Raw genomic sequence first — 72,089 nt, forward strand, 5'->3', positions numbered from 1 at the left:
AAGAAGATACATAGAGAAAGAGAACTTACGCTGACACGGTTTGCGGCTGCTTCACCGCTTTGCGGAAGCGAGCCGCCTTCGCGGCCGCCTCTTCCCGCCTGGTGGCGGCCGCCCCGCCCCTGGGCTTCTTCGTTCGGCTGCCGAACAAGCCCTGACCGGGGCGACGCTTCTGGCCTCTACCCCGAGCAGGCTGCGCGCCGGAGGAGCCCGCGCCGCGTCCGGATGCCGGCTGGCGGCGCAGGACGGCTTCGGCTTCATCCTCGTCTGGCCAGTCGTCGAAGGTAGCAGTGAACCCGGAGCCGCCTGCTTCGTCGCCGGCTGGGCCACCGCCCGGCTCGACGACGTCGTCCAAATGGACCGCCCCCAGGTCGGGGTCCTCCAGGTCGTGTTCGGTCCGGTCGGGGACGAAGCGGCGCTCCACGTCGGACCCGCCGGCCGGCCGAAGCAGAGGGCTCTGTTGAAGAACAAGCCGACTAAGTTAGAGTCAGCCAAGAGACACTCGGCAACAAGGCTGATAGAGAGAGAGAGAAAAAGGGATAAGGGGAGCGTACCGTAGGCGGAGGATTGGCTCGGCTATACGGCTCCTTGCCGAACTGCCAATCTTCAGTAAATTGGCAGTTTGCGAGGTAATTCACCATGTAGGCGGCGTCGTGGCGCGACATCTCCTTGGTGCACATGCGGCTCGGATCGAGCTGGCCACTCATCTGGCAGATCAGATGAGGCCGGCTCTGGAGCGGAAGGACCCGGCGCGTGACGAACGCGGCCAGGAGGTCGGGCCCCGTCAGGCCCTCCGACTGGACCATCACCCGCAGTCGGGCGATGGCGGCGTTTCCTGCCTGCGACAGCGTCACAGCCCGGAAGGACCACTGGGGCAGCCTGCCCGCTGGTGGGCCGGCTACGTAAGCCGGCAAGTTGATGTAGTCGCCCCGTGGAGCGATGTTCCGCACGTAGAAGTATGACTTCTGCCACTTCTTCACCGATTGGATTAGCGTGATGACGGGGAAGGGGTTGTCGGCGCCCGATCTCCGCAACGCGATGAAGGCGCCAGTATGAGCCGGCACGCCCTTGCTGCGCGTGCCCAGCTTCGTCTGGAAGAGCTCCCCCCAGAGCTCAAGGGTGGGGAGGACGCCGAGATAGCCCTTGCACAGGGTGACGAAGGCAGACAGCAGCACCATTGCGTTGGGGGTGAGATGGTGCGGCTGGAGTTGATAGAATTCGAGCCAGGAGCGGACGAAGGCGCTCACTGGCAGGCCGAAGCCGCGCAAGAAGTGCGAGCGGAAGACCACCCGCTCGCCCTCCTGCGGCCTTGGCCTGATCTCCTTCGCCGGCGCGAGGCGGACCTCCACTTTGTCCGCGCCGGGCAGCCGCCGCGTGTCGCGGAGGAAGTCGATGTGGTCGTCATGGACGTTGGAGCCGTCCCAATCTCCGCCAAGCTGCTCTACGTGGGGAGGCATAGCGAGAGCTAGCTCGGCGGCGGAGGAGCGTGCGGTGGAAGAGCGCGGCGGCGAGGCGCTGTCGCGAGAACGAGCGAAGGAAGAAGACGGTGGAAGTAGGAGGAGCGTGCGAGGGCCTGCCGCCCTCCACCCCCCCTACTTATAGCATCACGAGGCCAAAGAGGCCGGACGTGGGGGGACGTGGGATTAACTGCGCCCACTCCCCCCACGTCTCGCGATTATTGCGTGTAAATGCGAGCCGAAACTGCCGCACGGAACGTGCGGGCGGTTTCGGGATACAAAGGATCCGCGCCTGGGCCAGGGCGCGGACGTGGCGGGCCCCCTCCCTGTGGCGACGTCCCGTCGCGCGCGTGGGCTGGCAGGCTTTCCGGCCACGTGGCTCGCCGACGGCCCGTGGCCGGCCCGCGGCCCGGTGCACGTGCCAGCGGGTTCCCGCCTTCCGACTCCAGAAGATTTCGATTCAGGCGGCGCGCCTGACCAAGGCCGGCTCCCAGCTGCCGGCTTGTCACGATAGGAAGCTGATCGAGCTTCTCAAAGCCCACTCCACCTCGAAGCCCAATCAGCTTCGGGGGCTACTGTCGGAGTAAATGGCCACGGGTAGCCTAACCGACTGCCCCTGGTTCTTCTGAAAAAATTATCAGGCCTTCGGGCCTCCAAGCACTCCGAGCATTGGGCCGCCTTCCCGGGCCGGCTACCACTAAAGCCGACTCCCGGAAGGCGACCCAGCCTCACCAACTCCTCCCCAGGACGACTACGGGGTAGCCGACTCCAAGAAGCCGGCTAAAAAGGATGCCGACTCCTATGAGCCGGCCAAGACCACAACCCCTCCAAACCGCTCCCACATAACCGCGACGTGACGGTGTGTGGCCACAGTGCGGCCCACTACCCCCGAAGCCCGAGGCGGGCGTGGCTACAGGAGGCCGTATGGGACGGACGTCTCCTGTGCGGCTCAGCACTGTAGCCATGCTAGCCTCGACGTCATCCACGACCCACTCCTGTACGACCCACGGATTGCGGGCCCCTTCAGCTAGAGAGAGGCGTGAAGGCGGCCTGGCCTTTCCCAGTCGGCCAGGAGCGTAGCCGGCCTCCAGAAGCCGGCTACTCCCTTCCTCGAAGCAGGAGCCCCATTAAGGAGACAAGACGAGGTAAGTCTACAGTGATAGCCCCCGAGGCGGCCCACTGTAGCCAAGCTTACCTCGACAAAGCCCTCGTCATCACAGGCGAGGCTATAGTAAGCAGCCGCCGACAAGACCCTAGGCGGTGGGGCCGGCCTGTCGACCAAGTAGCCGGCAGCCGGCGGGACCCAGCAGCCGGCGGAGAAGCCGGCGAGCGTAGACACTGACGACTGGGACCAGTTCCCAGTCGGATTACCATTGTACCCCCGGGGGGTAGGCCTATATAAACCCCCCGGAGCACCCATGCAAAGGGTTCGCACCCAAGCATAGTTGGCCTCTGAGCATAGAGTTGCCCTCTAAGCATAGCACACACCATAGATAGGGAGAAGCAAGAGCTAGCCTTGTTCTTCTTCTCCTTTGATCTTCACAGCTCTAGGAGCAATTGTAGCTACCTTTTATCGATCTAGTGATCATGCGGAGACCCCGTAGAGCAGGACTAGGGGTGTTATCTCCTCGGAGAGCCCCGAACCTGGGTAAGATTCGCCGGCGTGCATGTCTTCGCCTCATCCCGTTTCCAGGCACTGGCGACGTTTTATTGGCTCCCACAATGATAAGCCATCCCTTGGCATATGTCGCACCAACCACCCGACAATATTGTTAGTATGAATTCTTTGAATATCCATGATACTAATGATATGCAAATCCACAAGCTTGGGGAAGCTATGTTTGATGAAGATGATATATTTTGTCCCCCAAGCTTTGATGAGCAAAATTACTATGATGAAAGCATGCCTCCTATCTATGATGATTATTGTGATGACACGTATGCTATAAAGAATAATGATAACCATGAAACTTGTCATCTTGATCTTAATTTTCAATCATATGATAGTTATTTTGTTGAGTTTGCTCCCACTACTATTCATGAGAACAAATTTGCTTATGTGGAGAGTAATAAAAATTCTATGCTTGTAGATCATGAAAAGAATGCTTTAGGTGCTGGTTATATTGTTGAATTCATTCATGATGCTACTGAAAATTATTATGAGGGAGGAATATATGCTTGTAGGAATTGCAATAATATCAAGTTTCCTCTCTATGTGCTTAAAGTTTTAAAGTTATGCTTGTTTTGCCTTCCTATGCTAGTTGATTATTGTTCCCATAAATTGTTTGATCAGAAAATCCCTATGCATAGGAAGTGGGTTAGACTTAAATGTGTTAGTCATATTCTTCATGATGCTCTCTTTATGTTTCAATTCCTATCTTTTATGTGAGCATCATTGAAATCATCATGCCTAGGTAGGGGCGTTAAACGATAACGCTTGTTGGGAGGCAACCCAATTTTATTTTAGTTTCTTGCTTTTTGGTTCTGTTTAGGAATAAATAATACATCTAGCTTCTGTTTAGATTTGGTTTTGTGTTTTAATTAGTGTTTGTGCCAAGTAGAACCTTTGGGAAGACTTGGGTGAAGTCTTTATGATCATGCTGTAAAAAACAGAAACTTTAGCGCTCACGAGATTAGCTAATTTTTTTACTGGAGAGTGCTATTTAGTTGATTCTTTTTGCAGATGATTACTAGACAAATTACTCAGGTCCAACAATTTATTTTATAATTTTTAGAGTTCCAGAAGTTTGCGTTAGTTACAGATTACTACAGACTGTTCTGTTTTTGACAGATTCTGTTTTCCGTGTGTTGTTTGCTTATTTTGACGAATCTATGGCTAGTAAAATAGTTTATAAACCATAGAGAAGTTGGAATAAAGTATATTTAACACCAATAAAAATACAGAATGAGTTTGTTACAGTACTTTGAAGTGGTGTTTTGTTTTCTTTCGCTAACGGAGCTCACGAGATTTTTTGTTAAGTTTTGTGTTGTAAAGTTTTCAAGTTTTGGGTAAAGATTCGATGGACTATGGAACAAGGAGTGGCAAGAGACTAAGCTTGGGGATGCCCAAGGCACCCCAAGGTAATATTCAAGGACAACCAAGAGCCTAAGCTTGGGGATGCCCCGGATGGCATCCCCTCTTTCGTCTTCGTTCATCGGTAACTCTACTTGGAGCTATATTTTTATTCACCACATGATATGTGTTTTCCTTGGAGCGTCATTTTATTTTCTTTAGTTTTGCTTGCTGTTTGAATAAATTACCAAGATCTGAAATTCTTAAATGTTAGAGAGTCTTCACATAGTTGCATAATTATTCGACTACTCATTGATCTTCACTTATATCTTTCGGAGTAGTTTGTTGTTTGCTCTAGTGCTTCACTTATATCTTTTAGAGCACGGCGGTGGATTTATTTTGAAGAAACAGATGAACTCTCATGCTTCACTTATATTATTTTGAGAGTCTTTAGAACAGCAGGGTAATTTGCTTTGGTTATGAATTTAGTCCTAATATGATAGGCATCCAAGAGGGATGTAATAAAAACTTTCATATAAAGTGCATTGAATACTATGAGAAGTTTGATTCTTTATGATTGTTTTGAGATATGAAGATGGTGATATTATAGTCATGCTAGTGGAGTAGTTGTGAATTTGAGAAATACTTGTGTTAAAGTTTGTGATTCCCGTAGCATGCACGTATGGTGAACCGTTATGTGATGAAGTCGGAGCATGATTTATTTATTGATTGTCTTCCTTATGAGTGGCGGTCGGGGACGAGCGATGGTCTTTTCCTACTAATCTATCCCCCTAGGAGCATGCGCGTAGTACTTCATTTCGATAACTAATAAATTTTTGCAATAAGTATATGAGTTCTTCATGATTAATGTTGAGTACATGCATTATACGCACTCTCATCCTTCCACCATTGCTAGCCTCTCTAATACCGCACACCCTTCGCCGGTATCATACACCCACCATATATCTTCCTCAAAACAGCCACCATACCTACCTATTATGGCATTTCCATAGCCATTCCGAGATATATTGCCATGCAACTTTCCACCGTTCCGTTTATTATGACACGCTCCATCATTGTCATATTGCTTTGCATGATCATGTAGTTGACATTGTATTTGTGGCAAAGCCACCGTTTATAATTCCTTCATACATGTCGCTCATGAGTCATTGCACATCCCGGTACACCGCCGGAGGCATTCATATAGAGTCATATTTTGTTCTAAGAATCGAGTTGTAATTCTTGAGTTGTAAGTAAATAAAAGTGTGATGATCATCATTATTAGAGCATTGTCCCAGTGAGGAAAGGATGATGGAGACTATGATTCCCCCACAAGTCGGGATGAGACTCCGGACGAAAATAAAATAAAATAAAAAAAGTGGCCATAAAAAAAGAGAGAAAAAGGCCCAAACAAAAGAAATAAAAAAATAAAAAAAATGAGAGAAAAGAGAGAAGGGGCAATGCTACTATCCTTTTACCACACTTGTGCTTCAAAGTAGCACCATGATCTTCATGATAGAGAGTCTCCGATGTTGTCACTTTCATATACTAGTGGGAATTTTCATTATGGAACTTGGCTTGTATATTCCAATGATGGGCTTCCTCAAAATGCCCTAGGTCTTCATGAGCAAGCGAGTTGGATGCACACCCACTTAGTTTCTTTTGTTGATCTTTCATATACTTATAGCTCTAGTGCATCCGTTGCATGGCAATCCCTACTCACTCACATTGATATCTATTGATGGGCATCTCCATAGCCCGTTGATATGCCTAGTTGATGTGAGACTATCTTCTCCTTTTTGTCTTCTCCACAACCACCATTCTATTCCACCTATAGTGCTCTGTCCATGGCTCACGCTCATGTATTGGATGAAGATTGAAAAAGTTTGAGAACATCAAAAGTATGAAACAATTGCTTGGCTTGTCATCGGGGTTGTGCACGATTTAAATATTTTGTGTGATGAAGATAGAGCATAGCCAGACTATATGATTTTGTAGGGATAGCTTGCTTTGGCCATGTTACTTTGAGAAGACATGATTGCTTTGTTAGTATGCTTGAAGTATTATTGTTTTCATGCCAATATTAAACTTTTGTTTTGAATCATATGGATCTGAATATTCTTGCCACAATAAAGAAAATTACATTGAGAAATATGCTAGGTAGCATTCCACATCAAAAATTCTGTTTTTATCATTTACCTACTCGAGGACGAGCAGGAAAGAAGCTTGGGGATGCTGATACGTCTCCAACGTGTCTATAATTTTTGATTGTTCCATGCTATTATATTATCTGTTTTGGATATTTATGGGCTTTATTAAGCACTTTTATATTATTTTTGGGACTAATCTATTAACCCAGAGCCCAGTGCCAGTTTATGTTTTTTCCCTTGTTTCAGTGTTTCGAAGAAAAGGAATATCAAACGGAGTCCAAACGGAATGAAAACTTCGGGAGAGTTATTTTTGGAACGGAAGCAATCCAGGAGACTTGGAGTGTACGTCAGGGAAGCAACGAGGTGGCCACGAGGTAGGGAGGTGCGCCTGCCCCCTGGGCGTGCCCCCACCCTCGTGGGCCCCTCGTGGCTCCCCTGACCGACTTCTTTCGCCTATATATATCAATATACCCTAAAACCATCGGGGAACATTGTAGATCGGGAGTTCCGCTGCCGCAAGCCTCTGGAGCCACAAAAAACCAATCGGGACCCTGTTCCGGCACCCTGCCGGAGGGGGGATCCCTCACCGGTGGCCATCTTCATCATCCCAGCGCTCTCCATGACGAGGAGGGAGTAGTTCACCCTCGGGGCTGAGGGTATGTACCAGTAGCTATGTGTTTGATCTCTCTTTCTCGTGTTCTTGAGGTGATACGATCTTGATGTATCGCGAGCTTTTCTATTATAGTTGGATCTTATGATGTTTCTCCCCCTCTACTCTCTTGTAATGGATTGAGTTTTCCCTTTGAAGTTATCTTATCAGATTGAGTCTTTAAGGATTTGAGAACACTTGATGTATGTCTTGCCGTGCTTATCTGTGGTGACAATGGGATATCACGTGATCCACTTGATGTATGTTTTGGTGATCAACTTGCGGGTCCGCCCATGAACCTATGCATAGGGGTTGGCACATGTTTTCGACTTGACTCTCCGGTAGAAACTTTGGGGCACTCTTTGAAGTTCTTTGTGTTGGTTGAATAGATGAATCTGAGATTGTGTGATGCATATCGTATAATCATACCCACGGATACTTGAGGTGACATTGGAGTATCTAGGTGACATTAGGGTTTTGGTTGATTTGTGTCTTAATGTGTTATTCTAGTACGAACTCTATGATAGATTGAACGGAAATAATAGCTTCGTGTTATTTTACTACGGACTCTTGAATAGATCGATCAGAAAGAATAACTTTGAGGTGGTTTCGTACCCTACCATAATCTCTTCGTTTGTTCTCCGCTATTAGTGACTTTGGAGTGACTCTTTGTTGCATGTTGAGGGATAGTTATATGATTCAATTATGTTATTATTGTTGAGAGAACTTGCACTAGTGAAAGTATGAACCCTAGGCCTTGTTTCCTAGCAATTTAATACCGTTTACGCTCACTTTTATCACTTGTTACCTTGCTGTTTTTATATTTTCATATTACAAAAACCTATATCTACCATCCATATTGCACTTGTATCACCATCTCTTCGCCGAACTAGTGCACCTATACAATTTACCATTGTATTGGGTGTGTTGGGGACACAAGAGACTCTTTGTTATTTGGTTGCAGGGTTGTTTGAGAGAGACCATCTTCATCATACGCCTCCCACGGATTGATAAACCTTAGGTCATCCACTTGAGGGAAATTTGCTACTGTCCTACAAACCTCTGCACTTCGAGGCCCAACAACGTCTACAAAGAGAAGGTTGTGTAGTAGACATCACCCCCTGCTAGCTGGGAACCACCATAGTGGGTGGCTGACTTGTGGGCCTACTAAGTTGACGGGGACAGTGGGCTTTGTCAACTGAGTCAATATGAACGATTCTAGCTCCAGTGACCGTACGATGTCCATCCAACGGCCATAGTGCTTCTTCAACCTTTGGTCTTCTTGCTCCAGCCGCCCAAAGCAGCGGTGGTCGTGCCGCCTGCTCCTGCCTCCCGTGGCTGGCAGTTCTGCCGCGGAGGCCTCACCGCCCCCATACTACTCCAACTGCTGGCCAGGCCATCCCTCCACTCACCCACACCCCCTATTATTCTGCGGCGACGACAGCCTCACACCGCAGCCGAACCAGTGAACCCTCGTACTCCTCTCCGCGTGGGCATCCACTGCCACGTCTTCCCCGGCTCCGCATCGTCCCCTTCCTAGGCCTCGCCGTCGTCCACTGCCTTGGTGCTCTCGGCGCGGCGTGGTCAATGTGGTCAACGACCGACTTCCATCGGAAGAGTACTGTACGTGGAGAGGCTGACAGCTGGGTCCAGGGCCACAGCCCAGTTTTTTTGTGATTTGCCAAGTAAGTTGCTTTGTCAGGCCTGTTGGGCTGCAAATCTTTCAAGACGAGGAGAGCTTCATTCGGCTGGCCGAGAAAATGGCCTATCAGTAATGAGAAATGGGCTGTACATTTTTAAAACACATCAAACCGGCAATTAGTTTCAAATTTCTTTTTTTCATTTTGAGATTTTGAATTGCATTGATTTTTATGCGTGGACAATTTGTTGGATTTTATATTGATATACATTTATTTTTAAAATCAGTTTGAATGTGACTCGAAATTTCGGGATTAAAAACAGTTCGGACCGCACCGAGATATGCAAAATTTCGTATAATTTTTTAACCGTGGCCACAATATGGGCTGTAATGCTAACAAAAAGTATATGGGCTCCAAAAAAACCTTAAGAATTAGCAAATGCGCTGTAAATTATTAGAAATAATGGCAGATGGGCTGTATGCTGTTTTCCACAGATTTGATGCTTTCCTAAAAAAAAGGTTGATGCACAAGCAGTGACTGTTGGATTTCCATCCAACGGCCGTCGTGCTTCTTCAATCTATGCTCTTCCTGCTCCAGCCGCTCAAACAAGCGCCGGCGGGACTGCCAGCTCCCTCCTCCCTGCGGCCGGCTGTGCTGCCGCGCAGGCCTCACCGCCCCACCGTACTCCCATCGCTGGCCTAGCCATCCCTCTACTGACCCACACCTGTTGTTATTCTCCGGCGACGGCAGACGAACCAGTAAACCCTCGTACAATCGTACTCCCCTCCGCGTGGGAAACAACTCCCGAGTCTTCCCTGCCTCCGTGTCGTTCCCTTCCTAGGCCTCGCCATCGTCCACCGCCCTGGTGCTCTCGGCGCGGCCTGGTCAACGTGGTCAACGACCGACTTGCATCTGAAGTGGACTGTACGTGGAGAGGCTGACAGCTGGGTCCACGGCCGCACGCAAGGAAATGCCTCCTTATTACGCGCAAAATAATGATTCCTCCACATGACTTCTGGGACCCACCGAAAGGGCCTCTGTATTTTGCAAAAAAATAAAAAACGTTACCGCCGCTGACAGCTTGGACCCACCAGCTATATCTTCTCACGCAAGGAAGTGCCTCCTTATTATGCACAAAAAAATGAATACTCCCCCTGCTAGCTGGGACCCAGTATAGTGGCAGGCTGACTTGTGGGCCTACTAAGTTGACGGGGACGGAGGGCTTTGTCAACTTAGTCAATATGCACGATTCTAGCTCCACTGACCGTACGATGTCCATCCAACGGCCGTAGTGCTTCTTCAACCTCTGGTCTTCTTGCTCCAGCCGCCCAAACTAGCGCCGGTCGTGCCTCGTGCTCCTGCCTCCCGTGGCCGGCTGCGATGCAGCGGAGGCCTCACCGCCCTTACTACTCCAACCGCTGGCCAGGCCATCCCTCTACTCACCCACACCCCCTGTTATTCTGCGGCGATGGCAGCCTCACACCGCAGCGAACCAGTGAACCCTCATACTCCTCTACGCGTGGGCATCCACTGCCGCGTCTTCCCGGCTCCGCGTCGTCCCCTTCCTAGGCCTCGCCGTCGTCCACCGCCCTGGTGCTCTCGGCGCGGCGTGGTCAACATGGTCAAGGAACGGCTTCCATCGGACATGGACTGTACGTGGAGAGGCTGACAGCTGGGTCCACGGCCGCAGCAAGGAAGTGCCTCCTTATTACGTGCAAAATAATTATTCCTCCACCTGACAGCGGGGACCCACCGGACGGGCCACCGTATTTCACGAAAAGAACGTTTCCCCCTGACTGCTGGGACCCACCAGGTACATCTTTGCATGCAAGGAAGTGCGTCCGGGCAAAAAAAAACGATTCGCCCCCCTGACTGTTGGGACCCACCAGCTACATCTTCGCAGGCAAGGAAGTGCCTGACTGTCGGGACCCACCTGGTCGAAGCGTACGTAGCATTGTCATTCTGGTCGCGAACGTGTACGTACATACTGGTCGATGTAGAGGCGCGCACGTGTCGTAGTAGAGGCGTGCACGTAGCATGTACACGTACGTACAGCGGCCAGTGTGCAAGAAAGAAAATACGGCCACGTACGTACATACGGGCAGGGTCTTGAACGCCTACTCGCGCATACGTACGGCCAGGGCTCGTGTACATGGCTGGGTCGGAACGGAGAAACAGCGTCGTCGTCGTGTTCATGGGGAGCCAACCGGCTGGGTCGAAACGGAATGCGTCGTCGTGTTCATCGGGAGGGCTTGGACAGAACAGCCGATGGAAATGAGGCCTGGCATACTGCAGAACGGAGGAAACGGCCTTGTGTTCGACCGGCCACGTTCGAAACGGGATCCTGTTCATCGGGAAGGGTCTGGCGTTGTCAGGACCCCGATTCCAAGTCACATTGATGTAGCCGGTAACACCTCATATCACTTTGCGGCCTTACGCACGGTATTCCCACGGGTGTCGCCTTACCATGGCCCGGGACCGTTTGCGCCTTTTGGCTCATGTATATGATGGTGTCGCTAGCATCCATATGACAGAGAACCCGGGCCGACATGACTAGTCGTGAACCCAAAGTGGCACTAACTTACGGGGACAGGAATACATGAATCAACATCGAGCATGTCGGTCAGCAGCATGCGAATCCTGGCTGTAGCACTGGGCTAACAGGACTCCGGTGAACCGCGCTATAGCAGGCTAGGCATGACTTCGGATGTCACTGCGTGACATTTCCCCGAAGGGACAGACACATGAACGATCTGAATCACATGCCGGCCAGTCAAGTGTTCCGAAGCAGTAGTGCTAGGCTAGCAGGACTCCGGTGAACCGGGCTGTAGCGGACTACTATGGCTCATGAAAGCACAAGACTACATTTCCCCATAAGAGAGGCTACCAAGGATAAACAACTAGGTTGTCGGATCCCACACATACTAAGCATTTCAATCATAGACACAATATGCTCGATATGTGTAAATACAACATGGCATCACAACAAAACTCTACGACTCAAAGTATTTATTCATTAGGCTCCGAGGAGCGAGATATTACAAACATGGGTCTCATGACCCAACATACAGAGCATACAAGTCAAGCACATGCAGAAGCTTAACATGTCTGAGTACAGACATCTACAAATGAAAAAGGTTGAGAAGCCTGAGTATCTACCAGATCCTGCCGAGGGCACAAGATCGTAGCTGAGGTATCAAGCTAAACGTCGAAGTCCACACGGAACTACTAGCGAGACTGACGTCTCTCTACAAAACATTAAATAGGCAAACGTGAGTACAAATGTACCCAGCAAGACTTACATCAGAACTAGCTACATATGCATCAGTATCAACAAAGGGGGTGGTGGAGTTTGACTGCAGCAAGCCAGCTTTGACTCAGTGGCTATCCTAAACTATGACTGCAAGTCACTCTTTTGAGGTGGCGCACACGAGTCCACATATTCACCATATCAATACACCACTATGGATCCGCTCCCGTCTCCTACGAGAAGGCCATCCATAGCACTCACGCTTATCTTGCACATTTTAGAGTATCCACTTTCACTTGTCTATGAACTGTACAAGCAACCCAGAAGTCCTTTACCGCGGACACGGCTATTCAAATAGATAATGTTAACCCTGCAGGGGTGTACTTCTTCACACACGCTCTCGCCACTTACCACCATGTACACATCGTGTATCTCGGCAACCTTCAAGCGCAAGCCTGGCGAGGGAGTCGGCCACGACCTGACTAACCACCCAAGTCCCTAGTCTAGGTTTATCGCCTATTTGGGTTCCATCCGCAAGGAGATCCGGCTGGGGTGTCGCTCACGGCCCCAAACGATGTGAGCAGGGTTCTCAAGCCCACCATCCGGGTGCCACTTGGTACACCGTGCCACTGTGCCTAGTCTGTCCCAAGCCCACCTGTACCGGGTGCCACTTGGTAGACTACAAACACTACCTACAAACACCAGAAACTAGTTGCAACTCCTGGATAGAGATCAGGTTGATTAATAAGTCGAGAGAGCTTGGAGCGCCCGGAGCCCAGTGTGTGGTAGTAACTATTCATGGATCACAAACACAGAACTCAGTTCCTGAGGACGGCTGCAATGAGACAACCCACCATGTACTCCTACATGGCCTCTCACCGCTACCTTTACCAAATCGTGTTCACACACTTAGCTCTCAACAGTAGGACATGTTCACAACTTTCCAATTCACCCCCGATGAATCAGACCTGACACAACTCTAAGCAATAGCAGGCATGACAAACAAGCATGAATGAGTAGGCACATAAGGGCTCAAACAAATCCTACTCATGCTAGTGGCTTTCATCTATTTACTGTGGCAATGACAGGTCATGCAGAGGAAAGGGGTTTAACTGCCGCAACATGTAACAGTTGAATCACTGTTGTCCTAATGCAGTAAAAGAGAGCAGGAGCGAGAGAGTGGGATTGTATCAGAATGAACAAGGGGGTTTTGCTTGCCTGGCACTTTTGAAGATAGAATAGATCTTCATCGGTGGCATCGAACTCATCGTCGGAACGTCGTCTACCGAGAGGGGACAAATACCGGCAAACAAGGAAGAACACAATCAATGCAATGCAACAATATGATGCATGATCATGACATGGCAATATGTTGTGGTTTGAGCTAATGCAGCTAGCAATGATTTAAATGGAGTTGGTTTGAACACTAAATTCAAAATCAAACTCCACATAAGGCATTTCAAATGCCATTAACTTAAATTTTCATATACAGTAGCTTTAGGTTGCTCAAACATGCGCGAGAATGGCATAAACAGATTCTTCATATTTTTCTGATCATTTTTCATATATAATTTATTTCATTTGGACTTACGGTTTATTTTATATGAATTTTAGAAGTTTTGGATATTTTCTGAAATAAATAAATCATTTCTGATTTATTTAAAATCCCAGAAAACATATACTGCGTCAGCATGACGTCGGACTGAGGTCAGCAGGTCAACGGAGCGGCCCAGGTCAAACTGACCAGTGGGTCCCGCGTGTCAGTTACTAACTAAACTATGCTGGGTTCATTAGCGCTAATCCTAGATTAATTAGTAGGGTCGGGCCCGCGTGTCAGTGACCCTGAGTGGAGTCAAACCCAGCCAACCGGGGTCAAACTCGCCGGAGTTGACCCGCGGCTCGTCGTCGGCGAGGCCAAAGACGGCGGAGGCATTCGGGTTTCGTCCCACGGCGACCAAATCGAAGGCCAAGGCCATCTACGGAACGAGGAGACTCGTCCGCGTCCAATGGAGCGAGCTCGCCAGAGTCGAGCTCGTGGCGGCAGCCGGCGTTCGGCGTTAGCGGGTTAGGCGCTACGGCGCATCTCAGGACGAGCTCGTGAGGTCCACGGCTTCCTGGGAGTGCCCTGAGTGCGGTGACGTGCTCGGTTTGGACGGAGACAAGCCAAAACGACGACGGCGACAAGTCCGGCGCTGGCGAGGTCTCGGCCTCGACGGAAACGAGGACTATGCTGCGGTATTGAGCATGGGGGCAGGGGGGTTCGGTAGAGGAGCTCACGGCGAGTCGGACGAGGGTCTCAGCGAGCTCGGGGAAGGTCTGGAGTCATCGGGCCGGCGGACGCGATCTCCGGCGTCCGAGCTTGAAGGCGACGAGGATGAGGACGTTGCAGCGTGCGGCTCGTCGTGGAGGTCGAGGGAGTCGAGGCGGAGCGCATGGACGCGTCAGCGAGGCGAGGGGGAGGCTGTGGCTACGGCAACTACGAGCGGCGGCGACAGCAGCGTTCGGCCGTGGCGGTGCAGGGGCGAGGAAGAGAGAGAGAGCACGAAAGAGAGGGAGGGTTCGATCCGGACGGCACCGTGGAGAGGGCTCGCGGTGTTGCGCTGGCGGGGAGGTAGGCAAGCAGGTGGAGGCGTGGAGCGCTCGGGCGCGTGCGCGCTTTGTCATGCCTCTGCCTACTGGCAGAGGAGGAAGATGACTGGCGGGAGGGCCAGGTGGGCTGAGCTGCACAGCTGGGCCGGCAACATTAGCAGGCCGTGCAGGTAGGCTGAGGTAACTTCCGCTCTGTTTTACTTTTCTTCTGTTTTCTATTTATTTAAACATTTGCCTCTGTTCAAAAATTCCAGGCTGAACTAAAACGATGCCAAACATTCCTCCGAACATTTTTATGTTGCTAGATGGAATTTTCCAATAGCACATAAAACATTTCAATGTTATTTGAAAATATATCCCATATATTATGAATATAATTCCAAATTCAAATACAATAATGATTTAAAATCAGTGCCAAATGTTCAATATTTTTGGTTTGGATCCAAACCCTTGCCAAAATTATCGAACATTAATGAAGGCCATTTTGGTTTCACTGAATGCAAGTTTAAGGGTTCTTGCCCCTTTTTTTAAAAGGATTTTTCCTGAGGCTTGAGAATTCCCTCAATTCAAATTTCACTGGAATTTAGACATGATGCATGATGCACTCTGATGCAACTAATTACAGGCAGTAATCTAGGGCTGTGACAACTCACCCCCACTAAACAAGAATCTTGTCCCGAGATTCAAGACGTGAGGTAAGAGGACAGAGGGGACACAAAGCCGACACGATCTTCATGATCCAATTGTCCTTCTCGAAGATGTTGATTCATTGCTTCAAATTGATCTTGATGTCTTTGCTTTCGAGATCTTCATCCAACTATGACAACAGAAAGAAACTACAGGAATCGATCTCGTCGAAGATCGAGCACTCAGGATCAACTCATGGAGTGAGACATAGAAACATCTCTCGAGCTGAGAGGCAAACATGCATCGGGAAGGACGGATGAAACAATTTGACGAGGGTTTCAAAGTAACGAGGAGAAACTGCCATGATCCCATAATGGGGCACCGTGGGAGAGGTGACTCATGGAATTATTACCTTAAGTGGCAAAAGAATTACTTTTGATATAGAAGTCATTGAAACTCTCTAAACCAGCCCAAGGAAAAATCACAAACGTCCATTTTAAGGAGTTCGGGAGAACGGCACACTTGTGCTAGAATGGATGAGGTGGACTACCTTGTTGAAGACAACGCAATGGATGGTTTTTGCTTATCATCGGAAGTGGATGGGACTCATGGTAAGTCCACCTTTGAAGATGATCCTGGACAGCAACAGCTGAGAAGGGCAGCCCATGGAAAATTGGCACGATGGGGTGCAAGCTGGGAACAAAATGCAAATGTTGGGAATGTCCCAACCATCATATCTGCCTGAGATTCAGATCTGGTTAGAAACAGGATACTTCAAACTCACATGTCTGGAAAGAAGAGTTGCAACACAAATCGACGAGATAACGTTGCGAGATTCTCGGGAGATGAACTATGATAGCAAGCTCCAAAACATGAGCAGGTTCTGCTACATACATGTGAACACGTTGTCCAAGACAAGCATGACCACATAGTAGTCTTACAACGAAACACTACCGAGTTCTGATTGGGAACCATCATTGTGGAGAGCGATGTCCTGCGCATGTACCTTTGGGTCCTTAAGGATTAGCACTTAAGAACTTCTTTTCCTTGAACAAATCAACCAGTGGCTTTGTGTTCCAGGGAATACGTATGGAGTGGAGGTAATTAATCTACCAAACCATAGAATACTTCGCACGTATGCATGACTGATTTTCGATGATTCCAGAGGAAACAAAACAAACTTTCTCAAATTCACAGCGGCAACTTGCATCAAATGCACGTGAATTAGAGGAAGTCACTCCTTTCATCCAAACATAAGCTTCATGAACGGAACACGAAGGCATTGCTTACAAAGTTTCCAACACTAGGTTGGTGTTCAACCTGAATCATGGAGGAGACAAAATGCTGCTGATGGGCTCAACAGCAACTCATCGGAATTTTCCATATCACTGGAATTCCACCATTATGTGGGCAATGTGATAGTGTTGGTCAAACCAAAAGATGTAATGGTGTATGCTCGAGGAACAACCACGAGTAAGACAACATTACGAATATCGTTGGTTCTAACTTGATTTGACGATAGCCCACACTCAAATCAAGGTTTGGACAAGACAATAGATTCAACAACCGATCACGAGGAACAATCGATGAAGATATCGTCTCTCTTCAACACACACACACACACACACAAGGATATCCCATGGAACGAACTAAGTTAGGCAATCGTTTATCTTCCAACTCTCCAAGTTGTTGTTTAGCTTAACCAACTAGCTCAGGGGTATCCAACACGTATTCTTGGAGAATGGCTGGTTTAGAGAAAAACCAACTTGATCATGAACTCAACATAGCGGTAAGTGACAACCTGGTAACACTTTCGAGAAGATATTCGGAAAATCACGAACCACCGATATGTTACTAAGCTCGAGATCAATCTTGCTTTTCAGGGCAATACGATGTGATCAAATAAGAAAGGCATTGATACAATCCTAACTCTTGATCGAAGGATGCACCAGGAAATATGGACTAGGTAGCACGATCCATCTTAGAATGATGGTTCAGTAACCAACACGCTAAGAATGAAATTATTGTCCTTTAACTACCAAGCAACGGGGTTGCTAGCAGTACTGATTTCACACATCACAATTCGCTTGTCAGTATTCCGGATACAATAACACGGAAAACCGAGGAATGAATGATGATGGCGAGAGGTATCACTGCATCAAGAATTCATAAGGGTTGGTGCAATTCTCATGACATTCCTGACATCAAGAGGGCAATACTTCAGGGTAGAATAGAACAAAAGCTGGATTGGCATTTTGATCTCCAGGATACAACTACTTTGACCCAATCCTGGATATGGATGAGGTACTGGAGTTTGTTTCTCCTAGTCATTCCGGAATAGAACGACTTGACGGACCTCGAGAATAAAAGGCAACAATGAACATGAATGCACATCTACTCTGGACCAACAATTGACAGACGAAGGTCAAATAACAACTAAGAGGGACAACTCAAAGGAACATATAACTTTCTAAGTTGTGGATGCATAGATTAGTATGTCGAGCAAAGTTCAACATAATTCTTCCGGATAACCCATGCAGAAAAGGAAGGACTGGCAGAGTCACAATGTAGAATCGAGAGCTCATCAAGAGCACTCTGGTTGTGATCTTGTGGTTCAAAAGAACTTCTACCATAAGCAGTTCATGGTATTTGGAAGAAGGAAATACCATGGACCTTGAGGACTATCGCAAAGATTACTAATATCCTAAAGGAACTAGCAACACTATCAAAGGAAGTGCGTAGAGTGATTCTTGGGGCAAGAACCCAGGAGTAGAATACCCACTACTAAATGGCATCACGGTATGCTTTCGAGAATGATGGCCAGAATCATCACACTGGGAATGCAAAACATGGCTAGATTACTAGGTGATACTCTACGACACCTCGGGTCTTAATAATAGCTCCAACATATATGTCAAGGCAATAAAGGACCTCAACCCACCGATTAGTGTGGTTAAACTGGCCCAAAGAAACATCGGGAACGGAAAGAAGGGATTTGCAAATGCATCAGACTAGTTAGAAACCTGGGATGACTCGGACATCATAACGGCTGTAAATGCTCAAAAAGATTTGAGACATCCTGCAAAAATGGTGGCATAACCACTCAACATCACAATATCAAGGTTCTGGGATTAAGTAACAACACACCAAAGTAGTAGGAACTGAACTGGGGCTTGAAACCATCAATCCTATAAGTCTACGGATTAGTAACATGTGATCCTGATAGAAAGATGAGAAGCCTAGTTCTTAATCCCCATAGAAAGGAAGAGGATGACTCAGATCAGAAGGGCATAAGGTAAAGGAGTAAAAAGAGCCTTACGTTCCCTTCCGCAATCAATTCCCTTATATAACTAAAGCATTTCTAGACTCGACTTTAACCAGTTTGGATTGGTAATCCTACAGGCAGTCAGGATTTGATACCAAAGCTGTCGGGACCCCGATTCCAAGTCACATCGATCTAGCCGGTAACACCTCATATAACTTTGCGGCCTCACGCACGGTATTCCCACGGGTGTCGCCTTACCATGGCCCGGGACCGTTTGCGCCTTTTGGCTCACGTATATGATGGTGTCGCTAGCATCCATATGACAGAGAACCCGGGCCGACATGACTAGTCGTGAACCCAAAGTGGCACTAACTTACGGGGACATGCATACATGAATCAACATCGAGCATGTCGGTCAGCAGCGTGCGAATCTGGGCTGTAGCACTGGGCTAACAGGACTCCGGTGAACCGGGCTATAGTAGGCTAGGCAGGACTCTGGATGTCACCGCGTGACATTTCCCCGAAGGGACAGACACAGGAACGATGTGAATCACATGCCGGCCAGTCAAGTGTTCCGAAGCAGTAGTGCTGGGCTAGCAGGACTCCGGTGAACCGGGCTGTAGCGGACTACTATGGCTCATGGAAGCACAAGACTACATTTCCCCATAAGAGAGGCTACCAAGGATAAACAACTAGGTTGTCGGATCCCACACATACCAAGCATTTCAATCATACACACAATATGCTCGATATGTGTAAATACAACATGGCATCACAACAAAACTCTACGACTCAAAGTATTTATTCATTAGGCTCCGAGGAGAGAGATATTAAAAACATGGGTTTCATGACCCAACATTCAGAGCATACAAGTCAAGCACATGCGGAAGCTTAACATGTCTGAGTACAGACATCTACAAATGAAAAAGGCTGAGAAGCCTGACTATCTACCAGATCCTGCCGAGGGCACAAGATCGTAGCTGAGGTATCAAGCTAAACGTCGAAGTCCACACGGAACTAGTAGCGAGACTGACGTCTCTCTACAAAACATTAAATAGGCAAACGTGAGTACAAATGTACCCAGCAAGACTTACATCAGAACTAGCTACATATGCATCAGTATCAACAAAGGGGGTGGTGGAGTTTGACTGCAGCAAGCCAGCTTTGACTCAGTGGCTATCCTAAACTATGACTGCACGTAACTGTTTTGAGGTGGCGCACACGAGTCCACATATTCACCATATCAATACACCACTATGGATCCGCTCCTGTCTCTTACGAGAAGGCCATCCATAGCACTCACGCTTATCTTGCGCATTTTAGAGTATCCACTTTCACTTGTCTATGAACTGTACAAGCAACCCAGAAGTCCTTTACTGCGGACACGGCTATTCGAATAGATAATGTCAACCCTGCAGGGGTGTACTTCTTCACACACGCTCTCGCCACTTACCACCATGTACACATCGTGTATCTCGACAACCTTCAAGCGCAAGCCTGGCGAGGGAGTCGGCCACGACCTGACTAACCACACAAGTCTCTAGTCCAGGTTTATCGCCTATTCGGGTTCCATCCGCAAGGAGATCCGGCCGGGGTGTCGCTCACGGCCCCAAACGATGTGAGCAGGGTTCTCAAGCCCACCAGCCGGGTGCCACTTGGTACACCGTGCCACTGTGCCTAGTCTGTCCCAAGCCCACCTGTACCGGGTGCTACTTGGTAGACTACTAACACTACCTACAAACACCAGAAACTAGTTGCAACTCCTGGACAGCGATCAGGTTGATTAATAAGTTGAGAGAGCTTGGAGCGCCCGGAGCCCAGTGTGTGGTAGTAACTATTCATGGATCACAAACATAGAACTCAGTTCCTGAGGACGGCTGCAATGAGACAAACCACCATGTGCTCCTACATGGCCTCTCACCGCTACCTTTACCAAATCGTGTTCACACACTTAGCTCTCAACAGTAGGACATGTTCACAACTTTCCAATTCACCCCTGATGAATCAGACCTGACACAACTCTAAGCAATAGCAGGCATGACAAACAAGCATGAATGAGTAGGCACATCAGGGCTCAAACAAATCCTACACATGCTAGTGGGTTTCATCTCTTTACTGTGGCAATGACAGGTCATGCAGAGGAAAGGGGTTCAAATACCGCAACATGTAACAGTTGAATCGCTATTGTCCTAATGTAGTAAAAGAGAGCAGGAGCGAGAGAGTGGGATTGTATCGGAACGAACAAGGGGGTTTTGCTTGCCTGGCACTTCTGAAGATAGAATAGCTCTTCATCGGTGTCATCGAACTCATCGTCGGAACGTCATTTATTGTGAGGAGACAAATACCGGCAAACAAGGAAGAACACAATCAATGCAATGCAACAATATGATGCATGATCATGACATGGCAATATGTTGTGGTTTGAGCTAATGTAGCTAGCAATGATTTAAATGGAGTTGGTTTGAACACTAAATTCAAAATCAAAATCCACATAAGGCATTTCAAATGACATTAATTTAAATTGTCATATATAGTAGCTTTAGGTTGCTCAAACATGCATGAGAATGGCATAAACAGATTCTTCATATTTTTCTGATCATTTTTCATATATAATTTATTTCATTTGGAGTTACGGATTATTTTATATGAATTTTAGAAGTTTTGAATATTTTCTGAAATAAATAAATCATTTCTAATTTATTTAAAATCCCAGAAAACATATACTGCGTCAGCATGACGTCAGACTAAGGTCAGCAGGTCAACGGAGCGGCCCAGGTTAAACTGACCAGTGGGTCTCGCTGTCAGTTACTAACTAAACTATGTTGGGTTAATCAGCGCTAATCCTAGATTAATTAGTAGGGCCGGGCCCGCGTGTCAGTGACTCAGAGGGGAGTCAAACCCAGCCAACCGGGGTCAAACTCGCCGGAGTTGACCCGCGGCTCGTCGCCGGCGAGTCCAGAGATGGCACAGGCATTCGGGTTTCGTCCCACGGTGACCAAATCGAAGACCGAGGCCATCTACGGAACGAGGAGACTTGTCCGCGTCCAATGGTGCGAGCGGGAGGAGATAGGGTGGAGCGAGCTCGCCGGAGTCGAGCTCGTGGCGGCCGCCGGCGTTCGGCGTTAGCAGGTTAGGCGCTACGGCACATCTCAAGACGAGCTGGTGAGGTCCACGGCTTCCTGGGAGTGCCCTGAGTGCGGTGACGCGCTCGGTTTGGACGGAGACAAGCCAAAATGACGACAGCGACAAGTCCGGCGCCGGCGAGGTCTCGGCCTCGACGGAAACAAAGACTACGCTGCGGAATTGAGCATGGGGGCAAGGGGTTCGGTAGAGGAGCTCACGGCGAGTCGGACGAGGATCTCAGCGAGCTCGGGGAAGGTCTGGAGTCATCGGGCCGGCGGACGCGATCTCCGGCGTCCGAGCTTGAAGGCAACGAGGATGAGGACGTTACGGCGCATCCGACGGTGTGCGGCTCGTCGAGGAGGTCGAGGGAGTTGAGGCGGAGCTCGTGGACGCGTCAGCGAGGCGAGGGGGAGGCTGTGGCTACGGCAACTACGAGCGGCGGCGACAGCAGCGTTCGGCCGTGGCGGTGCAGGGCCGAGGAAGAGAGAGAGAGAGAGCACGAAAGAGAGGGAGGGTTCGATCCGGACGGCACCGCGGAGAGGGCTCGTGGTGTTGCGCTGGCGGGGAGGCAGGCAAGCAGGTGGAGGCGTGGCGCGCTCGGGCGCATGCGCGCTTTGTCCTGCCTCTGCCTACTGGCAGAGGAGGAAGATGACTGGCAGGAGGGCTAGGTGGGCTAAGCTGCACAGCTGGGCCGGCAACAGTAGCAGGCCGTGCAGGTAGGCTGAAGTAAGTTCCGCTCTGTTTTACTTTTCTTCCGTTTTCTATTTATTTAAACATTCGCCACTGTTCAAAAATTCAAGGCTGAACTTAAACAATGCCAAACATTCCTCCGAATATTTTTATGTTGCTAGATGGACTTTTCCAACAGCACATAAAACATTTCAAAGTTATTTGAAAATATATCCCATATATTATGAATATAATTCCAAATTCAAATACAATAATGATTTAAATTCAGTGCCAAAATAATTCCTTAAAAATGTTCAATATTTTTGGTTTGGATCCAAACCCTTGCCAAAATTATCAAACATTAATGAAGGCCAATTTGGTTTCACTGAATGCAAGTTTAAGGGTTCTTGCCCCTTTTTTAAAAGGCTTTTTCCGAGGCTTGAGAATTCCCTGAATTCAAATTTCACTAGAATTTAGACATGATACATGATGCACTCTGATGCAACTAATTACAGGCAGTAATCTAGGGCTGTGACAGGCGTACCGAAAAACGGAGGAAACGGACCTCCTACGGTCGAAACGGTGGTCCTGTTGATCGGGAGGGGTGTGGCATACCGCAAAACGGAGGAAACGGACTTGTGTTGGAGCGCTACGGTCGAAACGGGGGTCCTCTTCATAGGGAGGGGTGTGGCGTACCGCAATACGGGACTCCACGGGATACTGTTCATCTCCATCGTCGACGCCCTCCAGCCTCCACGGGCCACTGTTCATCCACCGTCGACCTCCTCCGAACTCCACCTGCGAGTGTTCATCCACGGGCTCCTGTTCATCCAGCCTCCACCGCGCGCTCAACCAGCCCTCTCCACGGGCTCCTATTCAACCACCCCTCCACGGGCTACTATTCATCCTGCCCTCCACCGTCTACTATTCATCCTACCCTCCACGGGATGGTCCTGTTAATCCAGCCCCAACCGGCTCGATCGATCGGGGTACTGTTCATCTAGAGGAAACACCACAGGGTCCTGTTCATCCACCCCCACCGGGAACTGTTCATCCAACCCCCCCCCCCCGCAACACTCACTATTCATCCAGAGGCAGCATCGACCGACTTCAGTTAGCAGCAGTAGCGAAGGAATCGCTCGATTGGGTTCATTTAACAGCCATCGATCGATCGCTCGGGTTCAGTAACGCGTAGCCTGTAGTGCAATCGCTCGGGTTCAGTTAGAGCCCAACGCCTCGCTAGGGTTCAGTTAGAGCCCAACGCCTCGCACACACGCGTGTACGTACGAGAGAAACGCGCATCGCTCGGCCCCCGACCACACCCACCGTAACCGGGGACTCCCCGATATTTTCCACGCCCTCGCTTCTACCACGGTTGTTTCCGTCATGGACGACCCAAAGAATGTCATGCAGCTACATCATAGAAGTAGGACCCCACCACATGTATGATGATACCGGGTTTTGTCACAATTATCGTCATAGAAGTGTCATAAGTATGATAATTTTTTTTGTTCGGCCCAAAATGTCACAGATGTGTCTTTTTTTTGTAGTGCTACCTAGGAACCATAGGCTTGTAAACTTGAGGAGGAAATTTTATATGATCACAGCGCAACCATGTCATCCATGAACATGCTCCGTAAGATCCCAGAGGCCTAATCTTTATTTTTATGATCAATCCAAGCATTGATAAAAAAAAGATAGACCTTGGTTCTATTTTACCTTTGATGATTAGCCGTGGTCTTCTTGACTCTAGCAAGAGTCCCGTCAAAACTAAAAAGAAGAGTACCGTTTCAGTGAATCGCTTCGGCAACAAGCTTAAATTTAGGAAAACAAGTAGTCAGAAAAACACACGAGGAATAACATCTAGATGATGAGGAGCTGAACATAAACATTAACATATTGTAGATGTAGTTCACCTGGAAATCTATCTCCACATTAGAACAACTTGGAAATTTGGTTTCATTGTCGAATTTGCATGTCAAAAAGATCAAAAGTCCTATGCATTGCAACTGGATAACACTCATGTATACATGAGTGATATATTCAAGTGATGCTATCAAGAATCAACAATAACATATGTTTACCTTCCTTTTCATACAAGATCATACATGCGCAATGTATGTGTATTTTTAAATAAAGGTATATATAATGTTATACAGTTGAATTATTACGGAGGAAAAAAATCACCAAATGCAACATGTTAATTTTCAATGAAACCTAGGCACCTCAATCCACATTAACTCTCTTGACGACACCAACATACCAACTTAATACCTAATTCATTGTTATAATCAAAACGCACTGAACTTCTCATACAATACTACTTCATATATACTTTATTATATGCGACCCTACCAAGTGCCAATCAATTACTTTTCGCGTTCGAACGATATCAGTAAATCCATGTGAAACATAGTTCTCTAATATGACACTTGTATTATATATTCCAGAACAAGAGTAGCCAATTTGTTGTGCAATGTTATTTATTATTCAAAGCAAGACTTGTACCCAACAAAACCAGATCATGATGTTAATTATCTTTCGACCCGAAAACCCTAATATATTTGAGTTCTTCTGTTTTTGCCGCCGCATCTCTCTGTTCTATGACAATCCCATCTGGATGGTTTTTCCGGTACACTGACGAAGGGGGAAATGATGGTGGCCTTTTCCATCAATTTGAAGGCCATCATGATTGCTCGTGAGTAGTTTTCTATGGACTATGGGTCCGTAGTAGTAGCTAGTTGGTTTTCTTTCCCATGTTTCTTAATACAAAGATCACATGAGATACCCCACGTGATTGTGCTCCATTTGATGTAATCTGTTGGTGTGTTTGTTTGGATATGATGAATTGTCACTTTATGGCTAGATTTATCCATGCATTCTTTTGACATCTATTTGGTTTCTTTCCTGCATAATTCTTGTTCATATATGCTCTCTGATTTATTCTTCGTTCTCTGGCCAAGTTTGACGTTTGATCCTCAAGAGGGAGTTGTGTATGCTAGTTGAGTTCAATCTTGTAATGTATTGTACCGCAGTGACAGAAAATGGAAAAGGCTTGCATTGTGTTGTTCCCGCTAGGGATAAAACATGGATACATAGTTGTCATTTGAATGAATGGTGAAGACAATATATCATCTACTTCATGCCATCATACTTATTGCAATACTCTATTTTACTTAATAGTTTGAGATGCATGATGGATAGCGGTCTTGGGGTGGAGTATTAGTTGTAGATGCAGTTGGATAATGATCGATAGATATTGAGATATGATGCTCATATGTTAATTATGTCATGGATATTCATAATCATAAATACTGCAATTTAGTCGATGCTCAACTGTAGTTTGTTCACCACACTATGCTATCTTTTGGAGAGAAACCACTAATGAACATATGGACCCCAGTCCATCTTCTTCTTATAATATTTCAATCACCATTAGCACTTTATTTTACTTTCTTTCTGCAATCAAATCTTCCATACCCCCTGTGATTTTAGTTCCTTGTAAGTAGCAAAGCTAGTGAGACAGAGAACCTCACTAGATTCGTTGGGGACCAAGGTAGTATTGTATATGTGTGTGCATGTGTTAATCATTGGTTGTGTAGTTAAACTGAAAGGACATGCGGTGCCCCCATGTGTGGTTTTGGTAATTGATGACATTCTCTATGGACTTATGGTTGCATTGAGTTATATTTGAAGGATTTGTCCATATGCATTTCTTGAAGTACATGTGTTGGTTTCAAGGAGTTTATGAGTTGACCAAGGTGGTATTAAGGAATTATCCAAAGATTGGTCATAGAGTTGGAAAGAGTCAAGGTTGATCAAGACTAAGTACAGAGAGTGATTCAAGTTGATCATCACACAAAGCGTAGAAGATACACCAAGTGGGATCAAGTGATCCCATGGTATGGTAAGAATTGTCCATTGTTCTTTATGTACTAACCCATGGTCTATGTGCGAGTTCTATGTGGGGTTAGGTACGTGTTCATGGGGTTGCGTCAAGAGGAAGATATCACTCAACCAATGGAGAGGATGACATCAAGTGGTGATCGTCATCAAGAATTCCGTGCGCAAGTTCAAGTGGAGCATCATGAAGAGATCAAGTGCTTGATGCTTTCCGTCCATTGTGGTGTCAATGGACTTGTGAAGATGTGCCGAAGAGTGGCTCACCCATAGTGGAGTATGGGGGAGCAATCATCTAGTCTTCATTGACCCAACGCAATCAAGAAAGGTGGTCCAACTTGAGGGAGTCAAGATCATCATCATCTAGCTCAAGTGGACTTCTTGCAAGGCAAAGGTTTGCCCTTGATAGGTTTTATATTTTACCGGTCTCATGGTGATAGTTTGGAGACCGGGTTATAGGATCGATAGCCGTACTATCAAGGGGGGCTCTCAAGTGAGTAGCGTGATCGTATCGTTTGTCGAGAGCTCAAACCATTGCATCCTTGCATCATCTTTCTTGATTCTTATTTATATTTTATTTTGAGGTTTTAGAGCTTGTGGTTATCTTCGTGACAAGCTCTAGTACATCAAAAACGGATTTCATATGCTTCTTCTATCATGTTTTTGGTGTTGGAGGTTTTACCGGTCCTTTTCGAGGAAGGGTTCTCACCATTTTCTCTTGGGACTTTTCTAATTTCCTTCTTATTGTTAGTTCTATCAAGATTGTGTTAGCCCTTGTCGCTAGCTTTCCAACAAACTTGGTTTCGTTGAATTCGGAGTCCGTTTGCAGAAGTTGTGGCAGTTTTGGTGTTCTGAAAAGGCTGCAGCGGTACTACCGCGGACAGGAGCGGATGTAATTTTTTACTACCGCTCCAGAGCGGTACTACCGCGGCTACTACAGTGGTAGTACCGCTCCGGAACAAAAACTCGTCACAAGTCCAGCGGTGGTAGGCACGGATGTATTTTTTTAGTACCGCCCGCAAGCAGTAGTACCGCTACCCTTTGAGGTAGTACCGCTACCCCTTGCGGTAGTACCATGAGGTCGAGCGGTAGTACCGCTCTGTGCGGGCTGTGAGCATAACGGTTGGATTTTTCCCCACCTATAAAAGGGGGTCTTCTTCCCCAATGAACTTTATCTCTTGAGCTCGCGTTCTTCCCCCATTGTTGACCTTCTTCGAGCTTGCTAACTCTCAATCCCTCCATGGATTCTTGCTAGTTTTTGAGGGAAAAGAGAGAGGAGATCTAGATCCACATTTCCACCAATCACTTTCTCCTTTATGTGAGGGGAACCCCTTGGATCTAGTTCTTGGAGTTCTTGGTGTTCTCCTTCGTGTTCTTCCTCTCATTTTCCTCCCTAGCATTAGTTGCTTCGGTGGGATTTGAGAGAGAAGGACTTGGGCACTCCGTGTGCCCTTGCCATTGCATTTGGTGCATCGGTTTGAGTTCTCCATGGTGATATGTGGAAGTTACAAGTTGAGAAGCTTATTACTCTTGGGTGCTTGGTACCCTTGAGCTTGTTCCTCTTGGGTGCTTGGGCGCCCTAGACGGTTGGTGGTGTTCGGAGCTCAATCATTGTGGTGTAAAGCTTCGGGCAAGCGTCAGGGTCTCCAATTAGGTTGTGGAGATCGTCCTGAGCAATTTGACGGGTTTCGGTGACTGCCCCCAAGGTTGCCAAAGTGTACGGGTTCGGTGACCGCCCCCAAGGGTTGTCATTTGTACGGGTTCGGTGACCGCCCTCAAGGGTCCCTTAGTGGAATCACGACCTCTTGCATTGTGCGAGGGCGTGAGGAGATTACGGTGGCCCTAGTGGCTTCTTGGGGAGCATTGTGCCTCCACACTGCTCCAAAAGGAGATTAGCATCCGCAAGGGTGTGAACTTCGGGATACATCGTCGTCTCTGCGTGCCTCGGTTATCTCTCACCCGAGCTCTTTACTTATGCACTTTACTTTGTGATAGCCATATTGTTTCTTGTCATATATTTTGCTATCACCTAGTAGTTTATCTTGCTTAGCATAAGTTACTGGTGCACATAGGTGAGCCTAGTTGTTGTAGGTTTTGTGCTTGACAAATTAACCGCTAGGTTTATTCCGCGTTTGTTCAAGCCTAAACCGTAATTATTTTAAAGCGCCTATTCACCCCCCTCTAGGTGACATCCACGATCTTTCACAAACTCATGTTGGTTATGTAAACCTTGAGGTCACTTGAGGAAAACTACTGTATTATTTCTACTCAATTCATTTAGCCTTGTCACATACATTTTAAACAATTCTAGACTATTTGATCAATCATTTGAATGCTTCAAATTCAACGTTTATAGAAAATCAACCATGAACACACATCTAGTTGCACGCATTGAGCAATTCAGATTAAAACATGCATATAGTTAGGGATGAAAATGGAGTGGAAATTTCCATTTTTCCGGAGGGAAAATGGAAACGGAGAGGAAATATGAAAAGGGAAACGGAAATTTGTAAAATGGAAGTGGAAATGGAATTTTTTATGCGGAAATGGAAACAAAAATGGAAATGTGTTTTCTAGTGGAACATGCATGGAAACGGAATTTTTAGTTTCTGTTAATATGGAATTTCTGTTTTTACTATAGACCTATGACTGCTTTGTAGCGCAACTAGCAAAGAGAACACAATGACACAATTACTAGAATGGATCTAAGGCCCAACTTCTACTACCACACATGTACTCAGCTTGACCCTATACACAGTTGTCCAGTACTACTACAATACTACACTAAGTTGCTAACATAATGATATTATTTTATAGCCATGTTAACAACTCATTAAATTTGTTTGTTTTTGTGTGTATTTCTCTATGATTCAAGGGGCTTTAAAGTTCCGATCAACGCCCACTTCTATTTCCATATCCTCTTTGTATTCGCTCCATGTGCATTTCTGGTAGTATATGTTTCCGTATTCATTTCTGAGGTTTCTGTATTCGTTTCCGCTTCTGCAAAAAAATATGAAAACAAATATGGTAGCACCAACCTACTGCAGGAATGCATAGCAACGGTGGGCACAAAAAGGGTAGCAGTGGCGGGCCAGGCTCCTAGGGGTGCCCGCCACCCACCTTCCGCCACTTCTATAACCGCATCAAGGGTGGGTGCCCGCCCGCCACTGGTACGTAGCTTCCGGTGGCGGGTGTCGGTGTCAAAACCGGCGGATCTCGGGTAGGGGGTCCTGAACTGGGTGTCCAAGGCTAATGCTAGCAGGAGGCGGGGGACACGATGTTTACCCAGGTTCGGGCCCTCTCGATGGAGGTAATACCCTACTTCCTGCTTGATTGATCTTTATGATATGAGTATTACAAGAGTTGATCTACCACGAGATCGTAGAGGCTAAACCCTAGAAGCTAGCCTATGATTATGATTGTTGTTCTTGTCCTACGGACTAAACCCTCTGGTTTATATAGACACCGGAGGGGGCTAGGGTTACACAGAGTCGGTTACAGAGAAGGAGATCTACATATCCGAATCGCCAAGCTTGCCTTCCACGCAAAGGAGAGTCCCACCCGGACACGGGACGAAGTCTTCAATCTTGTATCTTCATAGTCCAACAGTCCGGCCAAAGTATATAGTCCGGCTGTCCGAGGACCCCCTGATGCAGGACTCCCTCAGCAGCCCTTGAACCAGGCTTCAATGACGATGAGTCCGACGCGCATATTGTCTTCAGCATTGCAAGGCGGGTTCCTTCTCCGAATACTCCATAGAAGATTTTGAACACAAGGATCATGTCCGGCTCTGCAAAACAAATTCCACATACCACCGTAGAGAGTGCAATATTCCACAAATCCAATCTGCTGACAACTTTTCATAACGTGACATCACGCCACGACCCGGTCTTTATTCGAACCGTTTCCCTCAACCAGCTGCTGCACATGTTGCGAGGCAGTTTCCTTGGCACGTCTTGTCGAAGCAGAGATCGTGTCCCCTTATCACGGGATTCTCATCAATACGGGTATGGGTAACCCAACCGTGCCATCAATCGCGGCACTTGGGGAATAAGCGATTTTACGGGGCAAGTGGGGAGGCGCACAGTTTCTACCGCCTTTATAAAGGGACAATGATTCCTCTTTTTCACCCACGCCTTGTTCTTCCCCTGCCCACCCATTCTCACGCACTCGAGCTCCAGCGCCCAAGTTCTCATCTTCTCCGCAAAGCCATTCCAAACATGTCCGGAGCGGGAGGCAAGTGGATGGTCTACTCCGTTACGGAGGAGGACATTACGAAGCTCCAGGAAGCCGGATACCTGGCCGCAGACATCGCGCCCCGGCTCCCAGACGCGGGGCAGATCGTCCCTACTCCAGAACCCCATGAGAGGGTTGTATTCCTCACCCACTTCATCCGCGGACTGGGATTTCCCCTCCACCCATTTGTCCGCGGGCTCATGTTCTACTACGGGCTGGACTTCCATGATCTGGCCCCCAATTTCATCCTCAACATCTCGGCGTTTATCGTCGTGTGCGAGGCCTTCCTCCGCATCAAGCCCCACTTCGGCCTGTGGCTGAAGACCTCCAACGTGAAACCGAAGGTGGTGGTCGGCCAGCAAGCGGAGTGCGGAGGCGCCATGGTGGGCAAAATGCCCCACGTCACCTCGCTCGAAGGCTCCTATGTGGAGACCGTGAAGGGGTGGCAATCGGGGTGGTTCTACATCACCGAGCCGCGTGACACCAACTGGGTGGCGACCCCCGAATTTCGATCCGGCATCCCCATGCGGCTCACCTCCTGGAAAGAGAAGGGCCTATCCTGGGGTTCGTCGGTGGAGCTGACCGGACTCCAGAGTTGTGTCAAAAATATGATAAGCAAGAAAATCAAGCTTGTCAACGTGGTCCAGGTCATGCTCTTCCGCCGGATCCTTCCGTGTCAAAGACGGGCATTCAATATGTGGGAGTTTGACCCGGCCAAGCACCAGACGCTGCGAGAGCTTTTCGACACGACGCACAAAGACGTCTAGAAGGTGCCGTTCAAGGCCGCCGAGGTACCTCCTCCCCTTATCGAGGATTGCGGACTCAGCGCAAAGCGCCCTGCCAATCCGGTAAGCTCTTTATATCTCACAATATGTTCCTTTCCCCAGTATAATCGTGTGAGGGATCCGAGCCTCCACGCCATTTTAACAGGACTGGGTAGCGACAGCGGAGCGGATCGATTGTCCGGCTCCACTGCCTGAAGATCCAGCAAAGGCTCTCTTAATGGAGATGCTGGTTCGGGCGCCCTATGAGGCGCCGGAGAAGAAGGCCGCTGGGACCAGGAAATGTCTCCGGCGCAAGGTTGTATCGGACTCATCGTCCAAAAACACCGAGGCGCACTCCTCCCATGAAAGCGAGGAGGGGGAAGAGGAAAGTTCTCCCCCAACCGGGGGGACAAGAAAAGGAAGGCCGCCCCATCTGGGGAGGCCGAAGGGTCCAAGAAGGGAAGGACCCTCCCTCCGGACCACTCCACAACAGCCGCTTACAGCGATGAGGAGTGGTTGCCCAGGGACAAGCCCCTGGCGAAGTCGTAAGTATCCAGATACTATAATAGTTCTGGTATGTTCTGTTTTATTGCTTCTTATCATGTCAAACACTATCGTGCAGTCCGTCCAAAGCCCACATCGACGTATCCTCTTCGGATGGGTCTTTGGGCCAGTCGGTGATGAACAGCGATTCACTCCCGATAGCCACCTCCCCCGGCCCACGGATGACACCGAGGTGTTGTCTCAGGGGATACTGGACCAAGGCGACATCCCAGACGCCGGGCGCATGGGGGTAAGACTCCCATGGGTTCTGATGACGGGGGCCACAGCAATTTTGGCCCCCAGCCGGATACTGCGCCGGAACCTCCAGTGGTTCCGGATTCTGACAGGCGACCCCTCGCTAAGGGGGGCGAGCCATCTGTGCCGATGGCCTTTGTCCATCTAGAGGCATCGGACAACTTGCTGGAAGCGCTTCGCAGCGCTTTCATTGACGAAGAGCAACGCACCATCATGAGTGCGGTGGTCGAGAAGGTTCGGTCCGCCAAAAGCGGATAGACCGAAGCCTGTGCCAGCCTCCTAACAGGCTTTGAGGTAAGTAATAAAATTATGAGAAAATATCACAGCATAGACAGTAGCCCCTGATGCTCTGTTTGGTGTTCGGAAAGAAAGGCCGAACAGAGGATCAATAACAATCATAGGAGTCTAATCAGAATATGTCTATGTGAATAAGCAGGCTTCGCTGCTGGCCGCTACCGCTCGTACTGCGGAGGTCTCCGGACTGAAGCGGGACCTTGAGCGGTCCGAGGAAGAGCTCGGCCTTACCAAGAGGCAGCTCGAAGAGAACAAAGGTAAGTGATACCCCGTCTGTATATTGATAAAGAAAAAGTGGTTTTTAGATCATGGGATCATCATGAATTTTGCTAGGGGCCACGACCGAAGTGGCGGCCCCGAAGAAGCCGCTATCCGAGGCCGAAGACAGAGCGGCCAAGGAGCGCATCGAGCGCGAGAAGCAAGAGGCCCGAGTCGGCGAGGTCCATCAAGAGCTCCAGGATTTCGTCAAGAAATACGAGTCCTTGGAGCGTGACTCTAAGACGCAGGGGTCCGAGCTTCCGAAGGCCCTTGAGAACGCACAAAATGCCAAGGCCAAAGCCCAAAAGGCCCTCCAGGAGATGCAGGCGGTCAAGAAGATAGCGGCGGGTAAGGCATTAATTATGCAAAGCAAGCATGTGAAGGAGACTTTCCTTTTACTTACCCGAATTCGGAGCTCTCCAGGAGCGTTCGCAGATCTACCGCGCAGCGTATCGGATTCCGTGGAGTTCTACCGGGCAGAGGAAGGGAGCTCGACGGAAAAGTTGTTCTGGTCTCAGTATGTTGGGACCGAACATCCGATGCCCTTGAGCAACCAGCTGAAGCAACTGGTCGAGCTTCACAAGGCGGCCGAACTGGCCATGAAGGGTCTCTTAGTCCGGATGTGGCCTGGCGAGCCCCTGCCCGGCAGCTACTTCGGCCTGGTAAAGCGGCTTGTGAATGCCTGCCCACGGCTTGAAGTCATAAAGCGGTCCATCTGCATTGAAGGTGCGCACAGGGCCTTTGCCCGTGCGAAAGTGCACTGGGTGAAGATGGATGCCGAAAAGCTGGTGAAGGAGGGGCCACCGGAGGGCAAGGAGCATCGCCACCCCGAAAAGTATTATGACAGTGTCCTGAAGGGTGCTCGCCTTGTGGCGGAGGAATGTGCTAAGGATGTAATATTTGAATGAATGTACTCATGTGATCCTGTAATATGAAAACGAGTTCATGTGCGCTATATAACGCTTGTCGATTTAAAATATTACCTTCTGTGCGGCCGTTTATAAAATCTGAGAGTTGGCCAGTCGTCGGCTTCTGCCCCCATGTAACCAGTACTGAGGTGTTCGGGATAAATCTTAAACACTCTTTATCCAAAAAAATTTGGTCCTTTAAGGAGGTGTTTAGCGCAGCGAACAAGGCAATCGGACTATACATCTTTATCACTCTCACTTAGCCATAGAAGTCTACAATTTTAAATTTTGGCGAAGCCCCTAGTATTCGGAAGGCCGAACTTGGGGCGCTATATACGCCTAAATCGGACAAGGTCGATTCCTCTCGCCCGAAGCAGAAAAAATCTTTAAGGATTTGAGACCTCTCGAACAGCGACCAGCTCTCGCCGCATCATGACAGTCAGTTTTCGACTTTCTCTACTGAGGTGCTCGTCCGGAAGAACCGGGACACAATCACAGTAGCTCTCCCAGTGCTACCTTAGCCGATATAGTGGAACGTAAGGCACCAAGACATGATTCGGAGCTGATGCATATAATGCTATAAGTTCGGGGTGCCGCACTATCGAAAGTGTTCGGACTTTTCTTGCCGTGTTATGGGGTACACTGAAGCCCCTGGCGCACTGGACGTACCAGAATGTACGGGTGCAATTTGTCGTAAATAAGCAGACGAGAAAAAAAGATGAAGAAATGTAATAATAAGCTAACGCTGTACATGGTTATTTAAATGATACCTCAAAGCGTATGTATACAAGTAGTGCAATAAGCAAAAATAAGACTATTTGACATGTCCTATCCAAGGGCAAGCTGCGTGTGGGTATGTAAAACACGTATAGCGATCGTTATCAGAGACCACCTGGGGATTCCCTTGTACGACAAAGCTTCTTGCTTCCTTGGTGTTTCCTTCCCGTGACGGGTCCGATAATCAGGCTACTGGAAAGGGCTTCCAGAGAATAGGGTCCTGAAAGAAAGAAAATGGTAAAGATATACGGGTCCTGAGGCATTTGAGCCCCATTGTGGGCCGTGCCATAGCCGTGCCTCCGCCTATGCCCATGGTATTTTCAGTGTGTAATTATGTACGCGTGGCACAAATTTCGCTGCTTGACTGGGACTAGGACGGAGGCTGAATTGCTAGGCGAGCTCTGGACGTGCTGGGTTATCCTGTTGCAGGGTACTCCGGACTTGCTTCAAGGTGGCCGGCGGCTTTATCGCCGAATTGGTGGTTTGCCTCAGAAGGCTGCTTTGTACTTCTGTTGCGAGGGCCGCAGTGTGCTCCTCCGTACGGAGCGAGTGCTTTGTGTTTCCATTAACTGTTATAACCCCGCTAGGTCCTGGCATTTTGAGCTTGAGGTATGCATAATGCAGCACCGCATTGAATCTTGCGAATGCGGTTCGTCCGAGCAGTGCGTGATAGCCACTACGGAAGGGGACGATATCGAAGATTAACTCCTCGCTTCGGAAGTTGTCCGGAGATCCGAAGACCACTTCCAGTGTGATTGAGCCCGTGCAATAGGCCTCTACACCTGGTATGACACCTTTAAATGTGGTTTTTGTGGGTTTGATCCTCGAGGGGTCAATACCCATTTTCCGCATTGTATCCTGATAGAGCAGGTTCAGGCTGCTGCCACCGTCCGTAAGGACTCGAGTGAGGTGAAATCCGTCAATGATGGGGTCATGGATCTTCAATGTGAATCCCCGGCTGGATTTTGTCCATCATTGCCTGTTGTGGTTGCAAATGTTACTATTTTAACAGACTTTGTTATTCTTGATATTCCCGAGGACGATAGTATGTCTATTATTCTCGGAAGACCCTTTTTGAATACTGCAGGGGCTGTTATTGATTGCAACAAGGGCAATGTCACTTTTCATGTGAATGGAAATGAGCATACGGTACACTTTTCGAGGAAACAACCTCAAGTCCACTGTATCAATTCTATTGGAAAAATTCCATCAATTATTATTGGAGGTTTTGAATTTCCTCTTCCTACAGTCAAGAAGAAATATGATATTCTTATTGTTGGGGATGTGCATATCCCCGTTGAGGTAACATAGTGTTATTCGAAATTTCTTCGGTTCCATGTTATTCGAAATGAGTTTGTTAACAAGACCTGATCAACCTTGTTAGTGGATTCCTTTTGATGAGCATGAGATGGATGAAGTTAGAAGGCACAACCTTCTTTACCCTTCTTTTAATTTCTGTTATTTAGATTAAATAAAGCAAAAATAGTATTTTCTGTCTGTTTTCTGAATTATCCGTGAAATAAAAATACCCCAAAAATAAAAGTTCTCCAAATGCCCCGAAATTGAAATATGATTTTTTCTGGAATATTTGAGAATATCTGGCACTGAGAACACAACGAGGGGAGCAAGCACCTGGCCGGGAGGGTACAGGGCGCATCCCCCTGCCTCGTGGGCCCGTGGTGGCTCCCCTCCACTTATTCCAGCCACCACACACTCCTTCTTCCTCCCAAAAAAATCACCAGCCAGCTCAAGCACGAGTTCTAGCTCATTTTGCTGCGATTTTCGATCTCCTTGCTCAAACCTCCACTCACAAAACTGATTTGGGGGATTGTTCTTCGGTATGTGACTCCTCCAATGGTCCAATTAGTTTTTGTTCTAGTTCTTTATTCATTGCAAATTTTTGCTGCCTAGGTGACCCTGTTCTTGAGCTTGCATGTCAAATTTTTATGGTCCCAAGTAGTTCTAATGCATGATATAGTCTCTAGGCACTTGTGGGAGTAGTTGCTATCAATTTTGTTGAGTTTGGCTCACATTTATTTTGAGTTACTAAAATTTTCAGATATTTTTCAGAGGAAGAAATATGTTTAGGAAAATGTACCAAGGTGGTTCTTCAAGGAAGCAAGGACCCAGGCCCGCAATATGCGATGCGGATGATGATCCACCAAGAGAAGCTCAAGTGCGGCCTTGTGAATGGCCGTCAGAAAACTTCATGGTCCGAGCCGGAATTAAGGAGGAATTTGAGGCATATGTGCGTAACGCTGATTTGGAGGGCTTCGTGTCAGATAAGTGCCTCCAACATTATTACCTTACTGATTCCTTTGTGAGAAGATTTAGATTTTCATCATGACGCAACTCTCACACGGTCCTGTTTGATCTTTATGATAAATCCTATACCATGGACCTAGAGGATTTTACTACTGCTTGTAAACTCTTGCAATGGGGTAGTCCTAGTGAACCTCGCAAATCTGAGCTTAGAGATTTTCTTGCTAGTATCACAGTGGGGGAATCTAGAGAAATAACACAAGCCACCATATGGAGCATTCATTTTCCTTCTATACATTATTTTGCTCTCTTTATAGGCCGATGCATAAACGGTAAGGATGCGGCATGCCACATGTGTGTTCCTGATCTCAGTGTTCTCAGGAGTGCTGTATTAGGAGATAAACATTATAATTTGGGAGCTATTGTGGCCCGTAGGTTGCATAATAATAGTTTAAATGGGGATTTGTTTGGGGGAATTTATGCAACCCGTCTAGCTAATTATCTTGAGATACCTATTCGTGATTATGATATGGAATTGCCTCCTGGTTGTCTAGATTTTAATGCCATGGTTCGCCATCAGTTTGTTGAGAGGAATGAACCACCTCTCCTGTATCGACTAATCTTTGACAGGCGTCACGCTGTCAATGTTGTTCTCCCTGCTCCTACCCTCTTTGACTTTCAGGCAAAGGGGAGATATGTCAGAACCAGGGAGGAGACAAACGAGTATAAGAGGAGGACAGAGACAGCTCGCCTCCAAGCGGCAGCTCATGAGGCAATAGCTGATGTATCACAGTACGACCCCAACTATAACTTTGGATATCCGCCAGGCCAACCGTGGCAATAGACCAACTTAGGCCAAAAGCCTAAGCTTGGGGGAGTACGTATCTCTCACCGACATTACATTCATGTTCACACACTCATGCTAGTTGTCGGTGCTCATACTTTTTCACTTTACTATCCATGCTAGTTTATTTTCATTTTTATGCTTTCTTCTTGTGTGTTTGAAAAACCTTAAGAAAAAAAATTGTTGTAGCTTTTAGCTAGTTTACTTTTCATGTTGTAGTAGTAATAATTAAAAGAAAACCCAAAAAGATTTCTCGTTCTTCTTTTTACTTGTTTCGAGCTTTCCCGTGTAAATAGTTTTATTTATTTTCTTGCTCTTTGGGGGTTGATAGGAGAAGACCATAATGAACATTATGAAGTGGCTCTTATATGCATTATTGTTGATTTAACCAAGAGCCCATATTACCTTGTCTTCTCCTTTGTATTGAATGCTTGCAGATTCCAGCTTAGTCCAATGCACGTGCACTATTATTATTCACATCGTTCGGTCATGCAAATGAAAGGCAATAATGACGATATATGATGGACTGATTGAGATGAGAGAAGCTGGTATGAACTCGACCTCTCTTGTTTTTGTAAATATGATTAGTTCATCGTTCCTGATTCAGCCTATTATGAATAAAAATGTTTGCAATGACAATTAGAGATTGTAGTTGCTTATGCCATGCTTAATTAGCTAGGAGTTTATAATGGTTTACCTTGCGTGCCAACATGCTATTAAAATGGTTGTGATGTGGTATGATAGGGTGGTATCCTCCTTTGAATTATTCAAGTGACTGGACTTGGCACATGTTCACGCATGTAGTTGAAACAAAATCAACATAGCCTTCACGATATTTATGTTCATGGTGGATTATATCCTACTCATACTTGCACTCAATGTTTATTAATTTTAATGCATGTTCATGACTGTTGTCGCTCTCTAGTTGGTCGCTTCCCAGTCTTTTGCTAGCCTTCACTTGTACCAAGAGGGAATACTGCTTGTGCATCCAATCCCTTAAACCCCAAAGTTATTCCATATGAGTCCACTATACCTTCCTATATTTGCGGTATCTACCTGCCGTTCCAAGTAAATTTGTATGTGCCAAACTCTAAACCTTCAAATAAAATTCTGTTTTGTATGCTCGAATAGCTCATGTATCAACTAGGGCTGTCTGTATCTTCCATGCTAGGCGGGCTATTCTCAAGAGGAGTGGACTCCGCTCCTCACTCACGAGAAAATGGCTGGTCACCGGGATGCACAGTCCCATGCTTTATGCAAATCAAATCAAAATAATTGCAAACAAAACTCCCCCGGGACTCTTGTTAGTTGGAGGCACTCGTTGTTTCGAGCAAGCCATGGATTGATGCTTGTTGGTAGAGGGGGAGTATAAACTTTACCATTCTGTTTGGGAACCGCCTATAATGTGTGTAGCATGGAAGATATCGAGATCTCTCGGTTGTTATGTTGACAATGAAAGTATGCTGCTCAAAATATTATTTATCTCTATTTCAAAAATCGAGCTCTGGCACCTCTACAAATCCCTGCTTCCCTTTTATAACTCGCAAAGTCAATTTTCGGGGCATTGGGAGAACTTTTATTTTCGGGGTATTTTTTTATTGCACGGATAATTCGGAAAACTGACAGAAAATACTATTTTTACTTTATTTATTCTAAATAACAGAAAGTAAAAGGAGGGTAGAGAAGGCTGTGCTTTCTAACTTCATCCATCTCATGCTCATCAAAAGGAATCCTCTAACAAGGTTGATCAGGTCTTGTTAACAAACTTATTTTGAATAACATGAAACCGGAGAAATTTCGAATAACACTATGTTACCTCAACGGGGATATGCACATCCCCAATAATAAGAATATCATATCTCTTTTTAACAGTAGGAAGAGGAAATTCAAAACCTCCAAAAATAATCGATGGAATTTTTCCAATAGAATTCATACTGTGGACTTGAGGTTGTTTCCTCGGAAAGTGTACCGGATGCTCATTACCATTAACATGAAAAGTGACATTACCTTTGTTGCAATCAATAACAGCCCCTGCAGTATTCAAAAAGGGTCTTCCAAGAATAATAGACATACTATCGTCCTCGGGAATATCAAGAATAACAAAGTCCGTTAAAATAGTAACGTTTGCAACCACAACAGGCACATCCTCACAAATGCCGACAGGTATAGCATTTGATTTATCAGCCATTTGCAAAGATATTTCAGCAGGTGTCAACTTATTCAAATCAAGTCTACGATATAAAGAGAGAGGCATAACACTAACACCGGCTCCAAGATCACATAAAGCAGTTCTAACATAGTTTCTTTTAATGGAGCATGGTATAGTGGGTACTCCTGGATCTCCAAGTTTCTTTGGTATTCCACCCTTAAAAGTGTAATTAGCAAGCCTGGTGGAAATTCCAGCTTCCGGTATCTTTCTCTTATTTGTAACAATTTCTTTCATGTACTTAGCATAAGGATTCATTTCGAGCATATCAGTCAAATGCATACGCAAAAAGATAGGTCTAATCATTTCAGCAAAGTGCTCAAAATTCTCATCATCCTTTTTCTTGGATGGTTTGGGAGGAAAAGGCATGGATTTCTGAACCCATGGCTGTCTTTCTTTACCGTGCTTCCTAGCAACAAAGTATCTCTTATCATAACGTTGATTCTTTGATTGTGGGTTATCAAGATCAATAACAGGTTCAATTTCTACATCATTGTTATTACTAGGTTGAGCATCAACATGAACATCATCATTAACATTATCACTAGGTTCATGTTCATTTCCAGATTGTGTTTTAGCATCAGAAACAGAAATATCATTGGGATTCTCACGTGTGTCTACAACAGGTTCACTAGAAGAATGCAAAGTCCTATCATTTTTCTTTTTCTTCCTTTTAGAAGGACTAGGTGCATCAACAATAGTTCTTTGAGAATCTTGCTCAATTCTCTTAGGGTGGCCCTCAGGATACAAAGGTTCCTGAGTCATTCTACCCCCTCTAGTGACAACTCTAACATGATTATCATTCTTCTTGTTATTTAATTCATTGAGCAAATCATTCTGAGCTTTAAGTACTTGTTCTACTTGAGTGGTAACCATAGAAGCATGTTTACTAATGAGTTTAAGTTCACCTTTAACTCTAGAGATATAATCACTCAAGTGTTCAAGCATATAAGAATTGCGTTTTAATTCTCTACCAACATAAGCATTGAAGTTTTCTTGTTTGACAATAAAATTATCAAACTTGTCTAAGCATTGGCTAGCAGACTAATAACGAGGAATATCCCCTTCATCAAATCTATAAAGAGAATTACCTTTACTACCTGTGTCGGGTTATCAAGACCATGTGTTTCTTCAATAGGTGATGGATTAAAACCATGTATTTCTTCAACATGCGGTAAATTAAGACCATGTATTTCTTCAATAGGTGATGGATTAAAACCATGTATTTCTTCAACAGGCGGTAAATTAAGACCATGTATTTCTTCAACAGGAGGCAAATTCTTTACATCTTCAGCTTTAATACCTTTTTCTTTCATACATTTGTTTGCCTCTTGCATATCTTCAGGACTGAGAAACAGAACACCCCTTTTCTTCGGAGTTGGCTTAGGAGTTGGTTCAGGAAGTGTCCAATTATTTTCATTGGTCAACATATTATTCAATAGAATTTCAGCTTCGTCAATAGTTCTTTCCCTGAAAACACAACCAGCACAACTATCCAGGTGGTCTCTGGAAGCATCGGTTAGTCCATTATAAAAGATATCAAGTATTTCATTTTTCTTGAGAGGATGATCAGGCAAAGCATTAAGTAATTGGAGAAGCCTCCCCCAAGCTTGTGGGACACTCTCTTCTTCAATTTGCACAAAATTATATATGCCCCTTAAAGCAGCTTGTTTCTTATGAGCAGGGACATATTTAGCAGAGAAGTAATAAATCATATCCTGGGGACTACGCACACAGCCAGGATCAAGAGAATTAAACCATATCTTAGCATCACCTTTTAATGAGAACGGAAATATCTTAAGGATATAATAGTAGCGAGTTTTCTCATCATTAGTGAACAGGGTGGCTATATCATTTAATTTAGTAAGATGTTCCACAACAGTTTCAGATTCATAGCCATAAAAAGGATCAGATTCAACCAGAGTAATTATATCAGGGTCGACAGAGAATTCATAATCAGGGTCATATTTCATTCTAGCAAAGATAGGTGAAGTAGCATAAGCAGGGTCATATTTCATTCTAGCATTCAAAGTTTTTTCTTTAAGCTTAGCTAATAATTTCTTAAGATCACTTCTATCATTGCAAGCAAGAAAGTCTCTAGCAGTTTCTTCATCCATAACATAGCCCTCAGGCACAACAGGCAATTCATATTTAGGGGGAGAGTCTTCATCATCACTTTCATCAATATTATCAGTTTCAATAATTTCATTCTCTCTAGCCCTAGCAAGTTGTTCATCAAGAAATTCACCAAGTGGCAAAGTAGTATCAAGCATAGAAGTAGTCTCATCATAAGTATCATGCATAGCAGAAGTGGCATCATCAATAACATGCGACATATCAGAATTAATAGCAGAGGCAGGTTTAGGTGTCGCAAGCTTACTCAAAATAGAAGGTGAATCAAGTGCAGAGCTAGATGGCAGTTCCTTACCTCCCCTCGTAGTTGAGGGATAAATTTTGGTTTTCTCGTCTTTCAAGTTCCTCATAGTGACAAGCAGATATAAATCCCAAGTGACTCAAAGAATAGAGCTATGCTCACCGGCAACGACGCTAGAAAATAGTCTTGATAACCCACAAGTATAGGGGATCGCAAAAGTTTACGAGGGTGGAGTATTCAACCCAAATTTATTGATTCGACACAAGGGGAGCCAAAGAATATTCTCAAGTATTGGCAGTTGAGTTGTCAATTCAACCACACCTAGATAACTTAGTATCTGCAGCAATGTATTTAGTAGCAAAGTAGTATGGAAGTAACGGTAACGGTAGTAAAAGTAAAAGTTATAGTTTTGTAGTGATTGTAACAGTAGCAACGGAAAAGTAAATAAGCAAAGAACAATATGTGAAAAGCTCATAGGCAGAGGATCGGTGATGGAGAATTATGCCGGATGAGGTTCATCATGTAACAGTCATAACATAGGGTGACACCGAACTAGCTCCAATTCATCAGTGTAATGTAGGCATGTATTCCGAATATAGTCATACGTGCTTATGGAAAAGAACTTGCATGACATCTTTTGCCCTACCCTCCCGTGGTAGCGGGGTCCTATTGGAAACTAAGGGATATTAAGGCCTCCTTTTAGTAGAGTACCGGACCAAAGCATTAACACATAGTGAATACATGAACTCAAACTACGGTCATCACCGGGAGTGGTCCCGATTATTGTCACTTAAGGGTTGCCGGATCATAACACATAGTAGGTGACTATAGACTTGCAAGATAGGATCAAGAACTCACATATATTCATGAAAACATAATAGGTTCAGATCCGATATCATGGCACTCAGGCCCTAGTGACAAGCATTAAGCATAACAAAGTCATAGCAACATCAATCTCAGAACATAGTGGATACTAGGGATCAAACCCTAACAAAACTAACTCGATTACATGATAAATCTCATCCAACCCATCACCGCCCAGCAAGCCTACGAAGGAATTACTCACGCACGGCGGTGAGCATCATGAAATTGGTGATGGAGGATGGTTGATGATGGCGATGGCGACGGATTCCCCTCTCCGGAGCCCCGAACGGACTCCAGATCAGCCCTCCCGAGATAAATTAGGGCTTGGCGGTGGCTCCGTATCGTAAAACGTGATGAATCCTTCTCCCTATTTTTTTTCTCCCCGAACGTGAATATATAGAGTTGGAGTTGAGGTCGGTGGAGCTCCAGGGGGCCCACGAGGCAGGGGGCGCACCCAGGGGGGCAGGCGCGGCCCACCCTCGTGGACAGGGTGTGGGCCTCCTGGCCTTGATTCTTTCATCAATATTTTTTATTATTTCCAAAAATAATCTCCGTGAAGTTTCAGGTCATTCCGAGAACTTTTGTTTCTGCACAAAAATAACACCATGGCAATTCTGCTGAAGAAAGCGCCAGTCCGGGTTAGTTCCATTCAAATCATGCAAGTTAGAGTTCAAAACAAGGGCAAAAGTGTTTGGAAAAGTAGATACGTTGGAGACGTATCACTGTTTTCTTCGGAGTTGTCTTAGGAGTTGGTTCAGGAAGTGTCCAATTATTTTCATTAGTCAACATATTATTCAATAGCAATTTAGCTTGATCAACAGTTCTTTCCCTGAAAACACAACCAGTAGCATAAGCAGGGTCATATTTAATTCTAGCATTCAAAGATTTTTCTTTCAGCTTGGCTAATAATTTCTTAAGATCATATCTATCATTGCAAGCAAGAAAGTCTCTAGCAGTTTCTTCATCCATAACACAACCCTCAGGCACAACAGGCAATTCATATCTAGGGGGAGAATCTTCATCATTACTTTCATCAATATTATCAGTTTCAATAATTTCCTTCTCTCTAGCCCTAGCAAGTTGTTCATCAAGAAATTCACCTAGTGGCACAGTAGTATCAAGCATAGAAGTAGTTTCATCATAAGCATCATGCATAGCAGAAGTGGCATCATCAATAACATGCGACATATCAGAATTAATAGCGGAAGCAGGTTTAGGTGTTGCATGTTTACTCAAAACAGAAGGTGAATCAAGTGCAGAGCTAGATGGCAGTTCCTTACCTCCCCTCGTAGTTGAGGGATAAATTTTGGTTTTCTCGTCTTTCAAGTTCCTCATAGTGATCACCAGATATAATCCCAAGTGACTCAAAGAATAGAGTTATGCTCCCCGACAACGGCGCCATAAAATAGTCTTGATAACCCACAAGTATAGGGGATCGCAACAGTTTTCGAGGGTAGAGTATTCAACCCAAATTTATTAATTCGACACAAGGGGAGCCAAAGAATATTCTCAAGTATTAGCAGCTGAGTTGTATATCCAACCACACCTAGATAACTTAATATCTGCAGCAAAGTATTTAGTAGCAAAGTAATATGGAAGTAGCGGTAACGGTGGCAAAAGTAATAGTAGCAGTTTTGTAGTAATTGTAACAGGGGCAACGGTAAAGTAACTAAGCAAAGAGCAATATGTGAAAAGCTCGTAGGCATTGGATCAATGATGGATAATTATGTCGGATGCGATTCCTCATGCAACAATTATAACATAGGGTGACACAGAACTAGCTCCAGTTCATCAATGTAATGTAGGCATGTATTCCCAATATAGTCGTACGTGCTTATGGAAAAGAAATTTCATGACACCTTTTGTCCTACCCTCCCGTGGCAGCGGGGTCCTATTGGAAACTAAGGGATATTAAGGTCTCCTTTTAATAGAGTACCGGACCAAAGCATTAACACTTAGTGAATACATGAACTCCTCAAACTACGGTCATCACCGGTAAGTATCCCGATTATTGTCACTTCAGGGTTAACGGATCATAACAGATAATAGGTGACTATAGACTTGCAAGATAGGATCAAGAACTCACATATATTCATGAAAACATAATAGGTTCAGATCTGAAATCATGGCACTCGGGCCCTAGTGACAAGCATTAAGCATAGCAAAGTCATAGCAACATCAATCTCAGAACATAATGGATACTAGGGATCAAACCCTAACAAAACTAACTCGATTACATGATAAATCTCATCCAACCCATCACCATCCAGCAAGCCTACGATGGAATTAGTCACGCACGGCGGTGAACATCATGAAATTGGTGATGGAGGATGGTTGATGATGACGACGGCGATGGATTCCCCTCTCCGGAGCCTCGAACGGACTCCAGATCAGCCCTCCTGAGAGAGATTAGGTCTTGGCGGCAGCTCCGTATCGTAAAACGCGATGAATCCTTCTCTCTGATTTTTTCTCCCCGAGCGTGAATATATAGAGTTGGAGTTGAGGTCGGTGGAGCACCAGGGGGCCCGCGAGGCAGTGGGCGCGCCCAGGGGGTAGGTGCGCCCCCACCCTCGTGGACAGGGTGTGGGCCCCCTAGTCTCGATTCTTTCGCCAGTGTTTTTTATAAATTCCAAAAATATTCTCCGTGAAGTTTCAGGTCATTCCGAGAACTTTTATTTCTGCACAAAAATAACACCATGGCAATTCTGCTGAAAACAGCATCAGTCTGGGTTAGTTCCATTCAAATCATGCAAGTTATAGTCCAAAACAAGGGCAAAAGTGTTTGGAAAAGTAGACACATTGGAGACGTATCATTACGTAGCGGGTGCAGCTCGGCCAGCTTCTGTGTGCAGTTCGCTGTACAAATTCCCTTTCTATTGTTGAGAAAAAAATCAAGTGGACTTCAGTTGGCACTTGGCAGGATGTTCATAAGTTCATCTTATTACAGTTGTCCCCACTTTGCTATGTGCGAGTCAGTTTACATCGCAGATTTTTTTTTCAGAAATAGAGAAGCCACGATGCAGTCCATTTACCCAAGCAAGCTTCATCACCTCCCCCCTCACCTTTCAGTTCATGGCCGTGCAGTACTCTAGTGATGCCACAGCGGTGTTGTTGCATTGGGTGCTCCTAGTGCACTTCAAAGTTTTTTTGGTTTGTTCGGATTTGCGCGGCAGTGTGGTGGACTTCAACCTGGGGGTGTCCCTATCTAATTCATGTTTTTTGGCTCTTCAGTTTTTGTATTGTTGTACTTGTAAGGTGCGGTTCCCTTCTTTGTTTGAACGGGGCAAACACATTAAAAAACAGCAGGTCTGAACGGCCCCAGATCGGCTGTTCACCTCACGGATGCTTGCAGTCCAGCCTTGCAGTTTGCGGACGCGGTCACGGCATGAAGTTTGGTTAGAGCAGCGTGAGGTTCGGCCAGACCATGGGTGCAGTTCGCTTGTGATTTGTGAATGCATTTTTTAATGTATCCGCTTGACGCTATTTCTATGTGTTTGCAATGCAAAGAGAAAAAGATTCAGTACGCTTGCCTTGCATCGATGTCACATAGCCGCATTTATTCTTCATATGAGACAGTGCACTCTGTTTCGCTCATGTGTTTCAAAGCTTGGTGCCGCAGTGCGTTTTGTCCTCTGATGTGGTTCACTTTTGATAGTGACATGAAAAGTGCGAAAAATTTAGCTAAACAACAAGATATTAAAGTGGTTCACTTCGATATATGTCATGCTTCACTTGTCCCCGCCTCTGCCGTCCACTCTCTTTCATAAGGAAAGTTGAAAAGAAGACAAAGAAAACTCACAAAAACTCATCCGAGAAAAATGTACGTCTAACAAAAGAAATCATGAAGTTCACTTGACTGTTTGATGCAGTGCGGGTTTTAGTATGAAGCAGCGCGTTCTTCTGTCTGATGAAGCGCGCACGTCGATTTTAGTGCTTGTTTGGGAAAAAATTCGTCTGAGAAAAGAATCATGAAGTTCACATGACCGTCTGATGCAGTGCAGTTTTTAGTCTGAAGTAGTGCGTTCTTCTCTCTGATGAAGTGCACACGTCGATTTTAGTGCTCGTTTGGGAAAAAAATTGTTTGAGAAAAGAAACCATGAAGTTCCCTTGACCGTCCATTTAGTGCGGTTTTCAGTCTAAAAGCAGTGCGGTTTTCGTCTGATGCGGTACATACGACGATTTGGTGTTGCGAAAAAATGGAGTCTCCGCATTTCGTTAAAATCAAAATTGCTCTTAAACCGCAAGGAATCGGAGAGAGTGTTCTACATGAAAAAGTTGCATCTCATTGATATCTTTCCAACGGCGTATAATTTGAATTACTTCGACAAGCGATTTTCAAAATTAACTAAAAACCGTAAGAAATCTCAAAACGATTTCAACATATGAAAGTCGCGTCTCATCCATAGCTTTCCAACGGCGTATCACACGTCTCGTTTGGACAAACGGTTCAAAAATTGGAACGAAAACAGTACGATAATTGTAAAAAAATCGAAAAAATAGAATTCCGCGATTTACTAAATTTAAAACCGCTCTTAAACCGTAATGAATTAGAGAAAATAATAGATATGAAAAAGATGCGCCTCGACGATATCTTTCCAACGGTGTATCATTTGTTTCATTCCGACAACGGATTTAGAAAAAAATCACGAAAATACGCTCGCTGCCACTTGTCGTCCACCGCATCGTTTTTGAAACTGCTCTTACACCGTGAGGAATCTCGAAAAGTGTTCAAAATGGCGAAGTTGCACCTAATCCATAGATTTCCAACGGTATATTATACGCCGCGTTCTGATAAACGGTTAAAAAATTAGAGCGAAAACAGTACCGGAAAAAAAATATTAGGTGCAGTTTTTTCCAACACGAAGTTCACTAGTGTTTATTGCAGTGCCCTTGCTATAGAAATTGCAGTGCTCTCGCGTTGAGCTTGCAGTGCGGAAGTGTTATCATAATAACTATTCTGCTAATATTAGCATAATAGACCGGCTATATATATAATTTTCGAGCAAAAATCCCGCTATTTCATCTTGGATTGCTCGTACGCGATCCTTTGGTAGGAGCTTATCCCACATCTCCGACATCTTTAAAGAAGGACATCAATATGAATGCATTAGTTGTCATGTGTGTGTGTGTGTGTATATTAGATAGTGATATAAAAATTGTTAATAGTGTTCTGGCAAACACGTACCCAAGTTTGTCTAGCATCTTTGGTCCTTTCGGACGTTATAATCCGAATGTTCTCGCAAACATAGTATGCGCATAAATCAGTCTCCGGCGCCTGCTTCATTGTCTTTGCGAGAATAGAATTCAATCTGATAATAATTTTTCAAGCATGATAATGCTATTAAAACTAGAATTAAAGAGATGCACGGATTTAGCTAGCTAGTACTACTTAATTACCTTGGGTTGCACCCATTTCAGTTGTTATTTCCATTCTCCTTTAACCTCTCTGATTAAATTTTGCCAAGCCCTGCCTGCCGGCAAAAAATGAATAAAGAAGTTATTAATTAGTTGATATCAGAAAATGAACTAAAGAGGCCGACATAGTGCGATAATGATTGAAATTAGCTGTCGACCACCCCCCTCATGATTGCGTAGTCATTAACATCTTTAAGTAGTGAGTACAGTACTTGAACTTTTCCCTCATCAACTTCAATGATTAGCATGATCCAGTGGAAACTGCATGCGCACACGTTTCCATGTATAATTAAGCGGGCATGTGTATATATAACTCATCAACTACACTTATTAACATCTAATGAGCAAAAACAAAATTTGTAGACAAGACAGTGTCACTCACCCGAAGTTGTAAGGAAATAGTATTTCTGGTTGGGTATTTAGTTGCTTCAAGAAGTCTAGCTAGCTTCTCTCTGTGTGTGGTCGATCATATTCACATGACCATGTCTCTTGATAAATGGTATTTGGGTCAATGAACCAGACGAGGACCGACGAGGACGGATATCAAAACCATGCCACTATGTATAACAAACAACGTACGAGTAAGAAAATTATACAAGTAACTATATATCTAAATCACACAAACATGATCTTTTTTTTATAAAAAAGATAAGAACAAGAGGCTCACCAAGGTGGTGCCGGCGATGGGATGGTGCGGGCAATCGATGGTGGTTAGGACAGGGACGGGATGGCACTAAGTAAACTAGACCTATATATACAAACTATGAGTTAATTTGAGCTCAAATTGCATATAAATCAAATAAACTATCACATATAATTACTGTAGCGACCAGACCTTAAACAGTCTGATCTCTGTGCATCAGTGTCATCCCTGGATCGGTAATGCTGACATGCACAGTACTTGAAGGATTTATAACAGAGTAGCAATCACACACTTATTACATCGAATGTCTCAAAAGAGAACTTATTACAGAATAATATGGCTTAAGGCCATCTAATACGATAACAGCGGAAAGCTTGGAAGATAAAGTGAGTCCATCAACTCCAACGGCATCACTGAGTGAAAGATCACGACCTAAGGCTCCTTACTCGTCGTCTGAAAAGTCTGCAACATGATACGTTGCAGCCCGAAAACGGGTCAGCACATGGAATATGCTGGTAATGTAACACAAAAGAGTAATGAACAGAATAATGCTATCACTACATGCATACATGGCTGGTGGAGGCTGCATGGTTAATATGTTTTGCGAAAAGCCAATTTTTCCCTACCACAAAGGAATAATATTTTATTTAACTATCATGGTGGTTGTTAAACATTGAGAATGGTAAACCCCATCTCAATCCCAATTAAAAGGTAATTGATATCCCAATCAAAATTTTATAATTAAGAGAGTGATGAGATCCACATGATAATCCACGAACGAGATACTCAAGATGTCCATAACCGGGGACACGGCTAACCATGATTAGTTTGTACACTCTGGAGAGGTTTGTGCACTTTTCCCCACAACACTCGGTCTCCTCCGTTGGATTTCTCGCACTACATGGTGTTTGAGAAACGGATGACCGAGACACGGTCTTTCAGAAGCGTTAGCACCTTACGATGGGTAGACAGTACCACCTACATCCCCTACATCTGCTAGTCTACCACTGTAAGAGTTCACACGACTTAATAAACTATGCCATAGCCCATAATGGCTTGTGGCTGCACACGAAAGTTTCTAGCACGAATAATCTCATGATCCCTTTGAGCCTGGGTGGCAGTCCATAGGAGAATCACATGGTACCCCGGGATTTCCAAAAAATACAGGCAATCACTGGATTCCCCAAGTGCCTCAATCCACCCATATGTGTATTAAAGTTGCCACCTTAAGTTAACCATTAATTAACAATACTCACAACTGTCATGAATACACTGAAACCCAATCCACGTCTACGAGCATAGCATAGCAGTATAAGCGACGTAGAAGTAACTCCCAAAGGTTTGATAATAAACAGGTGAATAGGTACTACCTCATCTACTTCTCATCCCACAATTTAATTCAGATCCTAACCATGCAATTGTTTGTGGATTGATCTAATGCTATAAAACTAGGTAGTAAAGAGGTATGATCAAAGTGTTACTTACCTTGCTGATGATCCGCGAAACCTAGAGACTCGTAGTAGCATGCTTCGCACTCCGGGTACTCTATCGCAAACAAACAAGCATATAATAAGCAATCAAGCAAGGGCACGGGTAAAACTCAAATAAGAGATCTAACAAGAAAGTTCAACTTAAGAACTCCGGTTTGCAAAAAGAATCAAATCAAACGAAGCAACAAAACTCAAACGGCGAAAGAAACAAGCTTTGTTTACTAATCTGGACTAAAGTCAAATTTATAGTAGCAAAATCTTGTTCAAGTTTGTTAAACAGAAAGAGGGCTTCGAGACGAAACTCTAGGCGCTTGAATCGCATGATTCCGTTAAACGAGCGAAAAGATAAACTAAAAGGAAAATCGGATCAGAAATCGCGATCGAAAATAATCGCGGAAAATCCGAGAAAAAGAAAAACTGACGAACAGGCTAACGAACGAACGTTCACTGTCTGTGGCTAAACGGTGAAAACCGTTCGTTAAAACGAACGTACGAACGGGCGTTCGCTAAATAACTAAACCAGAAAAAAAACCCGAACCGATCTAATCTAAAAAACGAATTTAGGTTTTCTAAAAGAAATCGAACGGTTAACCGGAAAAAAAACGGAGACGAACGGCGGCAGCGGCTACCTCCGGCGGCGGCCCGGTGAGGCGGCGGCGGCGGCGGTGCGGCTCCGGCGCGGCGGTGCGGCTCCGGCGCGGCGGCGCGGGGCAGCGGGTGGCGGCGCGGTGGTGCGGCAGCGGCGGGGTGGCGTGGCAGCGGCGGCAGCGGGCGGCGGTGCGGCGGCGGCGGCGGTGGGCTGGCGCGGGCGGCGGCTAGGGTTAGGGTTTGGGCGCGGGCGCGGGTGGGCTGGCGGCGGCTGGGCCTTGGGGCGGCTCGAGGTGGCGGCTTATAAAGCCCCCCCGGGTGGAGTCCCGCTCGGGTACGGCCCGGAGTCGTTTTTTTAATAATTCCAACGTGCAGAAAAAGAAAGAAAAGAAGTACTAAACGAACTCCAAAACTCCCGAAATAAATTTCCACATCCTCTAAAAATAGGCCGGACAAGGTGAACATTTATTTGGGCCTAAAATGCAATTTTGAAAAACGCATATTTTCCTAATTCAAATAAAATAGCGATAAAACTCCGAATAAAAATCTTATTTGATTTTAACATTAAATCTCCGATATTTCTTTATTTTGAGGAAGTCATTTTATCCTGTCTCTTTTATTTTTATAAAAGAAATATTCAAAGAGAAAATAATTAAAATCAAACGATCCTCTTTTCAAAATTCGAGAAAAACTCGAATATGAAAATAATGAAATCCCCAACTCTCTCCGTGCGTCCTTGAGTTGCGTAGAATTTCCAGGATCAAACCAAAATGCAATAAAATATGATATGCAATGATGATCTAATGTATAACATTCCAAATTGAAAATTTGGGATTTTACAAACCTACCCCCCTTAAGATGAATCTCGCCCTCGAGATTTGGGTTGGCTAGAAAATAGGTGTGGGTGATCCTTCTGTAGGTCTTCCTCTTGTTCCCAGGTGGCTTCATCCTCGGTATGGTGGCTCCACTGAACTTTGCAAATTTTGATAACCTTGCTGCGTGTAACACGGCCGGCAAACTCGAGAATCCTGACTGGCTTCTCCTCATAGGTCAAATCGCTATCCAACTGTATCGCTTCCAGCGGCACTGTATCTCTCAGAGGAATATCAGCCATCTCTGCGTGGCACTTCTTCAACTGAGAAACGTGGAACACATCGTGAACTCCTGACAATCCTTCGGGTAATTCCAACTTGTAAGCAACTTCTCCCATACGTTCCAAAACTTTGTATGGTCCCACAAAACGTGGTGCTAATTTTCCCTTAACTCCAAAGCGCTTCACTCCTCGAAGTGGGGATACACGAAGATACACTCTGTCTCCAACTTCGTAAACTGTCTCCTTGCGTTTAAAATCCGCATAACTCTTCTGCCTGGACTGGGCTACCTTGAGTCTATCGCGAATCAGCTTAACCTTCTCTTCAGACTCTTTAATTAAATCTGGTCCAAACAACTGTCAGTCTCCAACTTCGTCCCACAACAACGGTGTTCTGCACCTCCTTCCGTCCAGTGCTTCGAAAGGGGCCATCTTCAAACTGGCTTGATAACTGTTGTTATGAGAGAACTCTGCGTAAGGCAAATTATCGTCCCAACTAGATCCATAATCTAGTGCACAAGCTCTCAACATGTCCTGCATAATCTGATTGACTCTCTCAGTCTGTCCATCTGTCTGCGGGTGAAAAGCTGTACTGAACTCTAGCCTGGTTCCCAAAGTTTCATGCTACTGATTCCAAAACTTTGAGGTAAACTGGGTTCCTCTATCTGATACAATGGTCCTCGGAACTCCATGTAGACATACGATCCTGGTCATGTATATCTTTGCCAATTTAGCACTGGTGTAAGTGGTCTTCACTGGGATGAAATGAGCTACTTTCGTCAAACGATCGACTAGAACCCATATCGAGTCATAGCCTGAAAGAGTCCTGGGTAATCCCGTAATAAAATCCATGCCTAGCTTATCCCACTTCCATTCGGGTATCGGCAATGGTTGTAGCAATCCTGCTGGCTTTTGATGCTCTGCCTTCACTCTCTGACATACATCACAAACTGCTACATACTCCGCAATATTCTTCTTCATTCCGGTCCACCAGAAACTATCCTTCAAATCCAGATACATCTTGGTATTTCCTGGGTGAATCGAATATGGCGAATCATGGGCCTCTTGCAGAATCAACTTCCCGATCTCCTGATCATTTGGAACATATACTCGGTCCTCAAACGATAAGGTATCGTGCTCATCCTCACGAAATCCTTTAGCCTTTCCTTTGCTCATTCTTTCCTTTATTTCGGCTATCTCCTTGTCCGTCTTCTGAGCTTCTCTGATCTTATCCATCAAAGTAGACTGAATCTCCAATGCTGCTACATAGCCTCTCGGAACTATCTCCAAACATAGCTCGCGAAGGTCATCTGCCAACTCCTTGGGTAATTCTCCGGTCATCAGTGTATTGACATGACTTTTGCGGCTCAACGCGTCGGCTACTACGTTAGCCTTTCTGGGATGATAATGCAATCTCATATCATAATCCTTAATGAGTTCTAACCATCTCCTCTGCCTGAGATTCAACTCCTTCTGCGTGAAGATATACTTCAAACTCTTGTGATCCATGTATACCTCACAATGGTTTCCGATGAGAAAATGTCTCCATGTCTTCAACGCATGCACTACGGCTGCTAACTCCAAATCATGCGTAGCATAATTTAACTCATGGGGTTTAAGCTGTCATGAGGCATATGAAACAACTCTTCCCTCCTGCATAAGTACGGCTCCAAGTCCTCGACGAGAAGCGTCGCAATACACTTCATAATCCTTGCGTTGATCTGGCAGAATCAACACTGGTGATGTAACCAAGCGTCTCTTCAACTCCTGAAAACTGGCCTCACATTCCTTAGTCCATTTAAACTTAGTGTCCTTCTTCAACAATTCCGTCATGGGCTTCGCAGTCTTTGAGAAATTTTCAATGAACCTCCGGTAGTATCCTATGAGTCCAAGAAAACTCCAGATCTCTCCAACTGACGTGGGTGAGTCCCAATTTGTCACAGTGACAACTTTGGTGGGGTCTACCGCTATTCCTTCTCCGGATATAACATGTCCAAGGAATCCAACTTCCTTCAGCCAAAATTCACACTTGCTGAACTTGGCGTATAGCTGATGTTCTCTGAGTTTCCCAAGTACTAAACGCAAATCCTCTTTATGTTCTTCTTCATTCTTCGAGTAGACCAGAATATCATCAATGAACACCATGATGAACTTATCCAAAAACTCCATAAACACCTTGTTCATCGTGTTCATAAAATAGGCAGGTGCATTAGTCAGATCGAATGACATAACGGTATACTCGTATAGCCCGTACCTCGTGGTAAAAGCTGTCTTAGGTATATCCTGCTCTCGAATCTTCAGCTGGTGATACCCTGATCGCAGATCGATCTTGGAAAACACCTTAGCTCCTTGCAACTGGTCGACAAATCATTGATCATCGGCAGTGGGTACTTGTTCTTGATCGTCACCTCATTCAATCCTTGATAATCAACAACCATCCTTAACGATCCATCCTTCTTCTCCACTAGAAGTATTGGGGATCCCCAAGGTGACGAACTTGGGAGAATATAACCTTTATCAAGTAACTCCTTAATCTGCTTCTTAATTTCCTCCAAATCCTTTGCGGGCATTATGTACGGTCTCTTAGATATGGGCCCTGTGCCTGGCAAAACCTCAATCAAAAACTCAATGTCTCTATCCGGTGGCATGCCTGGCAACTCTTCTGGAAATACATCTGGAAAATCCTTCACCACTGGTACTTCCTCCTATACAACTCCTGATAAGGAATTTACTTGAGTCCTATTCGGCACATGCCGGGATACATACTTGATCCTTCTTCCTTCTGAGGTGGTGAGTAAGATCGACTTACTAGCGCAGTCAATGTTCCCTCCATACTTCGATAACCAATCCATGCCTAATATCACATCCAATCCTTGTGACTCCAATACTATTAGGTCTGAGGGGAACAGGTAGTTACCAATCCTTAATGGTAACCGATCACACCATAGGCTAGCCATATACTCTGCTCCTGGCGAGGTTAGTCACATGGGTGACCTAAGGGCTTGGGTTGGAAGTTTAAACTTATCCACGAATCCCCTTGATATGTATGAATGTGTTGCACCAGTATCAAAGGTACGACTGCAGTAAATGACTTAACCAAAAACTTACCTATTACTGCATCTGGCTGGGCTTCAACCTCCTCCACGTTAACGTGGTTCACTTGTCCCCTGGTGAATGGGTTGGGCTTCTTCCCAGAGCTTCCATTGCCGTTTCCATTCTTAGCTTCAGGACATTCATTGGCGTAATGTCCGGTCTTCTGGCACTTGTAGCAAGTAACGTGGCTTAGATCTTTCTTGGCGGGGGTTGCCGGGTTGGAACGGTTCTGTCCGCTGCTTCCTCCATTACCATTCCCAATCTTGGGGCCACTATGGTTGTGCGAACTTCCTCCATTATGAGTGTGGCCTCCATGGTTATGAACAAGTCCTCTCGAGTTCGGGGTGAAACGGGGTCTCTGCTGAGCTCCAGAATTATAATTCCCTTGTCCATACTTCCTCTTGCGGCTCTCAATCTGCTGCTGCTTCCCTTCAAGCATGGGAGCTCTATCCACCAACTCCTGGTAGTTATTGAAATTTGCCACCATCAACTACGTGCTCAGCTCATCATTCAGTCCTTCCAGAAACTTCTCCTTCTTAGCTGCATCTGTAGCGACGTCATTCGGGGCATAAGTGCTAACTTACTAAAGTCATCCACATACTGGCCAACAGTGCGCCCTCCTTGGCGTAAGTTGCGAAACTCACGCTTCGTCATGGCCATAGCTCGTCCTGATACATGGGCAGTGCAAAAAGCTTGCTGGAACTGGTCCCATGTCACTGTGTCAATGGGGTAAGTGACTATGAAATTCGCCCACCATGATGCTGCGGGTCTATCTAGCTGATGTGCGGCAAAACACACTCTCTCCGCATCTGTGCATCCTAAAGTGGTCAACTCCCTTTCAATCTTGCGGAGCCAATCATCTGCAACAATTGGCACGGTGCTACTGGAGAACACCGGCGGATTCAGCCTGAGAAAACGGGCTAAGTGATCAACTGGTGGTGGTGGTGGTGGGTTGTTGTTGTTGTTGTTCCCCTAGTTCTGATTCTGGACTAGTATCCGCATCAATGCATTCTGCTGCTGGATCAACTGAGTGAGCTCTGGTGGGCAAGCAAATCCTGTTGGAAATATGCCCTAGAGGCAATAATAAAATGGTTATTATTATATTTCCTTGTTCATGATAATTGTCTATTGTTCATGCTATAATTGTGTTATCCGGAAATCGTAATACATGTGTGAATACATAGACCACAACGTGTCCCTAGTAAGCCTCTAGTTGACTAGCTCGTTGATCAACAGATAGTCATGGTTTCCTGACTATGGACATTGGATGTCATTGATAACGGGATCACATCATTAGGAGAATGATGTGATGGACAAGACCCAATCCTAAGCATAGCACTAAGATCGTGTAGTTCGTTTGCTAGAGCTTTTCCAATGTCAAGTATCATTTCCTTAGACCATGAGATCGTGTAACTCCCGGATGCCGTAGGAGTGCTTTGGGTGTACCAAACATCACAATGTAACTGGGTGACTATAAAGGTGCACTACAGGTATCTCTGAAAGTGTCTATTGGGTTGGCACGGATCGAGACTGGGATTTGTCACTCCGTATGACGGAGAGGTATCTCTGGGCCCACTCGGTAATGCATCATCATAATGAGCTCAAAGTGACCAAGTAGTTGGTCACGGGATCATGCATTATGGTACGAGTAAAGTGACTTGCCGGTAACGAGATTGAACGAGGTATTGGGATACCGACGATCGAATCTCGGGCAAGTAACGTACCGATTGACAAAGGGAATTGTATACGGGATTGATTGAATCCTCGACATCGTGGTTCATCCGATGAGATCATCGTGGAACATGTGGGAGCCAACATGGGTATCCAGATCCCGCTGTTGGTTATTGACCGGAGAGTTGTCTCGGTCATGTCTGCATGTCTCCCGAACCCGTAGGGTCTACACACTTAAGGTTCGGTGACGCTAGGGTTGTAGACATATTAGTATGCGGAAATCCGAAAGTTGTTTCGAGTACCGGATGAGATCCCGGACATCACGAGGAGTTCCGTAATGGTCCGGAGGTGAAGAATTATATATAGGAAGTCCAGTTTCGGCCACCGGGAAAGTTTCGGGGGTTATCGGTATTGTACCGGGACCACCGGAAGGGTCCCGGGAGTCCACCGGGTGGGGCCACCTATCCCGGAGGGCCCCATGGGCTGAAGAGGGGAGGGGAACCAGCCACTGGTGGGCTGATGCGCCCCCCTTGGGCCTCCCCTGCGCCTAGGGTTGGAAACCCTGGGGGTGGGGGGCGCCCCACTTGGCTTGGGGGGCAAGCCACCCCCTTGGCCGCCGCACCCCCCCCCTCAGATGGATCTCCAGGGGGCCGGTGCCCCCCCCCCAGGACCCCTATATATAGTGGGGGGAGGGAGGGCAGCAGTACCTAGCCCCTGGCGCCTCCCTCTCCCTCCCGTGACACCTCTCCCTCCCGCTTGCGCTTGGCGAAGCCCTGCCGGGATCCCCGCTACTTCCACCACCACGCCGTCGTGCTGCTGGATCTCCATCAACCTCTCCTTCCCCCTTGCTAGATCAAGAAGGAGGAGACGTCGCTGCTCCGTACGTGTGTTGAACGCGGAGGTGCCGTCCGTTCGGCGCTCGGTCATCGGTGATTTGGATCACGACGAGTACGACTCCATCAACCCCGTTCACTTGAACGCTTCCGCTCGCGATCTACAAGGGTATGTAGATGCACTCCTTCCTTCTCGTTGCTAGTAAACTCCATAGATGGATCTTGGTGATGCGTAGAAAATTTTATAATTCTGCTACGATCCCCAACAGTGGCATCATGAGCCAGACCTATGCGTAGTTTCTATGCACGAGTAGAACACAAAGCAGTTGTGGGCGTAGATGTTGTCAATTTTTCTTGCCACTACTAGTCTTATCTTGTTTCGGCGGTATTGTGAGATGAAGCGGCCCGGACCGACCCTACACGTACGCTTACGTGAGACAGGTTCCACCGACTGACATGCACTAGTTGCATAAGGTGGCTAGCGGGTGTCTGTCTCTCCCACTTTAGTCGGAACGGATTCGATGAAAAGGGTCCTTATGAATGGTAAATAGAAATTGGCATATCACGTTGTGGTTTTACGTAGGTAAGAAACGTTCTTGCTAGAAACCTATAGAAGCCACATAAAAACTTGCAACAACAATTAGAGGACGTCTAACTTGTTTTTGCAGCATGTGCCTTGTGATGTGATATGGCCAGAAGATGTGATGAATGATATATGTGATGTATGAGATTGATCATGTTCTTGTAATAGGAATCACGACTTGCATGTCGATGAGTATGACAACCGGCAGGAGCCATAGGAGTTGTCTTTATTTTTGTATGACCTGCGTGTCATTGAATAACGCCATGTAAATTGCTTTACTTTATTGCTAAACACGTTAGCCATAGAAGTAGAAGTAATCGTTGGCGTGACAACTTCATGAAGACACGATGATGGAGATCATGATGATGGAGATCATGGTGTCATGCCGGTGACGAAGATGATCATGGCGCCCCGAAGATGGAGATCAAAGGAGCAAAATGATATTGGCCATATCATGTCACTATTTGATTGCATGTGATGTTTATCATGTTTTACATCTTATTTGCTTAGAACGACGGTAGTAAGTAAGATGATCCCTTATAATAATTTCAAGAAAGTGTTCCCCCCTAACTGTGCACCGTTGCGAAGGTTCGTTGTTTCGAAGCACCATGTGATGATCGGGTGTGATACATTCTAACACAACGGGTGTTGACGAGCCTAGCATGTACAGACATGGCCTCGGAACACACGCAATACACTTAGGTTGACTTGACGAGCCTAGCATGTACAGACATGGCCTCGGAACACGGAAGACCGAAAGGTCGAGCATGAGTCGTATAGAAGATACGATCAACATGAAGATGTTCACCGATCTTGACTAGTCCGTCTCACGTGATGATCGGACACAGCCTAGTTGACTCGGATCATGTTTCACTTAGATGACTAGAGGGATGTCTATCTGAGTGGGAGTTCATTGAATAATTCGATTAGATGAACTTAATTATCATGAACTTAGTCTAAAATCTTTACAATATGTCTTGTAGATCAAATGGCCCACGTTGCCCTCAACTTCAACGCGTTCCTAGAGAAAACCAAGCTGAAAGATGATGGCAGCAACTATACGGACTGGGTCCGGAACCTTAGGATCATCCTCATAGCTGCCAAGAAAGATTATGTCCTAGAAGCACCGCTAGGTGAAGCACCCATCCCAGAGAACCAAGACGTTATGAACGCTTGGCAATCACGTGCTGATGATTACTCCCTCGTTCAGTGCGGCATGCTTTACAGCTTAGAACCGGGGCTCCAAAAGCGTTTTGAGAAACACGGAGCATATGAGATGTTCGAAGAGCTGAAAATGGTTTTCCAATCTCATGCCCGGGTCGAGAGATATGAAGTCTCCGACAAGTTCTTCAGTTGTAAAATGGAGGAAAATAGTTCTGTCAGTGAGCACATACTCAAAATGTCTGGGTTACACAACCGCTTGTCTCAGCTGGGAGTTAATCTCCCGGATGATGCGGTCATTGACAGAATCCTTTAGTCGCTTCCACCGAGCTACAAGAGCTTTGTGATGAACTTCAATATGCAGGGGGTGGAAAAGACCATTCCTGAGGTATATTCAATGCTGAAATCAGCGGAGGTGGAGATCAGAAAAGAACATCAAGTGTTGATGGTGAATAAAACTACTAAGTTAAAGAAAGGCAAGGGTAAGAAGAACTTCAAGAAGGACGGCAAGGGAGTTGCCGCGCCCGGTAAGTCAGTTGCCTGGAAGAAGTCGAAGAATGGACCTAAGCCTAAGACTGAGTGCTTTTATTGCAAGGGAAGTGGTCACTGGAAGCGGAACTGCCCCAAATACTTAGCGGACAAGAAGGCCGGCAACACCAAAGGTATATGTGATATACATGTAATTGATGTGTACCTTACCAGTACTCGTAGTAGCTCCTGGGTATTTGATACCGGTGCGGTTGCTCATATTTGTAACTCAAAACAGGAGCTGCGGAATAAGCGGAGACTGGCGAAGGACGAGGTGACGATGCACGTCGGGAATGGTTCCAAGGTCGATGTGATCGCCGTCGGCACGCTACCTCTACATTTACCTACGGGATTAGTTTTAAACCTCAATAATTGTTATTTAGTGCCAGCTTTGAGCATGAACATTGTATCTGGATCTCGTTTAATGCGAGATGGCTACTCATTTAAATCCGAGAATAATGGTTGTTCTATTTATATGAGAGATATGTTCTATGGTCATGCCCCGCTGGTTAATGGTTTATTCTTAATGAATCTCGAACGTGATGTTACACATATTCATAGTGTGAACACCAAAAGATGTAAAGTTGATAACGATAGTCCCACATACTTGTGGCACTGCCGCCTTGGTCACATTGGTGTCAAGCGCATGAAGAAGCTCCATGCTGATGGACTTTTAGAGTCTCTCGATTATGAATCATTTGACACATGCGAACCATGCCTCATGGGCAAAATGACCAAGACTCCGTTCTCCGGAACAATGGAGCGAGCAACCAACTTATTAGAAATCATACATACTGATGTATGCGGTCCAATGAGTGTTGAGGCTTGCGGAGGCTATCGTTATGTTCTCACTCTCACTGATGATTTAAGTAGATATGGGTATGTCTACCTAATGAAACACAAGTCTGAGACCTTTGAAAAGTTCAAGGAATTTCAGAGTGAGGTTGAGAATCAACGTGACAGAAAAATAAAGTTCCTACGATCAGATCGTGGAGGGGAATATTTAAGTCACGAATTTGGCACACACTTAAGGAAATGTGGAATAGTTTCACAACTCACGCCGCCTGGAACACCTCAGCGAAATGGTGTGTCCGAACGTCGTAATCGCACTCTATTGGATATGGCGATCTATGATGTCTCTTACCGATCTACCGCTCTCATTTTGGGGCTATGCTTTAGAGACTGCCGCATTCACTTTAAATAGGGCTCCGTCGAAATCCGTTGAGACGAAACCATATGAATTATGGTTTGGGAAGAAACCTAAGCTGTCGTTTCTAAAAGTTTGGGGATGCGATGCTTATGTCAAGAAACTTCAACCTGAAAAGCTCGAACCCAAGTCGGAAAAATGCGTCTTCATAGGATACCCTAAGGAAACCATTGGGTATACCTTCTACCACAGATCCGAAGGCAAAATCTTTGTTGCCAAGAACGGGTCCTTTCTGGAGAAAGAGTTTCTCTCGAAAGAAGTGAGTGGGAGGAAAGTGGAACTTGATGAGGTGATAGTCACCCCTTCCGAACCGGAAAGTAGCGCAGCGCGGGAAGATGTTCCTGTGGTGCCTACACCGACTGGGGAGGAAGTTAATGATGATGATCATGAAGCTTCGGATCAAGTTACTGCTGAACTTCGTAGGTCCACAAGGACACGTTCCGCACCAGAGTGGTTCGGCAACCCTGTCCTGGAAATCATGTTGTTAGACAACGGTGAACCTTCGAACTATGAAGAAGCGATGGCGGGCCCGGATTCCAACAAATGGCTTGAAGCCATGCAATTCGAGATAGGATCCATGTATGAAAACAAAGTATGGACTTTGACTGACTTGCCCGATGATCGGCGAGCCATAGAAAATAAATGGATCTTTAAGAAGAAGACAGACGCGGATGGTAATGTGACCATCTATAAGGCTCGACTTGTCGCTAATGGTTATCGACAAGTTCAAGGGGTTGACTACGATGAGACTTTCTCACCCGTAGCGAAGCTGATGTCCATCCGAATCATGTTAGCAATTGCCGCATTCTATGATTATGAGATATGGCAAATGGACGTCAAAACGGCATTCCTTAACGGCTTTCTTAAGGAAGAATTGTATATGATGGAGCCGGAAGGTTTTGTCGATCCTAAGAATGCTAACAAGGTATGCAAGCTCCAGCGCTCCATCTATGGGCTGGTGCAAGCATCTCGGAGTTGGAACATTCGATTTGATGAGATGATCAAAGCGTTTGGGTTTACACAGACTTATGGAGAAGCCTGTGTTTACAAGAAAGTGAGTGGGAGCTCTGTAGCATTTCTCTTATTATATGTGGATGAGATACTATTGATGGGAAATGATATAGAATTCTTGGAAAGTATAAAGGCCTACTTGACTAAGTGTTTTTCAATGAAGGACCTTGGAGAAGCTGCTTATATATTAGGCATCAAGATCTATAGAGATAGATCAAGACGCCTCATTGGTCTTTCACAGAGTACGTACCTTGACAAGATATTGAAGAAGTTCAATATGGATCAGTCCAAGAAGGGGTTCTTGCCTGTATTGCAAGGTGTGCAATTGAGCACGGCTCAATGCCCGACCACGGCAGAAGATAGAGAAAAGATGAGTGTCATCCCCTATGCCTCGGCCATAGGGTCTATTATGTATGCCATGCTGTGTACCAGACCTGATGTAAACCTTGCCGTGAGTTTGGTAGGAAGGTACCAAAGTAATCCCGGCATGGAACACTGGACGGCGGTCAAGAATATCCTGAAGTACCTGAAGAGGACTAAGGATATGTTTCTCGTTTATGGAGGTGACGAAGAGCTCGTCGTAAAGGGTTACGTCGACGCTAGCTTCGAAACAGATCTGGATGACTCGAAGTCACAAACCGGATACGTTTATATTTTGAATGGAGGGGCAGTAAGCTGGTGCAGTTGCAAGCAAAGCGTCGTGGCGGGATCTACATGTGAAGCGGAGTACATGGCAGCCTCAGAGGCAGCGCCAGAAGCAATCTGGATGAAGGAGTTCATTACCGACTTAGGGGTGATTCCCAATGCGTCGGGCCCGATGACTCTCTTCTGTGACAACACTGGAGCTATTGCCCTTGCCAAGGAGCCCAGGTTTCACAGGAAGACCAGGCATATCAAGCGTCACTTCAACTCCATTCGTGAAAGTGTTCAAAATGGAGACATAGATATTTGTAAAGTACAACGGACCTGAATGTAGTAGATCCGTTGACTAAACCTCACCCTAGAGCAAAACATGATCAACACCAGAACTCTATGGGTGTTCGATTCATCACAATGTAACTAGATTATTGACTCTAGTGCAAGTGGGAGACTGTTGGAAATATGCCCTAGAGGCAATAATAAAATGGTTATTATTATATTTCCTTGTTCATGATAATTGTCTATTGTTCATGCTATAATTGTGTTATCCGGAAATCGTAATACATGTGTGAATACATAGACCACAACGTGTCCCTAGTAAGCCTCTAGTTGACTAGCTCGTTGATCAACAGATAGTCACGGTTTCCTGACTATGCACATTGGATGTCATTGATAACGGGATCACATCATTAGGAGAATGATGTGATGGACAAGACCCAATCCTAAGCATAGCACTAAGATCGTGTAGTTCGTTTGCTAGAGCTTTTCCAATGTCAAGTATCATTTCCTTAGACCATGAGATCGTGTAACTCCCGGATGCCGTAGGAGTGCTTTGGGTGTACCAAACGTCACAACGTAACTGGGTGACTATAAAGGTGCACTACAGGTATCTCTGAAAGTGTCTGTTGGGTTGGCACGGATCGAGACTGGGATTTGTCACTCCGTATGACGGAGAGGTATCTCTGGGCCCACTCGGTAATGCATCATCATAATGAGCTCAAAGTGACCAAGTAGTTGGTCACGGGATCATGCATTACGGTACGAGTAAAGTGACTTGCCGGTAACGAGATTGAACGAGGTATTGGGATACCGACGATCGAATCTCGGGCAAGTAACGTACCGATTGACAAAGGGAATTGTATACGGGATTGATTGAATCCTCAACATCGTGGTTCATCCGATGAGATCATCGTGGAACATGTGGGAGCCAACATGGGTATACAGATCCCGCTGTTGGTTATTGACCGGAGAGTCGTCTCGGTCATGTCTGCATGTCTCCCGAACCCGTAGGGTCTACACACTTAAGGTTCGGTGACGCTAGGGTTGTAGAGATATTAGTATGCGGAAATACGAAAGTTGTTCGGAGTCCCAGATGAGATCCCGGACGTCACGAGGAGTTCTGGAATGGTCCGGAGGTGAAGAATTATATATAGGAAGTCCAGTTTCGGCCACCGGGAAAGTTTCGGGGGTTATCGGTATTGTACCGGGACCACCGGAAGGGTCCCGGGGGTCCACTGGGTTGGGCCACCTATCCCGGATGGCCCCATGGGCTGAAGAGGGGAGGGGAACGAGCCACTGGTGGGCTGGTGCGCCCCCCTTGGGCCTCCCCTGCGCCTAGGGTTGGAAACCCTGGGGGGCGCCCCACTTGGCTTGGGGGGCAAGCCACCCCCTTGGCCGCCGCCCCCCCCCCCCCCTCAGATGGATCTCCAGGGGGCCGGCGCCCCCCAGGACCCCTATATATAGTGGGGGGGAGGGAGGGCAGCAGTACCTAGCCCCTGGCGCCTCCCTCTCCCTCCCGTGACACCTCTCCCTCCCGCTTGCGCTTGGCGAAGCCCTGCCGAGATCCCCGCTACTTCCACCACCACGCCGTCATGCTGCTGGATCTCCATCAACCTCTCCTTCCCCCTTGCTGGATCAAGAAGGAGGAGAAGTCGCTGCTCGGTACGTGTGTTGAACGCGGAGGTGCCGTCCGTTCGGCGCTCGGTCATCGGTGATTTGGATCACGACGAGTACGACTCCATCAACCCTGTTCACTTGAACGCTTCCGCTCGCGATCTACAAGGGTATATAGATGCACTCCTTCCTTCTCGTTGCTAGTAAACTCCATAGATGGATCTTGGTGATGCGTAGAAAATTTTAAAATTCTGCTACGATCCCCAACAAATCCATTGTCGCGTCTCGGAGGCATCTGCTGGGTTTAGAAAAGATGAGAAAACAAAGTAGAATGAGGTCTAGGGGGAAAACACTACCCATATGCACATGAGACAAACACAAACATATCACTCAATCAAATAAAACAAGGGCATACAATCAGTCTAGAACTATCGTTACAAAAGTGCTTGGACTATACTATATATATGGTGGAATTCTACTACTGATATGGTGGTCGACTAGAAAAATTGATCGGTTGAAGACTCCATGATATCTGCTCCAGCTTCATCAACATAGTCATCATCGCTATCGTCAGGGTCCGAGTCAGTGTCGTCGATGATGATGTAGTTCTCCGGGCATGTGGAACCGTCATCTTCTCCTCCTGGCGCGGGGTCTCCCATGAATACTCCTAGCTTCCTTGCCAGGTCGTTATTGTTCTCCACTAGTACGACAATTTCCTCCTCATAATCTTCGTGTGTAGCCTTGAGTTCTTCCTCCAGCTCCGTGATCCTTGTCATTGCCTTCTTCAAATCTGTCATGCCTGCGCACATCTGGTTCTCCTGGCGTCGAATGTGCTGGTTCAACTCCTGGATGAAAGCTGCAATCGATCTATCCTTCCTGGTGTTGATCATCTCCCATTGCTCATCTCGGCGCCCACAAATCTGGTAGATTGTTTCCTTGAGATCATTGTGGTAAACTTCTCCAATGCGTCCCATGGTAATGTGAGCTGCCATACTCTTTCCTAGACTCCAGGTTGGTGCATCAAAGGAAAACTCTATGGGCTCGGTGACTGGCGTGAATGTCCTTCCTGGAACTTGTACTTGAATCATCCAGCGCTCCTCTTCTGGTAAAGTGGCATTGTAAGTCCCTGTGAAGCTTGGTATTCCAATGTTCAGGTACCTAGTAACTTCCTTCAAGTGGCGTCCAAAAGGGGTGTCTTCATTCGGTTGCGTGAACTTGATCCTTGCATCCGCCATCCTAAAGAGTAGAAAATGGAGAGGAGTCAGAAATGAGAAGGGAGTAGTGATCTAGGGCTTTAGCATTAGTGGTCGTGTCCTACAGTCAACGTGTGCTCTGATACCATCTTGTAGCGACCAGACCTCAAACAGTCTGATCTCTGTGCATCAGTGTCATCCCTGGATCGGTAATGCTGACACGCACAATACTTGAAGGATTTATAACAGAGTAGCAATCACACACTTATTACATCGAATGTCTCAAAAGAGAACTTATTACAAACTAATATGGCTTAATGCCATCTAATACGATAACAGCGGAAGGCTTGGAAGATAAAGTGAGTCCATCAACTCCAACGGGCATCACTGAGTGAAAGATCACGACCTAAGGCTCCTTACTCGTCGTCTGAAAAGTCTGCAACATGATACGTTGCAGCCCGAAAATGTGTCAGCACATGGAATATGCTGGCAATGTAACACAAAAGAGTAATGAACAGAATAATGCTATCACTACATGCATATATGGCTGGTGGAGGCTGTATGGTTAATATGTTTTGCGAAAAGCCAATTTTTCCTACAACAAAGGAATAAAATTTTATTTAACTATCATGGTGGTTGTTAAACATTGAGAATGGTAAACCCCATCTCAATCCCAACTAAAAGGTAATTAATATCCCAATCAAATTTTTATAATTAAGAGAGTGATGAGATCCACATGATAATCTAAGAACCAGATACTCAAGATGTCCATAACCGGGGACACGGCTAACCATGATTAGTTTGTACACTCTGCAGAGGTTTGTGCACTTTTCCCCACAAGACTCGATCTCCTCCATTGGATTTCTTGCACTACATGGTGTTTGAGAAACGGATGACCGAGACACAGTCTTTCAGAAGCGTTAACACCTTACGATGGGTAGACAGTACCACCTACATCCCCTACATCTGCTAGTCTACCACTGTAAGAGTTCACACGACTTAATCAACTATGCCAGAGCCCATAATGGCTTGTGGCTGCACACTTTCTAGCATGAATAATCTCATGATCCCTTTGAGCCTGGGTGGCAGTCCACAGGAGAATCACACGGTACCCCGGGATTTCCAAAAAATACAGGCAATCACTGCATTCCCCAGGTGCCTGAATCCACCCAGATGTGTATTAAAGTTGCCACCTTAAGTTAACCATTAATTAACAATACACACAACTGTCATGAATACACTCAAACCCAATCCACGTCTACAAGCATAGCATAGCAGTATAAGCGACGTAGAAGTAACTCCCAAGGTTTGATAATAAACAGGTGAATAGGTACTACCTCATCTACTTCTCATCCCACAATTTAATTCAGATCCTAACCATGCAATTGTTTGAGGATTGATCTAATGCAATAAAACTGGGTAGTAAAGAGGTATGATCAAAGTGTTACTTGCCTTGCTGATGATCCGCGAAATCTAGAGACTCGTAGTAGCACGCTTCGCACTCCGGGTATTCTATCGCAAACAAACAAGCATACAATAAGAAATCAAGCAAGGGCACGGGTAAAACTCAAATAAGAGATCTAACCAGAAATTTCAACTTAAGAACTCCGGTTTGCAAAAAGAATCAAATCAAACGAAGCAACAAAACTCAAACGGCGAAAGAAACAAACTTCGTTTACTAATCTGGACTAAAGTCAAATTTTACAGTAGCAAAATCTTGTTCAAGTTGGTTAAACAGAAAGAGGGCTTCGAGACGAAACTCTAGGTTCTTGAATCGCCTGATTCCGATAAACGAGCGAAAAGATAAACTAAAACGAAAATCGGATCAGAAATCGCGATCGAAAATAATTGCGGAAAATCCGAGAAAAAGAAAAACTGACGAACAGGCTAACGAACGAACGTTCGCTGTCTGCGGCTAAACAGTGAAAACCGTTCGTTAAAATGAACGTACGAATGGGTGTTCGCTAAATAACTAAACCTGAAAAAAAACGAACCGATCTAATCTAAAAAAACGAATCTAGGTTTTCTAAAAAACCGAAGGTTAACCAAAAAAAGGAGACGGACGCGGCGGCGGCGTTGCGGCTCCGGCGCGGCGGCGCGGGGCGGCGGGTGGCGGCGGGGCGGCGCGCTGCGCAGGCGGCGGCGGCGGCTAGTGTTAGGGTTTGGGCGCGGGCGCGTGTGGGCTGGCGGCGGCTGGGCCTTGGGGCGGCTTGGGGCGGCGGCTTATAAAGCCCCCCCGGGCGGAGTCCCGCTCGGGTACGACCCGGAGTGGGTTTTTTTTTTAGTAATTCCGACGTGCAGAAAAAAAAGGTACTAAACGGACTCCAAAAATTCCGAAATAACTTTTCCCCGTCCTCTAAAAATAGGCCGGACAAGGTGAACATTTATTTGGGCATAAAATGCAATTTTGAAAAACGCATATTTCCTAATTCAAATAAAATAGCGATAAAACTCCTAATAAAAATCTTATTTGATTTTAACATTAAATCTCCGATATTTCTTTATTTTGAGGAAGTCATTTTATCCTGTCTCTTTTATTTTTATAAAAGAAATATTCAAAGAGAAAATAATTAAAATCAAACGATCCTTTTTTCAAAATTCGAGAAAAACTCGAATATGAAAATAATGAAATCCCCAACTCTCTCCGTGGGTCCTTGAGTTGCGTAGAATTTCTAGGATCAAACCAAAATGCAATGAAATATGATATGCAATGATGATCTGATGTATAACATTCCAAATTGAAAATTTGGGATGTTACAATTACTCTCAAACTAAAACCCACAGATTACTATACTTATAGAGCATTGCAAGAGCTAATCTAGCAATGAGAGATAAAAGGACAAAGTTGCTAACCTTTGTGATCGCTTGGATGGATGAGGAGGCTTCAGATCTTGACAAAATTTGGGCAAAATGAAGGGTTAAAGACCGGGACTAATGTATCTCACGTAAAGTAGTTTTTCTAATAGTGATAATAGAATATTAATTGTAGTTAAAGACTGTTCCCACTGATTTTTCAAAACCGTTCGTCAAGAAGAGTTCGGGATCTAATGCAATATCCACACTGTGCATACATGGACATTTGTAGATATGGCAGATCTGACACCTCATGGTCCCTAATAATCATTATGAAGCACTTATCAATTGTAAATGGTTAACATGAATACTAGCTTATGAAAGTAAGTTTGAGAGGAGGAACTAACTAAGAAGGGTTCGAGAAAATTTGGCATGACCTTTGCTGAATATTGAACATATTTTGAGTACCAGAAATTTAACAAAACGGAAGTTAATATGGTCTAAACGTTGGCACTCATTTTCAAAACCCATGCACTTGTCATATGTAAGAAAATTAAACAATATTTTCATATCAAATGAAATTCGGCATGAACTTTGCTTACAAATTTAACATATGGAGTGACAGAAATTTTGCGAAACGGAAATGCGTCAACGTTTCGCAAAAACTTTGTCACTTTTTTTCAAATCCCCATGAATAACATGAAGCCCATGCACTTGTCATATGTAAGAAAATTCAAACATCATTGCCGCTTGTCATATTTAGCAATGTTCATGCTAAACCCATGCACTTGTCATATGTAAGCAAATTAAACAATATTGTCATAGCAAATTATAGTGGACATGAACTTTGCTTACAAAGTTGACATATGGAGTGACAGAAATTTGGCGAAATGGAAATGAATCAACGTTTCGCAAAAAATTTGTCACTCTTTTTCAAATCCCTATGGATAACATGAAGCCCATGCACTTGTCATATGTCAGAAAATTAAAACATTATTGTCACTTGTCATATTTAGCAGTGTTCATGCTAAACCCATGCACTTCTCATATGTAAGCAAATTAAACAATATTTGTCATAGCAAATGAAATTTGATATGAGCTTTTCTTACAAACTTGACATATGGAGTGACATGAATTTGGCGAAACGGAAATGAATCAACGTTTTGCAAAAAACATTGTCACTCTTTTTCAAATCTCTGCAAATAACATGAAACTCATGCACTTCTCATACGTAAGAAAATTCAAACATCATTGCCATTTGTCATATTTAATAGTGTTCCAAATATTCTGATACCTCCCGATACAAAAAAGAGCTATTTCAATTATATAGCAATATTGCTGAAGTTGAAACCTTAAAATATACGTTAATCTAGAAATTAATAAGATGAAAATTTTAACCCTAGAGCGTAATTTAATCACGGAGATTGTATAACGTTGGTGGCTTTTCCAGCCACGGACGTGACGGTGGTCGTGGCGGAGTACAGCGGAGGCGGTCGAGGGGGAGGACGGCGGCGCCGGTCGAGGCGGAGGACGGCGGCGCCGGTCGATGCAGAGGACGGGGGCTGAGCGCGATCAAGGTGGAGAACGGCACGGCGGTGGTCGAGGCAGACGACGCCATGGCGAGCAGATCTGGCGACGTTGGCAGGGTCAGACAAGTGAAAGACGCCGCCGGTTGGTCGTTGGGATGGCGGCAGCGATCGAGACGCAGGACGGCGTGGTAGGGGAGACGAGGGGGACTGGCAGAGGGAAAGGAAACGATGTAAAGAAGAAGGTTGTGGACGGTTGGATGAGGAAAACAGTATCAGATGACGAGGTGTTGCATTGTTTCCAGCTCCTGATCGTTAAACAGGCAAAGCGGAACGTGGGGCAGACCTCGACTAGCCAACCTGTCGGTCATCCAGCGGCAGCAGCCCTTGTATGCATGCCAAAGAAATATCTTGATTCAGGTACAATTATTATCGCTAGTTTTCAATATTTTCTGGTCGGGTCGACGCAGCAGGAGTTGTGAAAAGGGGAAGACGAATGGAGAGTGAATCAGGAGTGAAAATCCATGAAACTGGCCCTTTTTTAAAAGTTCAATACAAAATGACCCCAATTTGAAAATATTTCACAAACTGACCTCTTTTCGCATGACGCCCCAGACTAGGGCGCCATGGTAGTGACCTGTAGCATGCAAAAGGGCCAGTTTCAAAAATATTTTCAGATTAGGGCCATTTTATGTTGAAGTTTTGAAAAAAAGTCGGTTTCGTCCATTTTCACAAATCAGGATGGCGCATCCGTCTTTCACTCCTCCGCTCCGGCCCCCTATTAAATTGTCTCTGCCCGACGATAGCGTAGTGTAACGGTACACGAGAGATAATCGCAGAGTAACAGTACACGAGAGATAATCACACCGAGGCGAAGAAATATCTATCCAGCTTGTCCTCTTCTCTCTTATGTATCCATGTGGGCCCATGCAAATATACCAGTCCGTGGTTCTACTGTATCAGAACGATGGCAACTTTTAAGAGCATCTCCAACAAACACGCGGTAGCACGGCACATTAAAAATTCTTTGCAGTGCCGAAACGTATTGGCACCGTCTATCTGTATAATAGGCGCCGTCTATCTGTACAAGACACGTATGAGAACTGGACAATTCGCTGTTAGGATCGAAAAGGCTATTCTTAGTGAAGTACCTTAGAGCATCTATAAGCGGGCGCCTCAAACTCACCTCATACGTCCGGGTTGGCCGCCTAGTCATTGTCCGATCGTGAAATTTCGATCCAGACGGGCCTCAAACGGGCCTCAAACGCCAGGGCGGGCCGCCCGGTCATTATCCGGTCGCAAAATTTTGATCAAGACGAGCTTCTTAAACGGGCCTCAAACGCCCGGGCTGATCGACACCCCTCATATCCAGCCAAAATGTGGGGCGGATATGGGGGCGCCCGGGTGCGCCCGGAAACGTCCGCCACGTCGGACCCGACAGCCCGACCCCATCGCAAATTGCACCAAATGCATCAAACCCTTCCTACTCCTCCCACCGCCCTCCAACCTTTCCCGCGCCCGTACCCTCACCATCCTCCACCCTTGCTCCCCATCCTCACCACTAGTTGTCCTGCCCGTCCCTGACCACCGCGATGGAGACGCAGTCCACCTCATCCGTTGGCGTTTCTTCGCCGGCTCCGACTTGCAAGGCGGAGAACGTCGCCCGGAAGTTGAGGTGACGCCAATAGGGAGAGAGGGAGGCGATGGCGGTGGCACAGGGAGGTTCGGACATGGTGGAGCAGTTGTCTCCTCCGCCGCGGTTAGACCCCCGCACACCTTCCATCTGAGCGCCGACGCGGATTACGCCGTCCGACCCTG

The sequence above is a fragment of the Aegilops tauschii genome, chromosome 7 (genome assembly GCF_002575655.3).
Source record: "Aegilops tauschii subsp. strangulata cultivar AL8/78 chromosome 7, Aet v6.0, whole genome shotgun sequence".
NCBI lineage: Eukaryota > Viridiplantae > Streptophyta > Magnoliopsida > Poales > Poaceae > Aegilops > Aegilops tauschii.